Source organism: Pseudophryne corroboree, chromosome 2 (assembly GCF_028390025.1).
Source record: "Pseudophryne corroboree isolate aPseCor3 chromosome 2, aPseCor3.hap2, whole genome shotgun sequence".
In the NCBI taxonomy this organism is placed as follows: Eukaryota; Metazoa; Chordata; class Amphibia; order Anura; family Myobatrachidae; genus Pseudophryne; species Pseudophryne corroboree.
In genome coordinates, this window is record NC_086445.1 from 432,099,094 (window position 1) to 432,171,182 (window position 72,089).

Below are 72,089 nucleotides of genomic sequence, written 5' to 3' on the forward strand. Positions count from 1 at the left end.
TGGGGACCAAACGACTTCCTGGGATGAGATGACAACTCCCGAATACAGGACTTCTGAGGACAGGAATGACCGGATACAGCAGGACTGGAACAGACTCTCAGCAAACCAAAGCAGCATGCAGGAAGCTATTACCGGCGTCTGTGAGAAGTACTGGGAAGGTATTTAACAGGGAGTCCTCCAATCAGCTGCTTAGAGCCTGATTGGGAATAAATGCCGTGCAGCTGCCTTGCTGCACGGCCAGAGGACAAGTGTGTGTGCTTGTTAATTAGGCCCTGCAACGGGGAACGCGGTCCGCCCGTGGCGTCCCCATTGCTAGGGTCCGTGCGGCTCAGCGCGCCCGGTGTCTAGCGTTGCTAGGGAGCCGGCGGCTGAACGCGCACGGCGTCCCTAGTTGCTAGGCACCGGGCCGCGCGGACATGCGGACCCCGGCGCCTAACAGTACCCCCCCCCTTGAGGAGGGGTCAAGGAACCCCTAAAGCCAGGCTTCTGAGGAAATTCCAGAAAAAATGCCCTCTTGAGCCTAGGGGCATGAAGATCCTTATCTAGGACCCAAGACCTTTCCTCCGGACCATAGCCTTTCCAGTGAACTAAAAAATAAAGCCGACCCCGGGACAATTTGGAATCAAGAACTTTCTCTACCAAGAACTCCTGTTGTCCCTGTACATCCACTGGAGATCTACCCTGAGAGATCCTCCGAGGAAATCTACTGAAAGAAACGTATTGTTTCAACAGGGAACAATGAAACGTATTTCCAATCTTGAGAGATCTTGGTAAACGTAGCCGAAAGGCAACTGGGTTGACTCTTTTAATAATAGGAAATGGTCCAATAAATTTGGGTCCCAGTCTAGCCGAGGATTGTCGAAGCCTGATGTTGCGAGTTGACAACCACACCTTGTCTCCCACCTTAAAAGTGCAAGGACGTCGGAACCTGTCAGAAAATTTCTTTTCTCGAAAGGCCGCTTTTCTGAGAGCAAGGTGCACTTTTTTTCCAAATTGCTCTGAGATGGGAGGTCAATGCCAGCGAGGAGACTGGAGAATGATGAAAAAAAGAATTAGCTCTGGGGTGAAAACCAAAAACTGAAAAGAATGGAGACTCTTTAGTGGAGGAATGATAGGAATTATTGTAAGCAAATTCAGCCAAAGGAAGAAACTCGGACCAATCATTCTGGAGTTTGGCTGAATACAAGCGCAGATATTGTTTTAATGACTGGTTAACTCGTTCGGTTTGCCCGTTGGATTGTGGGTGATAACCGGATGTTAATGACAGTTTCATCTTTAATGAAGCACAAAAACATCTCCAGAATTGTGCGATGAATTGTGGACCCCGATCAGAAACAATATCAGTGGGTAACCCATGAAGCCTAAACACATGGCGGAGGAACAAAACTGCCAACCCTTGAGCAGAAGGCAATCGGGGAAGAGCAATAAAATGAGCCATTTTACTAAAACGGTCCACTACCACCCATATGACTCGGAATCCGGCTGAAAGGGGAAGGTCAACCACAAAATCCATGGAAATATGAGACCATGGCCTGAGAGGGACACTTAAGGGCATAAGTTGCCCGATAGGCAAGGAACAGGGAACCTTATGCTGTGCACAAACCTGACATGAAAAAACAAATTCCCTAACGTCTTTAGACATACTAGGCCACCATACTGAGCGAGAGACTAACTCCAATGTCTTAGTGATTCCCGGATGCCCTGAAACCTTGTTGTCATGGAATTCAGTTAAAACAGTAGCTCTCAAAAATTCAGGAACGTAAAGACGACCAGCAGGAGTAAATCTAGCAGCTTGGTGTTGAAGCTGGTTTAACTGGTTAAATAAATCCTGTGTGAGGCCTGCCCGGATGACCGAAGATGGAAGTATTGGGGTAACAGGATTGTTATTGTGAACCGGAAGAAAACTATGTGATAGGGCATCAGCTTTAGTATTCTTGGAACCAGGCCTGAAAGTGATTATAAATTTGAAATGAGTAAAAAATAATGCCCAACGTGCCTACCGGGCATTAAGCCGTTTAGCTGATTCAATGTATTGCAGGTTCTTATGGTCAGTCAATACCGAAATAGTATGCTTTGCTCCTTCCAGCCAATGCCTCCACTCCTCAAAAGCCCACTTTACCGCCAGTAACTCCCGATTACCAACGTCATAATTGGATTCAGCGGAGGAGAACTTCCTGGACATAAAGGCACAAGGATGTAAGTCCAAAGACACCGGATCCTTTTGAGAAAGGACAGCCCCCACTCCAACCTCTGAGGCATCAACCTCCACAACAAAGGGCAATTCCGGATTAGGATGTCTGAGGACTGGAGCTGAGACAAAGGCTTGTTTCAGGGCCCGGAAGGACAACTCAGCTTCATGCGACCAGTTGGTAGGATCCGCTCCTTTCTTTGTCAGAGCCACAATGGGAGCAACCAGGTCAGAAAAAGAATGAATGAACCTCCTATAATAATTCGCAAACCCTAAAAAGCGCTGAATTGCTTTTAAATTGGTGGGTTGTGCCCAATTAAGGATGGCCTGAAGCTTCTTAGGTTCCATGGAAAATCCCTGAGGGGAAATTATGTACCCTAAAAAAGATACTTTCGTGACGGGAAATTCACACTTCTCCAGCTTGGCATATAAATGATTCTCACGTAACTTTTGAAGAACCAGACGCACCTGGGTGATATGTTGTTCCATCGATTCAGAAAAAATCAAGATGTCATCTAAATAAACGACCACGAATTTCCCTAGGAAGTCACGGAGCACATCGTTAATGAGGTCTTGAAAAACTGCTGGAGCATTAGACAGGCCGAACGGCATCACCAGGTATTCGTAGTGACCCGACTGAGTACTGAAAGCCGTCTTCCACTCATCTCCAGATTTAATTCGGATGAGGTTGTAAGCTCCTCTCAGGTCAATTTTAGAAAAAATCAAAGCAGAACGTAACTGATCAAAGAGTACAGAAATCAACGGCAAAGGATAGGTGTTTTTGACTGAGATTTTATTCAAGGCTCTAAAATCTATGCATGGTCTAAGCGAGCCATCCTTTTTCTCCACAAAGAAAAAACCAGCACTTAAAGGGGATTTTGATGGTCTAATAAAACCTTTCTGTAAGCTCTCCTGAACATAGTCATTCATAGCCGAAGTTTCTGGCCCGGACAATGCATATAATCTCCCCTTTGGCAATGCGGCACCAGGGATTAGCTCATTAGCACAATCATAAGGCCGATGGGGAGGCAGAATGTCCGCATTGCCTTTGGAGAATACATCGGCAAACTCCTGGTATTCCACAGGAATGAGTTCTGGAATGATAGCTGCTAGTCTAACTGGAAACGAAATACATTCCTTAGCACAAAAAGTACCCCATTGTGAAATCTCCCCGGACCGCCAATCAATGGTGGGATTATGAAAGGCCAGCCAAGGGTGACCCAGAACAACTGGAACTGCTGGGCAATGTGTTAGATAGAACTCAATCTTTTCGGAATGTAAAGCTCCTACTGTAAGTACTACGGGAGGTGTATGGTGAGTAATAACCCCGTTGGAAAGCGGACTCCCATCTAAGCCATGCATGGTGACACACCTACCCAATGGTAACTGAGGAATGCCTAAGGCCTTAGCCCAAGTTAAATCCATAAAGTTTCCTGCAGCTCCACTGTCAACAAAAGCCAACACCAAAGAACTGAGGCTGCCAAAGGAAACCTTAACTAGGACTAAAAGAGAGTTATTCGAGGAGATAAGCTGCAGACCTAGGTGAACCCCCTCACAATTCACCTGGTCAAAGCGTTTCCCGACTTGTTCGGACAGTTACGAGCAAAATGTCCCTTACCACCACAGTACAAACAAAGACCGGAATTTTGCCTTCTGGCCCTTTCCTCAGGAGACAGCCGGGAGAGACCCATCTGCATGGGCTCCTCTACGTCTTCTGGAATGGAATAAACACAAGGACTTGACCTTACAGGTGTTCCTCTTTCAGCCCTCCGTTTTCTGAGACGACGATCAATCTTAATAGAAAGCTCCATGAGTTTATCGAGAGTCTCAGGAGCGGGGTACTGGAGGAGACTGTCTTTAATAGACTCTGATAAGCCGAGGCGAAACTGACTGCGCAGGGCTGGGTCATTCCAGCCACAGTCGTTCGACCAACGGCGAAACTCAGTACAATAAACCTCTGCAGGATTTCTTCCTTGTTTGAGAGCGCGCAGCTGACTTTCAGCGGACGCCTCTCTATCTGGGTCATCATATAAAAGCCCTAAAGACTTAAAGAAAGCGTCTACTGACAACAACGCAGGATCCTCTGCCCTTAAACCGAACGCCCAGGTCTGAGGATCCCCCTGGAGTAAAGAAATAATAATCCCAACCCGCTGAGATTCAGAACCAGAGGAAGTAGGTCTTAAACGGAAATAAAGTTTACAGGATTCTTTAAAACTAAAAAATTCTTTTCTATCGCCAGAAAAACGGTCAGGCAAATGCATCTTTGGTTCAGGGACTACCTTTGGGGAGGCTCACAAAAGATCTTCCTGCGACCTCACCCGAAGAGAAAGATCCTGAACCATCTGAGTAAGTTCTTGAATCTGATTGACTAAGAGCTGGCCAGGGTTTGGCCCTAAACCTGTCGGATTCATGAGGCCAAAACATTTTAACAAAAACTGAATGAGAGGAAAAAATTAAAGCCCTGTTTAATTTAAATTTTTTGGTATGGCCGGTAATAATGTTATGATTCCAGCACTCTGGTCTGAGTAGATCTTTTTGCGAGGACCGGAGCACTGGAACGAAATGCTGGGGAAGGGAGCGGGAATGGAAAATAGCCCCTTGCGCCCTAACTCCGTTGTCTCACCCGTGCTGTCGGAAATCCCCTGCGAGACTATGGTTGCTTGAGCCCATGGCAGCCGCGTTTGAAGGGCGGATTATGTCTGCCCAACTCCGATGCCCCCCCAGATCTTAATCAGAGACAAAGGGAAATCCGAGACAGGATGATAACAAGGGGCCCTCTGACTAAACAACCAGGCCAGGGGCTACAAGCTAACTTAAAACTAGAATATGTGCAGAAACACCGCCAGGGAAAAGGACAACCAAAATATCCACTTGTCCACTTCTCCTACCCAGCACCGCCGAGTTCCAGAGAGGACTTGTGGAAGCGGAACCCTCCGCAAATGCTCCAAAAACAGAATATATAAAGATAAAGCGGCTGAGCCGCAACACACGGCAGAGCCGCAACTCACGGAACACCACTCGATATACAAAGGTGATCAGTCAGGACAACTGGGGACCAAACGACTTCCTGGGATGAGATGACAACTCCCGAATACAGGACTTCTGAGGACAGGAATGACCGGATACAGCAGAACTGGAACAGACTCTCAGCAAACCAAAGCAGCATGCAGGAAGCTATGACCGGCGTCTGTGAGAAGTACTGGGAAGGTATTTAACAGGGAGTCCTCCAATCAGCTGCTTAGAGCCTAATTGGGAATAAATGCCGTGCAGCTGCCTTGCTGCATGGCCAGAGGACAAGTGTGTGTGCTTGTTAATTAGGCCCTGCAACGGGGAACGCGGTCTGCCCGTGGCGTCCCCGTTGCTAGGGTCCGTGCGGCTCAGCGCGCCCGGCGTCTAGCGTTGCTAGAGAGCATGTAAAATCCAAAAAACAAAAGTTCAGTAAAATGACACAAAAATCTAAATTAAAAGCGTCTGAGGAGAAGCGTAAACTTGCCAATATGCCATTTACGACACGGAGTGGCAAGGAACGGCTGAGGACCTGGCCTATGTTCATGGCTAGTGGTTCAGCTTCACATGAGGATGGAAGCACTCATCCTCCTGCTAGAAAAATGAAAAGACTTAAGCTGGCAAAAGCACAGCAAAGAACTGTGCGTTCTTCTAAATCACAAATCCCCAAGGAGAGTTCAATTGTGTCGGTTGTGATGCCTGACCTTCCCAACACTGGACGGGGAGAGGTGGCGCCTTCCACCATTTGCACGCCCCCTGCAAGTGCTGGAAGGAGCACCCACAGTCCAGTTCCTGATATTGAAATTGAAGATGTCACTGTTGAAGTACATCAGGATGAGGATATGGGTGTTGCTGGCGCTGAGGAGGAAATTGACAAGGAGGAATCTGATGGTGAGGTGGTTTGTTTAAGTCAGGCACCCGGGGAGACACCTGTTATCCGTGGGATGAATATGGCCATTGACATGCCTGGTCAAATTACAAAAAAAAAAATCACCTCTTCGGTGTGGAATTATTTTAACAGAAATACGGACAACAGGTGTCAAGCCGTGTGTTGCCTTTGTCACACTGTAATAAGTAGGGGTAAGGACGTTAACCACCTAGGAACATCCTCCCTTAAACGTCACCTGTAGCGCATTCATCAGAAGTCATTGACAGGTTCAAAAACTTTGGGTGACAGCGGAAGCAGTCCACTGACAACTAAATCCCTTCTTCCTCTTGCACCCAAGCTCCTGCAAACCACACCACCAACTCCCTCAATGTCAATTTCCCCTTTAGACAGGAACGCCAATAGTCCTGCAGGCCATGTCACTGGCAAGTCTGACGAGTCCTCTCCTGACTGGGATTCCTCTGATGGATCCTTGAGTGTAACGCCTATTGCTGCTGGCGCTGCTGTTGATGCTGCTGGGAGTCGATCGTCATCCCAGAGGGGAAGTCGGAAGTCCACTTGTAATACTTCCAGTAAGCAATTGACTATCCAACAGTCCTTTGCGAGGAAGGTGAAATATCATAGCACTCATACTGTTGCAAAGTGGATAACTCAGGCCTTGGCAGCTGTGTTGGTGTTAGACGTGCATCCGGTATCCACCGTTCACAGGCAATTAGAGAATTCCTTGAGGTAGTGTGTCCCCGGTACCAAATACCATATAGGTTCCACTTCTCTAGGCAGGCGATACAATGTACACAGATGTCAGAAAAAGACTTACCAGTGTCCTAAAAAATGCAGTTGTACCCAGTGTCCACTTAACCACGGACATGTGGACAAGTGGAGCAGGGCAGACTCATGACTATATGACTGTGACAGCCCACTGGGTAGATGTATTGCCTCCCGCAGCAAGAACAGCAGCGGCGGCACCAGTAGCAGCATCTCGCAAACACCAACTCGTTCTTAGGCAGGATACGCTTTATATCACCGCTTTCCATAAGAGACACACAGCTGACAACCTCTTACGGAAACTGAGGAACATCATCGCAGATTGGCTTACCCCAATTGGACTCTCCTGGGGATTTGTAACATCGGACAATGCCACTAATATTGTGCGTGCATGACAATTGGGCAAATTCCAGCACGTCCCATGTTTTGCACATACATTGAATTTGGTGGTGCAGAATTATTTAAAAAACGACAGGGGCATGCAAGAGATGCTATCGGTGGCCAGAAGAATTGCGGGCCACTTTCGGCATTCAGCCACCGCGTGCCGAAGACTGGAGCAGCAGCAAACACTCCTGAACCTGCCCCGCCATCATCTGAAGCAAGAGTTGGTAACGAGGTGGAATTCAACCCTCTATATGCTTCAGAGGATGGAGGAGCAGCAAAAGGCCATTCAAGCCTATACATCTGCCTACGATATAGGCAAAGGAGGGGGAATGCACCTGACTCAAGCGCAGTGGAGAATGATTTCAACGTTGTGCAAGGTTCTGCAACCCTTTCAACTTGCCACACGTGAAGTCAGTTCAGACACTGCCAGCCTGAGTCAGGTCATTCCCCTCATCAGGCTTTTGCAGAAGTAGCTGGAGAGATTGAAGGAGGAGCTAAAACGGAGCGATTCCGCTAGGCATGTGGGACTTGTGGAAGAAGCCCTGCAATCGCTTAACCAGGATTCACGGGTGGTCAGTCTGTTGAAATCAAAGCACTACATTTTGGCCACCGTGCTCGATCCTAGGTTTAAAGCCTACGTTGTATCTCTCTTTCCGGCAGACACAAGTCTGCAGATGTTCAAAGACCTGCTGGTGAGACACTTGTCAAGTCAAGCGGAACGTGACCCGCCAACAGCTCCTCCTTCATTTTCTCTGGCCACTGGAGCTGCCAGGAAAAGGATCAGATTTCCAAAACTACCCGCTGGTGGTGATGCAGGGCAGACAGGAGCAAGTGCTGACATCTGGTCCGGACTGAAGGACCTGCCAACGATTACTGACATGTCGTCTGCTGTCACTGCATATGATTCTGTCACCATTGAAAGAATGGTGGAGGATTATATGAGTGACAGCATCCAAGTAGGCATGTCAGACAGTTCGTACGTATACTGGCATGAAAAAGAGGCAATTTGGAGGCCCTTGCACAAACTGGCTTTATTTTACCTAAGTTGCCCCCCCCCCCTCCAGTGTGTACTCCGAGAGAGTGTTTAGTCCAGCCGGTAACCTTGTCAGCGATCGGCGTACGAGGTTACTTCCACAAAATGTGGAGAAGATGATGTTCATCAAAATGAATTATAATCAATTCCTCCGTGGAGACATTCACCAGCAATTGCCTCCAGAAAGTACACAGGAACCTGAGATGGTGGATTCCAGTGGGGACAAATTAATACTCTGTGAGGAGGAGGATGTACACAGTGAAAAGGGTGATGAATCGGAGGATGAGGAAAAGGTGGACATCTTGCCTTTGTAGAGCCAGTTTGTGCAAGGAGAGATTGATTGCTTCTCTTTTGGTGGGGGCCCAAACCAACCAGTCATTTCAGCCACAGTCGTGTGGCAGACCCTGTCACTGAAATGATGGGTTTGTTAAAGTGTGCATGTCCTGTTTATACAACATAATGGTGGGTGGGAGGGCCCAAGGACAATTCCATCTTGCACCTCTTTTTTTTTATTTATCTTTGCATCATGTGATGTTTGGGACTAATTTTTGTAAGTGCCATCCTGTCTGACACTGCAGTGCCACTCCTAGATGGGACAGGTGTTTGTGCCGGCCACTTGGGTCGCTTAGCTTAGTCATCCAGCGACCTTGGTGCAAATTTTATGACTAAAAATAATATTGTGAGGTGTGAGGTGTTCAGAATAGACTGGAAATGAGTGAAAATTGTGGTTATTGAGGTTAATAATACCATGGGATCAAAATTACTACCAAATTCTATGATTTAAGCTGTTTTTGAGGGGTTTTTGTAAAAAAAACCCGAATCCAAAACACACCCGAATCCGACAAAAAAATTTCAGGGAGGTTTTGCCAAAACGCGTCCGAATCCAAAACACGGCAGCGGAACCGAATCCAAAACCAAAACACAAAACCCGAAAAATTTCCGGTGCACATCTCTAGAGAATAGTCAGACAGAGCAGGGCCTTGAGTCCATAGCAGAGAGTAATATAGCTAATGGTCAAAAACAAAATTGCAATCAGTTAGTAAGAGGCCAATACCAACATTTAAATATAAACATAAACAGGACACAGACACAACTGCAGCAGGAAAAACATAAATATGGGGAAGGACCTATAACCCAGAATACTAGTACAGGAGTACCAAGTTATTAATCATAGAACATTTTTGGCCTTCAAAAGTCACCATAACCTGAACACAGAATGGAGAGTTAAAAGACACAATCAAACAAATCCTACTCTGTTAGGGGCAATGAGAGGTGCAGGGGTGTGTGAACATACAAATTACCTGGACCTCTGTATTGGCATGGTAGTGTAGGGGAGATGTAAACACACACCCTGCAATGCTCCATCATGCCCCTGATGTATGTGCTGCAATAACAATATATATGAGAGAGAGGGTAAGGTATACAACCCCCTTCCAGAAGCCAAGTCCCATCAGCATACAGACCTGTCCAAAGTCTATTTGGCTCTGCTGACAGTTAAAAGGTTATGGGTGAAGTTCAAAGCCATTGGACTCAAATCTCCCCCATAACCTTATCAAAGCAATGATCTAAGATCTCTATAATATCATGTATAATATTATCATGAAATAAGGTTACATGACTTACTCTACTTGTACATTAATAATTATTCACTGTTGACTGCTCTTATAAAAAATTATCAGCTGTATGAATTATAATATAATTCCAATTAGTTTGCTCCTTTCCATGAAAATATGGCTGTAAGCAGATTTTACATTTTTGTATTTAACTGTCACCATCTCTAATCATTAAAAACAAAGATTAACTTCAATTTTAGTGAGCTAGTTAAATGTCTAGTATATTGTCTTTTTAATTGTTAGGAAATATGTCAAAATCTGCATAAAGTCTCAGATTCTGAGTAATTTGCATTTAATTATGAAGTCCCTGTTGCATTAGGCAGTTCAGCAATTGAGTAGGAAAAGTGATGTGAATATTAGAAATAAAATTAGAGTGTATCTGTTAAAAAAATAAAAAAAGATAATTTCATCTAAAGTGAAATGAGACAGTGGAGCAAATTTGTACCAGCCATCTTTTGACACAAGAATTGTAGCATCTGTTGAAATGAAAATATAAAAATAAAAACTCACAACACTAAAATGATTAATATAAGTCTCAGGTATTGCTAGTCAGTGCTGTCCCATTGAATCCTTAAGGATGGGATAGCAAAATATGTGCAGCACTCAACAGTGGGGATCATTCCGAGTTGTTCGCTCTGTATTTTTTTTTCGCAATGGAGCGATTAGTCGCTAATGCGCAATGTCCGCAGTGCGACTGCGCCAAGTAAATTTGCTATGCAGTTAGGTATTTTACTCACGGCATTACGAGGTTTTTTCTTCGTTCTGGTGATCGTAATGTGATTGACAGGAAGTGGGTGTTTCTGGGCGGAAACAGGCCGTTTTATGGGTGTGTGCGAAAAAACGCTACCGTTTCTGGGAAAAACGCGGGAGTGGCTGAAGAAACGGAGGAGTGTCTGGCCGAACGCTGGGTGTGTTTGTGACGTCAAACCAGGAACGAAACTGACTGAACTGATCGCAGTTGCCGAGTAAGTGTGGAGCTACTCAGAAACTGCTAAGAAGTGTCTATTCGCAATTTTGCTAATCTTTCGTTCGCAATTTTGATAAGCTAAGATTCACTCCCAGTAGGCGGCGGCTTAGCGTGTGCAAAGCTGCTAAAAGCAGCTTGCGAGCGAACAACTCGAAATGACCCCCAGTGTCTGCTGTATGTATTTATGGGTTGGGGCTGTGAGAACAGCGGTCGGGATCCCGGAGGTTAGCATACTGACCGCAGAATGCCGGCGGTCAGTATGTTTTGGTCTTCATGTGGCAGGAAATTCATGTTGCAAAGTGGGCTATTTTCTACATTGTACATTGAATTTTTTCTGACACTTCTTGAATTGATTTTAACAAAAAACTTCTTTCTATATGATAACCAATTTTTCTTGCAGGTTAAAGGTTGCTCAATGGGCTCTAGCGCAGACCCTTCTTATGCAAATACAGTAATGTTTGCCGTTGAGCATGATTTATTCTTTATGGATCCTTTAATATCTAGTAGATTGGAGTTTTTTACACGCTTAATTGACGATCTACTGATTGTCTGGCATGGTGATATCGGTGATTTTATAGAGATCGTTGATACCCATAATGCTGGGTTATCTCCCATCAAATTTACTTATAATTACAGTAGAGAACAGATTTCTTTTCTGGATGTCATGATTTCTTTGAAAGATGGGCAAATTAATACATCATTATTCACGAAACCAACTGACCGCAATATGGTTTTACAAGCTAGTAGTTGCCATCCTAAAAGCCTTATACGTGGTTTGCCTTATTCACAAATGATTCGTCTGCACAGAATTAATTCTAACATCGTGGTAGCTGCTAAACAAATTGATACATTGATTACAAAATTTGTCCAAAGTGGTTACTCTTTAAGTGATCTGTTAGACACCAAGGCTAGAGTATTGAAAATTGACCGTAATACACTTTTGGTATCCAGTTCAAGAAGTTCTAACAACTCCAATAGACTCCCTTGGGTTAACAGATACAATGTATCTTCCCCTTTAATTAATAACATCACTAAAAAGCATTGGGCCATGATTGAGTCTGACCATAATTTACCATTAAGTCACACTAGTCTTAGGCCCTGTTATTCCCGTCGTCGCAATTTGCGTGATTTCCTTGTGAAATCTGATATTGCTAAAAAACTCCCTACTTCACAACAGACAGGGTGTATACGTTGTACATGTGTTACCTGACAATTTCTTTTAACAGGTAACAGGTTTGCACACACCCATACTGGAAAGATGATTTTTATTAATCACTTGTTAACATGTAATTCAACTTTTGTAGTCTACCAGCTCATTTTCCCATGTGGCCTTAGCTACGTGGGCAAGACTGAACGTAAATTTAAAGAACGGATGTCTGCGCACCGTTCTGTAATTAGGAATGCATTGAAAACATGCAGCTCAGATAAACCTGTTGCTCGTCATTTTGTCGAGCTTCGCCACCCCCTTAACAGTTTGCGTTACCGTATGATCGATCAGATCCCTCCCTCTATTAGAGGGGGTGATAGATCACGCAAACTATTACAGTGTGAGACCCGTTGGATTATGCACTTGGGTGTTTTAGCTCCTAAAGGTCTTAATTATGGTATTTCATATGCCTGTTTCTATTGAATGTTTTATTCGGTCTGGCTCTATATGCTGCTATGTTTATGTGTTAGTTTTGTTAAGCAGTTGGCATTATAATTCATTGATTGGTTTGTTGCTATTTCTGATGCCTGCTTACATTATTGTTTTTGTACTGTGCCATTTATGGTATTATATCCATCATTTACTATGCTGCTGTATTTCTTCTGCTTACTTCCTGTTTTTAATATCACCACGGTGATGAGGGTTTAATGATATTCGTTTACTGGTGCTCAGTAATATGATGTCATAATTTGCTGCCTCTGGGCGGGTGCTTCATCCCGGTCCCGGCGTCCAGCGTGGTTTCACTTTTCTTGTTCACTTGCTATAAAGGTACGTGTATTATGCTTTTATCCTTTAATAAAGGCTGACGACAGTGCTGGGGCACTGAAACGTTATTATAAGGACGTGACCGCTATGTGTCCGTTATTGAAAGCCGTGAGTGCCGCACCTCCATTCTATTATATGCATTCATTGTGAGGGCACCGGCTGTTTTGCCTGTTATTTCTTTGGGAGTGCCATTCCTTCTTCCACATATATATATATATATATATATATATATATATATATATTAGTGATGAGCGGGTTGGGATCCTCGGGATCCGAACCCGCCCGAACTTCACCTTTTTTTCACGGGTCCGAGCGACTCGGATCCTCCCGCCTTGCTCGGTTAACCCGAGCGCGCCCGAACGTCATCATCCCGCTGTCGGATTCTCGCGAGATTCGGATTCTATATAAGGAGCCGCGCGTCGCCGCCATTTTCACACGTGCATTGAGATTGATAGGAAGAGGACGTGGCTGGCGTCCTCTCCGTTATAGTAGAAAAAGACTGAGTATAAAGACTGAGTGACTTACTTATAATTGTGGGGAGGATTGGGGACGGGGAGCAGATGTTAGGGAGTACAGTGCAGGGTTTTGATTATACCACCAGTGAGTTTAATCCTTTATTTGTTTCTCTGCCTGAAAAAAACTCTCCACCATATCTGTGCTCACTCAGTGTGCTGCATTGCTGCATGATATATCTGTGCTGAGTGCACTGCTCACACTGCCTAATTGTGGGGACTGGGGAGCAGTTATAGCAGGAGTACAGTGCACAGTTTTGCTGACAGTGAACACCAGTCCAGTATACGTTTGTCTGCCTGAAAAACACTCCTGTCTGTGTTGGCTTTTTTTTTCTTCATACTAGTTTAGCAGTCTGCTGACAGTGTCCACCAGGTCCGTTATTATTTATTATACAGTATATTATATTTATTTTATATATATCTAGCAGTACGGTAGGCCACGGCTGTACCTACCTCTGTGTCGTCAGTGCACTCGTCGTCCATAAGTAATATAATACTATACTATCCATCCATCTACATTGTATACCTGTGGTGGCTTTTTTTTTCTTCATACTAGTTTAGCAGTCTGCTGACAGTGTCCACCAGGTCCGTTATTATATTATACAGTATATTATATATATATATAAGCAGTACGGTAGGCCACGGCTGTACCTACCTCTGTGTCGTCAGTGCACTCGTCGTCCATAAGTAATATAATACTATACTATCCATCCATCTACATTGTATACCTGTGGTGGCTTTTTTTTTCTTCATGCTAGTTTAGCAGTCTGCTGACAGTGTCCACCAGGTCCGTTATTATATTATACAGTATATTATATATATATAAGCAGTACGGTAGGCCACGGCTGTACCTACCTCTGTGTCGTCAGTGCACTCGTCGTCCATAAGTAATATAATACTATACTATCCATCCATCTACATTGTATACCTGTGGTGGCTTTTTTTTTCTTCATACTAGTTTAGCAGTCTGCTGACAGTGTCCACCAGGTCCGTTATACAGTATATTATATATATAAGCAGTACGGTAGGCCACGGCTGTACCTACTTCTGTGTCGTCAGTGCACTCGTCGTCCATAAGTAATATAATACTATACTATCCATCCATCTACATTGTATACCTGTGGTGGCTTTTAGTTGTGCGCATTAAAATATGGAGAACAAAAATGTGGAGGTTAAAAAAATAGGGAAAGATCAAGATCCACTTCCACCTCGTGCTGAAGCTGCTGCCACTAGTCATGGCCGAGACGATGAAATGCCATCAACGTCGTCTGCCAAGGCCGATGCCCAATGTCATAGTACAGAGCATGTAAAATCCAAAACACAAAAGATCAGTAAAATGACCCAAAAATCAAAATTAAAAGCGTCTGAGGAGAAGCGTAAACTTGCCAATATGCCGTTTACGACACGGAGTGGCAAGGAACGGCTGAGGCCCTGGCCTATGTTCATGGCTAGTGGTTCAGCTTCACATGAGGATGGAAGCACTCATCCTCTCGCAAGAAAAAAGAAAATACTTAAGCTGGCAAAAGCACAGCAAAGAACTGTGCGTTCTTCGAAATCACAAATCCCCAAGGAGAGTCCAATTGTGTCGGTTGCGATGCCTGACCTTCCCAACACTGGACGGGAAGAGCTTGCGCCTTCCACCATTTGCACGCCCCCTGCAAGTGCGCCTCTTTTTTTCTTTGCGTCATGTGCTGTTTGGGGAGTATTTTTTTGAAGGGCCATCCTGCGTGACACTGCAGTGCCACTCCTAGATGGGCCAGGTGTTTGTGTCGGCCACTAGGGTCGCTTAGCTTAGCCATCCAGCGACCTCGGTGCAAATTTTAGGACTAAAAATAATATTGTGAGGTGTGAGGTGTTCAGAATAGACTGGAAATGAGTGTAAATTGTGGTTATTGAGGTTAATAATACTATGGGATCAAAATGACCCCCAAATTCTATGATTTAAGCTGTTTTTAGGGTTTTTTGAAAAAAACACCTGAATCCAAAAAACAACCGAATCCGACAAAAAAATTCGGTGAGGTTTTGCCAAAACGCGTTTGAACCCAAAACACGGCCGCGGAACCGAACCCAAAACAAAAACACAAAACCCGAAAAATTTCCGGTGCACATCACTAATATATATAAAATAGTCCCCAAACAGCACATGATGCAAAGAAAAAAAGAGGCGCAATGAGGTAGCTGTGTGTCTAAGCTAAGCGACCCAAGTGGCCGACACAAACACCTGGCCCATCTAGTAGTGGCACTGCAGTGTCAGACAGGATGGCACTTCAAAAAAATAGTCCCTAAACAGCACATGATGCAAAGAAAAAAGAGCCGCAATGAGGTAGCTATGTGACTAAGCTAAGCGACCCAAGTGGCCGACACAAACACCTGGCCCATCTAGGAGTGGCACTGCAGTGTCAGGCAGGATGTCAGATTTAAAAAATAGTCCCCAAACAGCACATGATGCAAAGAAAAAAAGAGGTGCACCAAGGTCGCTGGATGGCTAAGCTAAGCGACACAAGTGGCCAACACAAACACCTGGCCCATCTAGGAGTGGCACTGCAGTGTCAGGCAGGATGGCACTTCAAAAAAATAGTCCCCAAACAGCACATGATGCAAAGAAAAATGAAAGAAAAAAGAGGTGCAAGATGGAATTGTCCTTGGGCCCTCCCACCCACCCTTATGTTGTATAAACAGGACATGCACACTTTAACGAACCCATCATTTCAGCGACAGGGTCTGCCACACGACTGTGACTGAAATGACTGGTTGGTTTGGGCCCCCACCAATAAAGAAGCAATCAATCTCTCCTTGCACAAACTGGCACTACAGAGGCAAGATGTCCACCTCCTCCTCATCGTCCGATTCCTCACCCCTTTCACTGTGTACATCCTCCTCCTCACAGATTATTAATTCGTCCCCACTGGAATGCACCATCTCAGGTCCCTGTGTACTTTCTGGAGGCAATTGCTGGTGAATGTCTCCACCGAGGAATTGATTATAATTCATTTTGATGAACATCATCTTCTCCACATTTTCTGGAAGTAACCTCGTACGCCGATCGCTGACAAGGTGAGCGGCTGCACTAAAGACTCTTTCGGAGTACACACTGGAGGGGGGGGGGGGGGGCAAATTAGGTAAAATAAAGCCAGTTTGTGCAAGGGCCTCCAAATTGCCTCTTTTTCCTGCCAGTATACGTACGGACTGTCTGACGTGCCTACTTGGATGCGGTCACTCATATAATCCTCCACCATTCTTTCAATGGTGACAGAATCATATGCAGTGACAGTCAATGACATGTCAGTAATCGTTGGCAGGTCCTTCAGTCCGGACCAGATGTCAGCACTCGCTCCAGACTGCCCTGCATCACCGCCAGTGGGTGGGCTTGGAATTCTCAGCCTTTTCCTCGCAGCCCCAGTTGCGGTAGAATGTGACGGAGGAGCTGTTGACGGGTCACGTTCCGCTTGACTTGACAATTTTCTCACCAGCAGGTCTTTGAACCTCTGCAGACTTGTGTCTGCCGGAAAGAGAGGTACAACGTAGGTTTTAAATCTAGGATCGAGCACGGTGGCCAAAATTTAGTGCTCTGATTTCAACAGATTGACCACCCGTGAATCCTGGTTAAGCGAATTTAGGGCTCCATCCACAAGTCCCACATGACTAGCGGAATCGCTCTATTTTAGCTCCTCCTTCAATGTCTCCAGCTTCTTCTGCAAAAGCCTGATGAGGGGAATTACCTGACTCAGGCTGGTAGTGTCTGAACTGACTTCACGTGTGGCAAGTTCAAAGGGTTGCAGAACCTTGCACAACGTTGAAATCATTCTCCACTGCACTTGAGTCAGGTGCATTCCCCCTCCTTTGCCTATATCGTAGGCAGATGTATAGGCTTGAATGGCCTTTTGCTGCTCCTCCATCCTCTGAAACATATAGAGGGTTGAATTCCACCTCGTTACCAACTCTTGCTTCAGATGATGGCAGGGCAGGTTCCAGGTTTAGGACTGTTTGCTGGTGCTCCAGTCTTTGGCAGGCAGTGGCTGAATGCCGAAAAGTGGCCCGCAATTCTTCGGGCCACCGACAGCATCTCTTGCATGCCTCTGTTGTTTTTTAAATAATTCTGCACCACCAAATTCAATGTATGTGCAAAACATGGGACGTCCTGGAATTTGCCCAGATGAAATGCACGCACAATATTGGTGGCGTTGTCCGATGTCACAAATCCCCAGGAGAGTCCAATTGGGGTAAGCCATTCTGCGATGATGTTCCTCAGTGTACGTAAGAGGTTGTCAGCTGTGTGCCTCTTATGGAAAGCGGTGATACAAAGCGTAGCCTGCCTAGGAACGAGTTGACATTTGCGAGATGCTGCTACTGGTGCCGCCGCTGCTGTTCTTGCTGCGGGAGGCAATACATCTACCCAGTGGGCTGTCACAGTCATATAGTCCTGAGTCTGCCCTGCTCCACTTGTCCACATGTCCGTGGTTAAGTGGACATTGGGTACAATTGCATTTTTTAGTACACTGGTGACTCTTTTTCTGATGTCTGTGTACATTTTCGGTTTCGCCTGCCTAGAGAAATGGAACCTAGATGGTATTTGGTACCGGGGACACAGTATCTCAATCAAGTCTCTAGTTGCCTCTGAATTAACGGTGGATACCGGAAACACGTTTCTCACCACCCAGGCTGCCAAGGCCTGAGTTATCCGCTTTGCAGCAGGATGACTGCTGTGATATTTCACCTTCCTCGCAAAGGACTGTTGGACAAGTGGTCTTCCGACTTCCCCTCTGGGATGACGATCGACTCCCAGCAGCAACAACAGCAGCGCCAGCAGCAGTAGGCGTTACACTCAAGGATGCATCGGAGGAATCCCAGGCAGGAGAGGACTCGTCAGACTTGACAGTGACATGGCCTGCAGGACTATTTGCTTTCCTGTGTGTGGAGGAAATTGACACTGAGGAAGTTGGTGGTGTGGTTTGCAGGAGCTTGGTTACAAGAGGAAGGGATTTAGTGGTCAGTGGACTGCTTCCGCTGTCATCCAAAGTTTTTGAATTTGTCACTGACTTCTGATGAATGCGGTCCAGGTGACGTATAAGGGAGGATGTTCCTAGGTGGTTAACGTCCTTACCCCTACTTACTACAGCTTGACAAAGGCAACACACGGCTTGACACCAGTTGTCCACATTTCTGTTGAAATAATTCCACACCGAAGAGGGGATTTTTTTTGTATTTTGACCAGGCATGTCAATGGCCATATTCGTCCCACGGACAACAGGTGTCTCCCCGGGTGCCTGACTTAAACAAACAACCTCACCATCAGAATCCTCCTTGTCAATTTCCTCCTCAGCGCCAGCAACACCCATATCCTCATCCTGGTGTACTTCAACAGTGACATCTTCAATTTGACTATCAGGAACTGGACTGCGGGTGCTCCTTCCAGCACTTGCAGGGGGCGTGCAAATGGTGGAAGGCGCAACCTCTTCCCGTCCAGTGTTGGGAAGGTCAGGCATCGCAACCGACACAATTGAATTCTCCTTGGGGATTTGTGATTTAGAAGAACGCACAGTTCTTTGCTGTGCTTTTGCCATCTTAAATCTTTTATGTTTCTTAGCAGGAGGATGAGTTCTTCCATCCTCATGTGAATCTGAACCACTAGCCTTGAACATAGGCCAGGACTTCAGCCGTTCCTTGCCACTCCGTGTCGTAAATGGCACATTGGCAAGTTTACGCTTCTCCTCAGACGATTTTGATTTAGATTTTTTGGTCATTTTACTGAGCTTTATTTTTTTTTATTTTACATGCTCTCTACTATGACATTGGGCATCGGCCTTGGCAGACGACGTTGATGGCATTTCATCGTCTCGGCCATGACTAGTGGGAGCAGCTTCAGCACGAGGTGGAAGTGGATCTTGATCTTTCCCTATTTTACCCTCCACATTTTTGTTCTCCATTTTTTAATGTGTGGAATTATATGCCAGTAATATATCAATAGCAATGGCCTACTACTATATATACTGCACCACAGGTATGGATGGATAGTATACTTGACGACACAGAGGTATGTAGAGCAGTGGCCTACTGTACCGTAATGCTATATATTATATATACTGGTGGTCAGCAAACTGTGCAAAACTGAAATGCACCACAAGTATGGATGTATAGTATGCTTGACGACACAGAGTTAGGTAGAGCAGTGGCCTACTGTACCGTACTGCTATATATTATATATACTGGTGGTCAGCAAACTGTGCAAAACTGAAATGCACCACAGGTATGGATGGATAGTATACTTGACGACACAGAGGTAGGTAGAGCAGTGGCCTTCTGTTCCGTACTGCTATATATTATATATACTGGTGGTCAGCAAACTGTGCAAAACTGAAATACACCACTGGTATGGATGGTATAGTATACTTGACGACACAGAGGTAGAGCAGTGGACTACTGTACCGTACTGCTATATATATAGTTATACTGGTGGTCAGCAAAATTCTGCACTGTACTCCTACTATATAATACAATGCAGCACAGACATGGAGCGTTTTTCAGGTAGAGAACGTATAATACTGGTGGTCACTGGTCAGCAAAACTCTGCACTGTCCTCCTACTATATAATACTGCTGGTCCCCAGTCCCCACAATAAAGCAATTAGCACACTGAGCAGAGATATTTGCAGCACACTGAGCACAGATGTGGAGCATTTTTCAGGCAGAGAACGTAGATATTTGCACTTGCAGCACACTGAGCACAGATATTTGCAGCACACTGAGCACAGATATTTGCAGCCCACTGAACATAGAAACTGAGAGGACGCCAGCCACATCCTCTCACGATCATCTCCAATGCACGAGTGAAAAATGGAGGCAACGCGCGGCTCCTGATATAGAATACGAATCTCGCGAGAATCCGACCGCGGGATGATGACGTTCGGGCGCGCTCGGGTTAACCGAGCAAGGATCCGAGTTGCTCGGACCCGTGGGAAAAAAGGTGAGGTTCGAGCAGATCCGAACCCGCTCATCACTAATATATACACATATATACTATATGTGTGTATATATATATATATATATATATATATATATATAAAATTAAGTGCAGAAGAGCGCCTAATGGTGTTTAAAAATTATAAGATTATGGATTTCTATGTAACCAATTCACCATGTGAAAAAGTGCAAAGTGCAAATTTAAAAGGATCGACTTAGCTTCCTTGGGAAACTGCTTCAGTCTGATGACACTTTTGGAACATGTTAATCAGAAATAAAAGCCAACATAGTGTGTACTGTTTAAATGATAGACAATGCTCCACACTTTAGGGACCTTGCTAGTCCCAATACAGATATATGAACTGGATGAGCAATGCTAGTTCCAATATGTAAGGGCTAGACAAAATTGTAAAACATAGACAATATTTAATATAATAAATCCTGAAGCCAATGTAGGTAACACACATACAAGATAAAAACGTATAAACAGCTTATCTGTCCACAAATTAGAATCACAAGGTGAGCAGCAGCCCAATCCTGTTGACACGTAAAAAAATGTCCTGAAGCAAATGCAGGTAGCATACGTACAAGATAAATAGATTAAAATGGCTTATCTGTCCATTCAAAGAAGTCATGGGTGAGTTATAAGTCCCGGTCCCGACGCTTTTCGTCCTGTATCATAGGACTTCATCAAGGGGAGGATCCGAGTTGCTCGGACCCGTGGAAAAAAAGGTGAAGTTCGAGCGGGTTTGGATCCCGAGGATCCGAACCCGCTCATCACTAATATATACACATATATACTATATGTGTATATATATATATATATATATATATATATATGTGTATGTATGCATATATATATATATATATATATATATATTAGCATATTCAGGGAGGGGGTAATTTTTGGTAATTTTTTTATTTTGTAAAATTGCTGCATCCTAACATTCTTGGACTGTGGTAATAGGAGAGAACTGCACAAGGAATGAGGATGTCTGCGCTGCACTAGAGCTGACAGCTTCGTGGCCCCAAGAACTCCCCCAGTGATCTGGAGCTGTGGGACCACCTCTCTCATCCTCTCTGGGCGAACATGCCCTGGCTATATATTAGCCTGTGTTTAACCCACAGTTTACTGGACTGGGGAAATGTTGACTGATTGAATAGCTCTGGGTGTGAAACCTGGAGCTATTCCCATCACAGCACACCATGAGCCCAATTGATTTCCCCCCTTAATAATCATATATTTTGTATTAATATTAGTAAATTAGTTGCTTATTTAAAAAAATACTTTTTAAATCTAGAAACCAAATCGTTGAAATCTTGCTGATGCCCATACCTTGCAATATATTACATTTTCTACAGAAAGTTCATAAATTACTTCTCTTGCAGAAAGAAATGTTCTTTATGTTCTGGAAGCTTACAGTTGTCTATTAAATTATTTGTCTATTCCAGATATAATTTCTATACATTTATATTCTTCTACAAACACTATCCTGCATCTGGTCTTATACTGTATATATGCGTTGTTTACGGGATCCCAGCAGTCAAAATCCCGACGCCGGAATCCCGACTGACAGAATGCCAACAGGGAGGCCAGCGTAACAAAGCACCTTGCGGGCCCGGTGTTCCCCCTCCATAGGCATCGTAGACACCTAGGAGAGGGAATAGCTGTGGTGTCGCTGCCAGCATTCTGGCGGTCGGGATTCCGGCATCGGGATTTTGACTGCTGGGATTTTAACCACTGGGATCCCGATTAAATCCCATTTATATAACTAATGTGGACATAACTAATCTCTACACTGATGTTACAGCAAATTAAATTTTTCATTTAAAGTGAAAGCACATACTGTAGGTTAATTCTGTGACCAATTTGGAAGAAATCAGGTTCCTCAGCCTTCAGAGCAAGGGGGTTATCCAAATACCTGTTATAGTGCAATTGCCACGGAAAAAAAGTTTTTTTTACTGTATCCTATTTTCCTGCACAAGAAAAAACAGCAAAAAGTCAAGGACCTATGTATTTTTGTAGCATTTATCATGAATAAAACTGCCACTTATCACAGATTATGCTTCACTTGCCTGAGGCACACAAATTATAATGCCCGATAAGTGCCAGCATTGAGAGATAACCATCAGCATTGGGGTAATTGCAAAGCCCCCAGCTAATCTATTATTCATGGTGAATTACCACAGATGATTAGATACACCTTCAAGCATTTGTATAACATTATGGTACACAACATAACCATACATACAGGCAAATAACATTTGCTTTCTATATAATTTCCCAATATAACTGTTAATGATTCTTTAGATCAAATTTGAACATTATCCAGCACTAATCTTCTTTTGAGGCCCCACACGGCAGAACAAAGAAAAATGTCTGAGATTACTTGTAACTATGGATGAGCGAGTTTGGTTCCCTGAGAATCCAGATCTGAACCCGTCTCAGGTTTTCCCGCTAGACTCGGAAACGAGAACGAGTCAAAACGTCATCATCCTGCTGTCGGATTCTCGCGGGTTTTGGTTTCCATATAAGGAGCAGTACGTCACCACCATTTTCACTCCAGTCCTTGAGAGTGTAGTGAGAGGACATGTCTCCTCAGTGTCTGTGCGGGAAAGTGGTGTGGCATGTGGGGTGGTGACTTGCTCTTTTGTATCATTCCAGTGCTTTCTTGTGCTGTGTCAGTGCAGTGGTGGTGTCTTGTGCTGCATCAGTCCAGTCACAGTGGTGGTGTCCTGTGCTGCCATATGTCCAGTGCTGCTGTATAATTCCAGTCCAGTGGTGCTGTCTTGTGCTGCATCAGTCCAGTGGTGATGTCCTGTGCTGCCATAAGTCCACTGGTGGTGTCCTGTGCTGCCATAAGTCCAGTGCTGCTGTATAAGTCCAGTCCAGTGGTGCTGTCTTGTGCTGCATCAGTCCAGTGGTGGTGTCCTGTGCTGCCATAAGTCCACTGGTGGTGTCCTGTGCTGCCATAAGTCCAGTGCTGCTTTATAAGTCCAGTCCAGTGGTGCTGTCTTGTGCTGCATCAGTCCAGTGGTGGTGTCCTGTGCTGCCATAAGTCCACTGGTGGTGTCCTGTGCTGCCATAAGTCCACTGGTGGTGTCCTATGCTGCCATAAGTCCAGTGGTGGTGTCTTGTGCTGCCATAAGTCCACTGATGGTGTCCTGTGCTGCCATAAATCCAGTGCTGCTGTATAAGTCCAGTCCAGTGGTGCTGTCTTGTGCTGCATCAGTCCAGTGGTGGTGTCCTGTGCTGCCATAAGTCCACTGGTGGTGTTCTGTGCTGCCATAAGTCCAGTGCTGCTGTATAAGTCCAGTCCAGTGGTGCTGTCTTGTGCTGCATCAGTCCAGGGGTGGTGTCCTGTGCTGCCATAAGTCCAGTAGTGGTGTCTTGTGCTGCTATAAGTCTGGTGGTGGAGTCCTGTGCTGCCATAAGTCCAGTGCTGCTGCATAAACCCAGTGGTGCAGTCTTGTGTTGCATCAGTCCAGTGGTGGTGTCCTGTGCTGCCATAAGTCCAGTAGTCATGCCCTGTGCTGCCATAAAACCAGTGGTGCTGATGTATCAGTCTAGTCCTGTGGTGCTGCCATGTCAGTCCAGTCCAGTGGTGCTGCCATATAAGTCCAGTCCAGTGGTAATGTCTTGTGGTGCCATAAGTCCAGTGGTGGTGTCCTGTGCTGCCATAAGTCCAGTGGTGCTGCTGTATAAATCCAGTCCAGTGGTGCTGCCATATAAGTCTAGTCCAGTGGTGCTGCTGTATAAGTACAGTCCAGTGGTGCTGCCATATAAGTCCAGGGGTACTGCCGTATAAATCCAGGGGTACTGCCATATAAGTCCAGTCCAGTGGTGCTGCCATATAAATCAAGGGGTACTGGCGTATAACTCCAGGAATACAGCCTTATAAGTCAAGTCCAGTGATGCTGCCAGATAAGTCCAGTCCAGTGGTGCTAACATATAAGTCCAGTGGTACTGCTGTATAAGTCCAGGAGAATTGCTGTATAAGTTCAGGGGTACTGCCATATTAGTCCTGTCCAGTAGTTCTGCCATATAAGTCCAGTCCAGTGGTGCTGCCATATAAGTCAAATCCAGTGGTGGTGCTGTATGAGTCCAGGGGTACTACTGTATAAGTTCGGGGGTACTGCTGTATAAGTCCAGTCCAGTAGTGCTGCCATATAAGTCCATTCCAGTGGTGCTGCCGTATAAATCCAATCCAGTGGTGCTGCCATATAAGTCCAGGGGTACTGCTGTATAAGTCCAGGTGTACTGCTGTATAAGTCCAGTCCAGTGGTGCTGCCATATAAGTCCAGTCCAGTGGTGATGTCTTGTGGTGCCATAAGTCCAGTGGTGGTGTCCTGTGCTGCCATAAGTCCAGTGGTGGTGTCCTGTGCTGCCATAAGTCCAGTGGTGCTGCTGTATAAATCCAGTCCAGTGGTGCTGCCATATAAGTCTAGTCCAGTGGTGCTGCTGTATAAGTACAGTCCAGTGGTGCTGCCATATAAGTCCAGGGGTACTGCCGTATAAATCCAGGGGTACTGCCATATAAGTCCAGTCCAGTGGTGCTGCCATATAAATCAAGGGGTACTGGCGTATAACTCCAGGAATACTGCCTTAAAAGTCAAGTCCAGTGATGCTGCCAGATAAGTCCAGTACAGTGGTGCTAACATATAAGTCCAGTGGTACTGCTGTATAAGTCCAGGAGAATTGCTGTATAAATTCAGGGGTACTGCCATATTAGTCCTGTCCAGTAGTTCTGCCATATAAGTCCAGTCCAGTGGTGCTGCCATATAAGTCAAATCCAGTGGTGCTGCTGTATGAGTCCAGGGGTACTACTGTATAAGTTCGGGGGTACTGCTGTATAAGTCCAGTCCAGTAGTGCTGCCATATAAGTCCATTCCAGTGGTGCTGCCGTATAAGTCCAATCCAGTGGTGCTGCCATATAAGTCCAGGGGTACTGCTGTATAAGTCCAGGTGTACTGCTGTATAAGTCCAGTCCAGTGGTGCTGCCATATAAGTATGGTCCAGTGGTGCTACCGTATTAGTCCAATCCAGTGGTGCTGCCATATAAGTCCAGGGGTACTGCCATATAAGTCCAGGGGTACTGCCATGTAAGTCCAGTCCAGTGGTGCTGCCATATAGGTCCAGTCCAGGAGTACTGCCATATAAGTCCGGTCCAGTGGTGCTGCTGTATATGTCCAATCCAGGGGTACTGCCATATAAGTCCACGGGTACTGCTGTATAAGTCCAGTCCAGTGGTGCTGCCATATATTTCCAGTCCAGTGGTGATGCTGTATAAATCCAATCCAGGGGTACTGCCATATAAGTCCACGGGTACTGCCGTATAAGTCCAGGGGTACTGCCATATAAGTCCAGTCCAGCGGTCTTGCCATGTAAATCCAATCCAGTGGTGCTGCCATATAAGTCCAGTCCAGTGGTGCTGCCATATTAGTCCAGTCCAGGGGTACTGCCATATAAGTCCGGTACAGTGGTGCTGCCGTATATATGCCCAATCCAGGGGTACTGCAGTATAAGTCCACGGGTACTGCCGTATAAGTCCAGGGGTACTGCCATATAAGTCCAGTCCAGTGGTGCTGCCATATAAGTCCAGTCCAGTGGTGCTGCCATATAAGTCCAGTCCAGGGGTACTGCCATATAAGTCCAGGGGTACTGCTGTATAAGTCCAGTCCAGTGGTGCTGCCATATAAGCAATTGTATATGTACAAGGAGAAAAGTATGACTCTTGTTTGGGCGCACTCTTGTTGAATTATCTAAGTGATAGTGGATAAGTGATGTGCCTAAAAATTGATAACGTAGTCTTTTAATTCTGCTCTTTAAAATACATGAGAACTCAACAAGACAAATTAAACATAAGTAGCCATTGATATGTCATATGGGAAGTATTTCTCCCAAAAATTGTAAAATGTTCAGATCTTAATTATGCCTGGATAATTGCATATCGGATGATAGCTACATCTTAAGCTGCTTCCGTCTGCCAAAGATCTGTACAAACTGTGTTTGTATTAATGCGGCCCTAAATAGGGTTAGGTTCGTGAGTGGAAGAGCCCACACACTAATTAACAATTCTAATAGTTTGCCACTATTGTAGATAAATAGATTGTGATGAATAAAGGTTCAAGAGGTAGTAGGATTGAGTATAAGTGGTGATACTGCTGTTGGTGTTATTTCTATAGGGAAGGGAGTCTTCCTACTTCACCGGGTATTCCCTAGCAGTCGCCTGTCTAGGTACTGACCCAGCCCACCTCCGTTTAGCTTCCAAGATCGGACGAGATTGGGCGTGAACGTAGGGGTATGGTCGTAGAAATAACTGACCCTATACCACCAATGAGAGTGCACCGAAACAGAAGGATTGGTTCCTCCTCAAGAAAAGAATAATAGGACTGTGTTGAGAAGAAATAACCGCAGTCGGGTAGGTGTGAATCTGCTGTCCACGTTAGACTGGCGAGACGCGTCCCCTAGGGGGACACGCTCACCAGAATCGTGGATGAGAGTTCACAGAAGGAAGAAAAGCAAGAAAATAGTTATAGGGTAGAGGAGATATTGGAATAAAAAATTGAATTGATTGTTGCAAGTTCCTTTCGGTCACCTATGTTGTTTAAATACTGATGGATCCTAGTAACTGTGACGGATGACCAGGCAGGTACCAAAAGGAAAAAGAAATGGTAAATGTAATAAAGATGACCATAAACATACGGATAAATTCTTGTAATTGGTGCCAATTCCCTGAGTGTGGTATAGCGTTACTTGTACATAACGGACCCTAGTAGTATTTTACAACCAAAGAACTTGTGTAATACACTAAAATAACCTTCAAGGTCACTAGTGACAGTGGCAAAGTATATTACTGTCAACAACAGTTGTTGCTATTTTTGACATGAGATAATGTGTGAGACAGATGGATTGTCACCCATGAAACAATCCCCTAGGTGACATGCCCTCAGAGGAACAAAACATAATACACACAGTTTGAAACTGCCTAGGGCAGAATAAGTGCGGGATCGCACAACACCTATCCCTGTTGCATTGAATATATAAAGAAATATTTTTTTTTAATATGCATAAACAAAGAATTAAGCAAATATGCTGTACTCATTCACTGGGAAAATCAGCCATGTAAATAACAGAAATATTTTCTGAAACACCCAATATTTAGCTGAAGCGTGAAGGCTTAACCAGATAAGGCAGATAAATGTTTGAGTTTCACCCCTTCAACCAGTAGACAGGCGGTGTGCCCGCAGGAAAGGCAGGGCCACAAATTACCCACCCCTATCACAGGGTTGTATCACAATGTACCCACATAAGGGAGTGCACACACGTGCAATACAGCCTAGCTGGAAAATATTTCAGCCAAAGCATGAATGCTTGATCAAAAGGGCAAATATATCACCCAACAGAAATATTTCCTGGAACACACAATATTTTAGCTGAAGCGTGAAGGCTTAGCCAGATAAAGCAAATACGTGTTAGTGTGTCACCCCTTCAACCAGTAGACAGGCGGTGTGCCCGCAGGAAAAGCGGGGAACAAATTACCCACCCCTATCACAAGGTTGTATAACCACGTACCTACATGAGGGAGTATACACACGTGCAATACAGCGTAGCTGGAAAATATTCAGCTAAAGCATAAATGCTTAATCAGAGAGGCAAAAAATATATATATATCACCCATTCAAAAATATCAAACAGGCATCAGAAAGTATAAATGCTTAATCAAAGAGGCAAAAAATATATATATCACCCATTCAAAAATATCAAACATGCATCAGAGGGGCATTAAATATCACCCATTCAAATGTCAGACAGGCAAGGTGCCCACAATGAAATAAGTAAGGCATTAAATATCCCCCATTCATCTGTCAGACAGGCAAGGTGCCCACTAGGAAAGGTGGGTATCCTAGGATTGGTGACAGAGAGATATTTATGTTCCTGTTTTGTGATTGTCCCAATTGATGCTGCTTCGTCAATTAGCTGGGAGTATTCTCTCAAGAATTGTGGAATCGGATTGTGGGAGAGTTTGTTGTAACAAGTCGTCTGATTCAGTTGACGGAGTGCCTCAATTGTATACATCTCTGTTGGCCAAAGGACGATATTCCCGCCCTTATCGGACGGTTTTATGATCACATCTTTCCAGGTATGTAATTCCTTGAGCGCTTGTCTTTCTTCCCTCTTCAGATTGTCCGGGAATATATGTTGTTTGTTGAGATTTCTCATATGAATATGATCAAATTCCTTGGCAACCAAGTTTAAGAATACTCGCACTTCAGGGCTGTTGTCGTCTGAAGGAAAAAAGTTGGATTTGTTTTTGCACATTGGTCGTCGATCGGTTGTAGAGTCCATGTTGGATTCAGAGTATAATTCTTCCAGGATACTAAGAGTGTTTCTGTCCTCCTCCGTTAACGAGACTTCTAGAATATCATCCTTTTGTTGACTCCTCTTAGCAAAGAAATTTTTTTTAGCAAGAGTTTACGACCAAATAATCTTAGATCTTTTTCCCACAAGAATCTGTTGAAAGACTTGGAGGGGGAGAAGGAGAGGCCTTTGCTGAGAACATTAGATTGTGCTGGGGTGAGGATTCTGCGAGATAAATTAATTATTGTTAGGCGTTGAGATATAGATGGTTCTACCATACTTTCCGCCTCTGGCGTTCCGGGTACCTTGATGTTCGTGGCGTGTCCCATCGAGAGTCTCATCCCGTGTCTCTTCTTCCTCCCTCGTCTCATCTTTCTTGAGGTCTGTACCTTCCTCTCGGTTTCTGTCCTCTTTCTAAAAAATGAGGAGAACCTTCCCTGCTAGAGTTAGGGGTGGGTCGTACCGTATCAAGTGCCTCACTGGGAGAATCCTCACTAGTGGATGACTCAAATTCAGAGAACGTATAACCTTCTTGTTGCCTTCTACCCCTATTCCTGGGGGGCTGTGGGTTCCACTTAAAGATGTCCCCTTGGGAAAAGTCCCGTTTGTCTCTTTGCAGCTTATTTCGTTTTCTATCAACTATGGTTTTTTCATAAGTATCAAGATCCTTCTTGTATTTTTCAAAAGTTGTCTGGAATGATACGTCTTTTTCGCAATTTTCTAGATCTTTCCCCAGCTCCTCTATTTCCTTTTTAACCTGATCTAACATCAAGGTGTCGTGTTTTACCAAGATGTGCAATAGATCACTGGAGCATTTTAGGAGAGCAGATTCCCATTCGCTCTTAAGGCTCTCTGTAGCGAGGGGAAAGGAGGGGAAAATCTTGGGTCTAAGACCCCTTGGTACAATTTTATGCTTGATGTAGTTATCTAAAGTTGTAATGTCCCAGGTCAGGCAGATGCGTCTCTGAAGAGTTTTTTGTAATTTGGAGAAGGATGTTCTCCAATCAGTTGACGTAGTCTCGATATTCAGGGTCTCGGAGAAGAGATCTTCAAATTGTCCTAAATTCCTCCGTTTGGACAACTCATTTTTAAGAGAAAAAGAGAACACGTTATTATTTTTTCGTGCATTACACGACCACGTTATTATTTTTTCGGGCAGATAACCTTTATCGCCCTAGACTTTTTCTTGTCTTTATTTTCTCTCTTTTTCTTCCTAACCAACATGTTCTAATCTGACAAACGGCTCTTCATTTATAAACTGTAGTTCACGCTCTCAACCGAGAGCAGGAAACAGCGACAATCCACTCTAAACAGGCTGCCTGTACTTTGATAAAATATTATACCAGCATTACATTATGTCCTCTTTTTCTCTTAAAAATGAGTTGTCCAAACGGAGGAATTTAGGACAATTTGAAGATCTCTTCTCCGAGACCCTGAATATCGAGACTACGTCAACTGATTGGAGAACATCCTTCTCCAAATTACAAAAAAACTCTTCAGAGACGCATCCGCCTGACCTGGGACATTACAACTTTAGATAACTACATCAAGCATAAAATTGTACCAAGGGGTCTTAGATCCAAGATTTTCCCCTCCTTTCCCCTCGCTACAGAGAGCCTTAAGAGCGAATGGGAATCTGCTCTCCTGAAATGCTCCAGTGATCTATTGCACATCTTGGTAAAACACGACACCTTGATGTTAGATCAGGTTGAAAAGGAAATAGAGGAGCTGGGGAAAGATCTAGAAAATTGCGAAAAAGACGTATCATCCCAGACAACTTTTGAAAAATACAAGAAGGATCTTGATACTTATGAAAAAACCATCGTTGATAGAAAACGAAATAAGCTGCAAAGAGACAAACGGGACTTTTCCCAAGGGGACATCTTTAAGTGGAACCCACAGCCCCCCAGGAATAGGGGTAGAAGGCAACAAGAAGGTTATACATTCTCTGAATTTGAGTCATCCACTAGTGAGGATTCTCCCAGTGAGGCACTTGATACGGTACGACCCACCCCTAACTCTAGCAGGTAAGGTTCTCCTCATTTTTTAGAAAGAGGACAGAAACCGAGAGGAAGGTACAGACCTCAAGAAAGACGAGACGAGGGAGGAAGAAGAGACACGGGACGAGACTCTTGATGGGACACGCCACGAACATCAAGGTACCCGGAACGCCAGAGGCGGAAAGTACGATAGACCCATCTATATCTCAACGCCTAACAATAATTAATTTATCTCGCAGAATCCTCACCCCCGCACAATCTAATGTTCTCAGCAAAGGCCTCTCCTTCTCCCCCTCCAAGTCTTTCGACAGATTCTTGTGGGAAAAAGATCTAAGATTATTTGGCCGTAAACTCTTGCAAAAAAATTTCTTTGCTAAGAGGAGTCAACAAAAGGATGATATTCTAGAAGTCCAGTTAACGGAGGAGGACAGAAACACACTTATTATCCTGGAAGAATTATACTCTGAATCCAACATGGACTCTACATCGATCGACGACCAATGTGCAAAAACAAATCCAACTTTTTTCCTTCAGACGACAACAGCCCTGAAGTGCGAGTATTCTTAAACTTGGTAGCCAAGGAATTTGATCATATTCATATGAGAAATCTCAACAAACAACATATATTCCCGGACAATCTGGAGAGGGAAGAAAGACAAGCGCTCAAGGAATTACATACCTGGAAAGATGTGATCATAAAACCGTCCGATAAGGGCGGGAATATCGTCCTTTGGCCAACAGAGATGTATACAATTGAGGCACTCCGTCAACTGAATCAGACGACTTGTTACAACAAACTCTCCCACAATCCGATTCCACAATTCTTGAGAGAATACTCCCAGCTAATTGACGAAGCAGCATCAACTGGGACAATCACAAAACAGGAACATAAATATCTCTCTGTCACTAATCCTAGGATACCCACCTTTCCTAGTGGGCACTTTGCCTGTCTGACAGATGAATGGGTGATATTTAATGCCTTACTTATTTCATTGTGGGCACCTTGCCTGTCTGACATTTGAATGGGTGATATTTAATGCCCCTCTGATGCCTGTTTGATATTTTTGAATGGGTGATATATATATTTTTTGCCTCTTTGATTAAGCATTTATACTTTCTGATGCCTGTTTGATATTTTTGAATGGGTGATATATATATTTTTTGCCTCTCTGATTAAGCATTTATGCTTTAGCTGAATATTTTCCAGCTACGCTGTATTGCACGTGTGTATACTCCCTCATGTAGGTACGTGGTTATACAACCTTGTGATAGGGGTGGGTAATTTGTTCCCCGCTTTTCCTGCGGGCACACCGCCTGTCTACTGGTTGAATGGGTGACACACTAACACGTATTTGCTTTATCTGGCTAAGCCTTCACGCTTCAGCTAAAATATTGTGTGTTCCAGGAAATATTTCTGTTGGGTGATATATTTGCCCTTTTGATCAAGCATTCATGCTTTGGCTGAAATATTTTCCAGCTAGGCTGTATTGCACGTGTGTGCACTCCCTTATGTGGGTACATTGTGATACAACCCTGTGATAGGGGTGGGTAATTTGTGGCCCTGCCTTTCCTGCGGGCACACCGCCTGTCTACTGGTTGAAAGGGTGACACACTAACACGTATTTGCTTTATCTGGCTAAGCCTTCACGCTTCAGCTAAAATATTGTGTGTTCCAGGAAATATTTCTGTTGGGTGATATATTTGCCCTTTTGATCAAGCATTCATGCTTTGGCTGAAATATTTTCCAGCTAGGCTGTATTGCACGTGTGTGCACTCCCTTATGTGGGTACATTGTGATACAATCCTGTGATAGGGGTGGATAATTTGTGGCCCTGCCTTTCCTGCGGGCACACCGCCTGTCTACTGGTTGAAGGGGTGAAACTCAAACATTTATCTGCCTTATCTGGTTAAGCCTTCACGCTTCAGCTAAATATTGGGTGTTTCAGAAAATATTTCTGTTATTTACATGGCTGATGTTCCCAGTGAATGAGTACAGCATATTTGCTTAATTCTTTGTTTATGCATATTAAAAAATATTATTTCTTTATATATTCAATGCAACAGGGATAGGTGTTGTGCGATCCCGCACTTAGTCTGCCCTAGGCAGTTTCAAACTGTGTGTATTATGTTTTGTTCCTCTGAGGGCATGTCACCTAGGGGATTGTTTCATGGGTGACAATCCATCTGTCTCACACATTATCTCATGTCAAAAATAGCAACAACTGTTGTTGACAGTAATATACTTTGCCACTGTCACTAGTGACCTTGAAGGTTATTTTAGTGTATTACACAAGTTCTTTGGTTGTAAAATACTACTAGGGTCCGTTATGTACAAGTTACGCTATACCGCACTCAGGGAATTGGCACCAATTACAAGAATTTATCTGTATGTTTATGGTCATCTTTATTACATTTACCATTTCTTTTTCCTTTTGGTACCTGCCTGGTCATCCGTCACAGTTACTAGGATCCATCAGTATTTAAACAACATAGGTGACCGAAAGGAACTTGCAACAATCAATTAAATTTTTTATTCCAATATCTCCTCTACCCTATAACTATTTTCTTGCTTTTCTTCCTTCTGTGAACTCTCATCCACGATTCTGGTGAGCGTGTCCCCCTAGGGGACGCGTCTCGACAGTCTAACGTGGACAGCAGATTCACACCTACCCGACTGCGGTTATTTCTTCTCAACACAGTCCTATTATTCTTTTCTTGAGGAGGAACCAATCCTTCTGTTTCGTTGCACTCTCATTGGTGGTATAGGGTCAGTTATTTCTACGACCATACCCCTACGTTCACGTGCAATCTCGTCCGATCTTGGAAGCTAAACGGAGGTGGGCTGGGTTAGTACCTAGACAGGCGACTGCTAGGGAATACCCGGTGAAGTAGGAAGACTCCCTTCCCTATAGAAATAACACCAACAGCAGTATCACCACTTATACTCAATCCTACTACCTCTTGAACCTTTATTCATCACAATCTATTTATTTACAATAGTGGCAAACTATTAGAATTGTTAATTAGTGTGTGGGCTCTTCCACTCACGAACCTAACCCTATTTAGGGCCGCATTAATACAAACACAGTTTGTACAGATCTTTGGCAGACGGAAGCAGCTTAAGATGTAGCTATCTTCTGATATGCAATTATCCAGGCATAATTAAGATCTGAACATTTTACAATTTTTGGGAGAAATACTTCCCTTATGACATATCAATGGCTACTTATGTTTAATTTGTCTTGTTGAGTTCTCATGTATTTTAAAGAGCAGAATTAAAAGACTACGTTATCTATTTTTAGGCACATCACTTATCGACTATCACTTAGATAATTTAACAAAAGTGCGCCCAAACAAGAGTCATACTTTTCTCCTTGTACATATACAATTGCTTTCCTTTTTGTGACTCTGGGCGCACCGCCATACGGGCAGATAGGAATTTCCAATAATTATTGTCCATCTCTGGCCCCTATATGATTACGTGTGTACTTTGAATCTAGGTCGGTGCAGAATCCAAAACCCTCCTGTGCTGCCATATAAGTCAGGTCAAGTGGTGCTGCCATAAAAATCCAATCCAGGGGTACTGCCGTATAAGTCCACGGGTACTGCCGTATAAGTCCAGGGGTACTGCCATATAAGTCCAGTCCAGTGGTGCTGCCATATAAGTCCAGTCCAGGGTACTGCCATATAAGTCCAGTGGTACAAACATATAAGTCCAGGGGTACTGCTGTATAAGTCCAGGGGTACTGCTATATAAGTTCAGGGGTACTGCCATGTACGTCCAGCAGTACTGCCATATAGGTCCAGTGGTACAGCCAATTAGGAACAGAGGTACTGCTATATAAGCCTAGAGGTACTGCTGTATATGTAGAGTCAAGTGGTGCTGCCGTATAAGTCCAGGGGTACTGCCATTTAAGTCCAGGGGTACTGCCGTATAAGTCCAGGGGTACTGCCATTTAAGTCCAGGGGTACTGCCGTATAAGTCCAGGGGTACTGCCATTTAAGTCCAGGGGTACTGCCGTATAAGTCCAGGGGTACTGCCATTTAAGTCCAGGGGTACTGCCGTATAAGTCCTGTCTGGTGGTGCTGCCATATAAGTCCAGCAGTTCTGCCGTATAAGTCCAGTGGTACTGCCATATAAGTCCTGTCAGTGGTGCTGCCATATAAGTTCAGCAGTTCTGCCATATAAGTCCAGGGGTACTGCCATATAAGTCCAGTCCAGTGGTGCTAGCGTATAAGTCCAGTCCAGTGGTGCTGCCATATAAATCCAGGGGTACTGCCGTTTAAGTCCAGGAGTACTGCTGTATAAGTTCAGTCCAGTGGTTCTGCCGTATAAGTCCAGCGGTGCTTTAGTATAATCCAGTACAGTTGTGCTGCCATATAAGTCCAGGGGTACTGCCATATAAGTCTAGAGGTACTGCCGTATAAGTAAAGTCAAGTGGTGCTGTTGTACAAGTCCAGGGGTACTGGCGTATAAGTCCAGGTTTACTGTTGTATAAGTTAAGCCCAGTGGTGCTGCCATACAAGTCCAGTAGTACTGCCGTATAAGTCCTGGAGTATTGCTGTATAAGTTTAGTCCAGTGGCTCTGCCGTATAAGTACAGTCCAGAGGTGCTTCCGTTTAAGTCCAGGGGTACTGCCATATAAGTCCAGTGGCACTGCTGTATAAGTCCAGGGGTACTTCCATATAAGTTCAGTCCAGTGGTGCTGCCATATAAGTTTAGTCCAGTGGTGTTGCCGTATAAGTCCAGTCCAGTGGTGCTGCCATATAAGTCCAGGGGTACTGCTGTATATGTCCAGCAGTACTGCTGTATAAGTCCAGTACAGTGGTGCTGCCATATAATTCCAGTCCAGTTGTGCTGCCATTTAAGTACAGTCCAGTGGTGCTGCCGTATAGTCCAGTGGTACTGCCAAATAAGTCCAGGGTTACTGCCATATAAGTCCAGTGGTACTACTGTATAAGTCAAGGGTACTGCCATATATGTCATGGGGTACTGCCGTATAAGTCTAGGGGTACTGCTGTATAAGTACAGTCCAGTGGTGCTGCCGTATAAGCGCAGGGATACTGCCGTATACATCATGGGGTACTGCCATATAAGTCCAGTCCAATGGTGCTGCCATATAAGTCCAGTCCAGTGGTACTGCTGTATAAGTCCAGCGGTTCTACCATATAAGTCCAGGTGTACTGCCATATAAGTCAAGGACAGTGGTGCAGATAAATAAGTCCTGTTCAGTGGTGCTGCCATATAAGTCCAGTCCAGTGGTGCTGCCATATAAGTCGAGGGGTACTGCCATATAAGTCATGGGGTACTGCCGAATAAGTCTAGTCAAGTGGAGCTGCCGTATAAGTCCGGTACAGCAGTGCTGCCATATAAGTCCAGTCCAGTGGTGCTGCCATAAAAGTCCAGGGGTACTGCCATATAAGTTCAGGGGTACTGCCATATAAGTCCAGAGGTACTGGCATATAAGTCCATGGCGACTGCCGTATAAGTCCAGTCAAGCGGTTCTGCAGTATAAGTCCGGTCCAGTGGTGCTGCCAAATAAGTCCAGTCCTGTGGTGTGGTCATAAAAGTCCGGGGGTACTGCCATATATGTCCAGAGGTACTAACGTCTAAGTTCAGTAGTGCTAATCTCTGCTGTATATTATTTACTCCAAATAAAGGTGTTATTAATAGTTAACCCAGGGTTTGCCATGTGTGGTGTTGGGGTACGCTCTCCTGTGCCGCATATTGTTATATAACGCCAGAAAAATAATGGAGAACAGAAATTTGGTTAATAAAATAGGGAAAGATCAAGAACCACTTCCTCATAGTGCTGAAGCTGCTGCCACTAGTCATGACATAGATGATGAAATGCCATCAACGTCGTCTGCCAAGGCCGATGCCCAAAGTCATAGTAGAGAGCATGTAAAATCCAAAAAGCCAAAGTTTAGTAAAATGACCGAATGACCGTCTGAGGAGAAACGTAAACTTGCTAATATGCCATTTACGACACATAGTTGCAAGGAAAGGCTAAGACCCTGGCCTATGTTCATGACTAGTGGTTCAGCTTCACATGACGATGGAAGCCCTAATCCTCCCGCTAGAAAAATGAAAAGAGTTAAGCTGGCAAAAACACAGCAAAGAACTGTGCGTTCTAAGATGGTATCACAAATCCCCAAGGAGAGTCCAAGTGTGTCGGCGGTTGTGATGGCTGACCTTCTTAACACTGGATGGGAAGAGGTGGCTCCTTCCACCATTTGCACGCCCTCTGCAAGTGCTGGGAGGAGCACCCACAGACCAGATTGTGATATTCAAATTGAAGATATCACTGTTGATGTACACCAGGGTGAGGATATGGGTGTTGCTGGCGCTGAGGAGGAAATTGGCGAGGAGGATTCTGATGGTGATGTGGTTTGTTTATTTCAGGCACTGGGAAGAGACAGTTGTTGTCCGTGGGATGAATAAGCCCATAGTCATGCCTAAGCAAACTACCAAAAAAGCCACCTCTTTGGTGTGGAATTATTTCTCCACAAATCTGGACAACAGGTGTCAAGCCGTGTGTTGCCTTTGTCAACTTATAATAAGTAGGGGTTAGGACGTTAACCACCTTGGAACATCCTCCCTTATACGTCACCTGCAGCGCATTCATCAGAAGTCATTGTCAAGTTCAGAAACTTTGGGTAAGAGTGTAAGCAGTCCACTAACACCTAAATCCCTTCTTCCTCTTGTACCCAAGCTCATGCAAGCCACAACACCAACTCCCTCAACGTCAATTTCCACCTCAGTCAGGAACATCAGTAGTCCTGCAGGCCATGTCACTGGTATTATTGACGAGTCCTCTCCTAACTGGGATTCCTCTGGAGGATCCTTGAGTGGTACGCCTACTGCTGCTGCTGCTGCCGCTGCTGTTGTTGCTGCTGGGAGTTGATCGTCATCTCAGAGGGGAAGTCAGAAGACCACTTGTACTACTTCAACTAAGTAATTGACTATCCAACAGTCCTTTGCAAGGAAGATGAAATAAGACAGGAGTCATCCTGTTGCAAAGCGGATAACTGAAGCCTTGACAGCTATATTGGTGTTAGATGTGCATCCGGTACCACCATTAGTGCAATGGGATTTTGACAATTGATGGAGGTATTGTGTCCCCGGTACCAAATCTCAGCTAGTTTCCACTTCACTAGGAAAGTGATTCCTGAACTGTACACGGGCATTAAGAAAAGTGTTCTCAGTGACCTTAAAAATGCGGTTGTACCCAATGTCCATTTAACAACTGACATGTGGACAAGTGGACAAGTGGAGCAGGGCAAACTAAGGATTACATGACTGTAACAGCCCACTGGGTAGATGTATTGCCTCCCGCAGCAACAGCAACAGTGGCACCAGTAACAGCATCTCACAAACGCCAGCTCGTTCCTAGGCAGGCTACGCTGTGTAACACCTGTTTCCGTAAGAGGCACACCACTGACAACCTTTTTCTGAAACTGTGGGATGTCATCACACAATGGATTACCCCACTTAGACTCTCCTGGGAATTTGTGATATCGGACAACACCACTAATATTGTACGTGCATTACATCTGGGCAAATTCCAGCACGTCCCATGTTTTGCACATACAATTAATTCGGTGGTGCAGAATTTTTGAAAATTACAAGAGCGTGCAGGAGATGCTGTCGGTGGCCAAAAAATTGCGGGCCACTTTCGTCATTCAGCCATTGCATGCCAAAGACTGGAGCACCAACAAACACTCTTGAACCTGCCCCGCCATCACCTGAAGCAAGAGTTGGTAACAAAGTGGAATTCAACACTCTATATCAGGCATGTCCAAACTGAGGCCCTCCAGCTGTTGAGAAGCTACACATCCCAGCATGCCCTGACACAGCTTTAGCATTCTCTGACAGCAAAACTGTGTCAGGGCATGCTGGGATATATAGTTTCACAACAGCTGGAGCGCCGCAGTTTGGACATGCCTGCTCTATATGCTTCAGAGGATAGAGGAGCAGCAAAAGGCCATTCAAGCCTATACATCAACTTATGATATAGACAAAGGAGGAGGAATGCACCTGACTCAAGCACAGTGGAGAATGATTTCTGTGTTGTTCAAGGTTCTCCAGCTCTTCGAACTTGCCACACTTGAAGTCAGTTCAGACACTGCCAGCTTGATTCAGGTCATTCCCCTCATTAAGCTTTTGTAGAAGCAGCTGGAGAAATTGAAGGAGGAGCTAAGAAGGAGCGATTCCACGAAGTATGTGGGACTTGTGGATGGAGCCCTTCATTCGCTTTGTCAGGATTCAAGGGTGGTCAATCTGTTGAAATCAGAGCACTACATTTTGGCCACCGTGCTCGATCCTAGGTTTAAAGCCTACATTGTATCTCTCTTTCCGGCAGACACAAGTCTGCAGAGGTTCAAAGACCTGCTGGTGAGAAAATTGTCAACTCAAGCGGACCGCAACCCATCCAGCGCCTCCTTCATTTTCTCCCGCAACTGGAGCTGCTCGGAAAAGGATAAAATTTCCTAGTTCACCCTCTAGCAATGATGCAGGGCATTCAGGAGCAAGTGTTGACATCTGGTCCGGACTGAAGGATCTGCCAATGATTACTGACATGTCTACTGTCACTGCGTATGATGCTGTCACCATTGAAAGAATGGTGGAGGATTATATCGGTGACAGCATCCAAGTAGGCATGTCAGACAGTCCGTATGTATACTGGCAGGATAAAGAGGCAATTTGGAGGCCCATGCACAAACTGGATTTATTTTACCTAAGTTGCCCCCATTCCAGTGTGTACTCTGAAAGACTGTTTAGTGCAGCCGGTAACCTTGTCAGCAATCGGTGTAGAAGGTTACTTCCACAAAATGTGGAGAAGATGATGTTCATCAAAATGAATTATACATTCCTCTAGGAAGACCTTTACCAGCAATTGCCTCCAGAAAGTACACAGGGACCTGTGATGGTGGATTCCAGTGGGGACAAATTAATACTCTGTGAGGAGGAGGAGGATGTACACTCTGAAAGAGGTGAGGAATTGAGGTTGAGGAAGAGGACGACATCTTGCCTCTGTAGAGCCAGTTTGTGCAAGGAGAGATGAATTGCTTCTTAGGTGGGGGGGATTAATTGCGTCTTTTTTTGTGGGGCCCAAACAAACCAATCATTTCAGCCTCAGTCATGTCGCAGACCATGTCGCTGAAATTATTGGTTTGTTAAAGTGTGCATACCCAGTTTATACAACATAAGGGTGGGTGGGAGGGCCCAAGGACAATGCCATCTTGCACCTCTTTATTTTCTTTGCATTATGTGCTCTTTGGTGCCTAATTTTTAAAACTGCCATCCTGTCTGCCACTGCGTGCCACTCCTAGATGGGCAAGGTGTTTGTGCCGCACACTTGTGTCGCTTAGCCTAGTCATGCAACTACTTTGGTGCAGTCTTGTGGCCTAAAAACAATATTGTGAGGTGTTCAGAATAGACTGGAGTGGAAATGAATGATATTGAGGTTAATAATACCGTAGGATCAAAATTACCCCAAAATTCTGTGATTTTTAGCTGTATTTTTGTTTTTTTCCAAAATCATCTAGATCCAAAACCAAAGCTAGAACCCAAAAGCGTGGTTTTGGCAAAACCAATCCAGATCCAAAACACGAGCGGGGATCCAGATCCAAAACCAAAACACAAAACATGAAAAGTGCCTGCCGCACATTTCTAATTGTAATATCGAAGCCTGTGTGGACAGCAACATATTTAGATCAAACAATGCCTTTCAATATATTTTGTATGAAGGAAGTTTAACCCTGCAGTGCTTATACCTGCACAGAGAAGAAAACTTTAGAAAGCCTGATTCCTGATGCAGCTAATGTAGCTGGAGGTGTGTATAACCTTCTGAGGTAATCTTCAGAAAAATGCTTCACCTGGCGCTTCAGGAAGGCACAATCCACATGACAATAAAATATATGTTTTGTTAAAAATTAAATCAAAAAATACAAGTACTGTAGTACTCCCGGATGCTTGTTAGTCACAATTGGTGTACACAGTAATAGCATAGAGCATTTCTTGTAACATTAATTGCAATGTATATCTAATGTTACTGTAGAATCACGCAGTCTCAAAAATTATGTGTCCAATACAGGACAATGGCAGATTATATAGTCCTTCTAATAATTCTTTTTTTTTCCGAAATATTTTTATTGAGGTCAAAAAGGCATATTGAATCATAACAGGTATTGACATATAGTGACATATAATTCAACTGCACCTGGGGCCACATTAGCCACCCGGAACAGTCGTGTATAAGAAGAAAGAGAAAGTCCCAAAACAGAGAACCTCACATTTTCACTTTTTACATCAAGACGTCTAGATATATGTTATATCCTGGTGTTGTGTAACCAAATAGCAAAATTAATAAACATAAAATATGATGGAACAGCTAATGTGTTCCTGCTAATTAGCAGATTCTTTGCCTAACAGTAAAGCATATTAATGCGTCTCCCCCTTTGGGGATCGCTAAATCCTAAAATAATAAAAACACTAACAATATCAACAACATTATTAACATTATTAATAATAATCGTACCTGCCTGGACCCAGGAGCCGCCGACCCATCCACGGAGATATCAACAGTGTGATAAGCAGAGATAGACGATAGATATCCAGTGTTAGGGAGTAGGAGGAGGTAGATGTAAGAGCTTAAGGGTCAAGTGTTGGCGATCAGAGTTGAGATGATGAGAGGGAATAGAAAGCAAGAGAACAAGAGAAGAGTAAAAGGTAAGGAAGAGGAGAGGGGGCTAGGGTGTAGTCATGGAAGAGCAATGGGGGGGGGTCGTCTGCTAGGACCTGGTGTCCGTACCAGGTGGTGCAGTGAAAGCTTTGTTTGATGGCTGTTTTTGTCGGGGTAGGTAGTGTGTTGATAAATCGTCGCCAGCAGTGAAACAGAGTGGGGGTTAATATTTCTTTGTTAAGAGAAGTCTCTAGCCAGTCCATCGTGAATAAGAATAGTAGTCTAGAGGTAGCTAGAGGTAGTGTGGGGGGGGTATTAGATATCCATTGTTGTAATATGGCCTTTCTGCCCACCGCTGAGAGGATCATAATTAGTTTCGTGTCTCGAGAGGGAATATCACTTTGATCACGGACATACCCGAATAGCGCCCAAGAGGCAGTACACTGGAAGCGCAAGCCCAACTCGGCAGTTCCGTAGGTGTGTAGTTCTGTCCAAAATTTTTGAATATGGCAGCAGTGCCAGAAGCAGTGCATAAGATCTGCTATTAGTGAAGAACATTTTAAGCATTTAGCCGAGTCGGACAAGCCCATCAGATGGCTCCTCCTCCTTGGTGATATGTAGGCTCTGTGTAGTATTTTGTATGTCATTTCTTGATAGAGGCTGGCAGGGATAAGTTTAAGGGAGCTCGCAAAGCTATCCACTATGTTCTCCGGGGACATGGATGGGATTTGGGTGGACCATGTTTGTATTTGTGTGAGGTCTGTGGTGGGTGTTCCGTGCGTATGCGGGTAAATATTGCTGAGATGGAGCAGGTCCCTGTGCGCAAAAGTGCATCCAGAGAGTTAACCAGGTCTGGGGCAGTAAGATGTGAGAGAATCGACTGTATATAGTGTGATATTTGGTAGAAATAAAAGCGATGGCGGAGGCTAATTCCATATTTGGTTTATACCTCCGTGAAAGTGAGTATTCTTTTGTTGGAGTCGAGGAGGTTTCCTATACATGTGATACCTAAAGCGTGCCAATTGGTAAAGGGGATGTGAGCCTGACCATTTTGGAATTGTGTGTTCCCGACCAAGGGGAGAAAAAGTGAGTAGGTGTGGTGTAGCTTGAGAGATCTGCGGGAGAGTCTCCACGCTATAATAGTAGAAGTTAATAGAGGGTTATCCAAACGAAGGTTAGATATTTCAGATTTGTTTGCATGGAGGATATAGCTGAGGGATAGGGGGGTACAGAATTGGGAGTCGACTAGTGAGTCGGTAAAGGTGGATGTTCCGTGGATCCAGTCCACGGCAAATCGGAGAAGACAAGCATGTTTGTACTGCTCCACGCTCGGCAGATTCACCCCCCCGTTCTGTATTGTTTGGGTTAATTTAAAAAGACTTATCCTGGGTCGTTTATTGGCCCAGATTAATTTCGATATCGAGGAATTAAGATGAGATACATCAGCTTTTGAGAGTATGATGGGCAACATCTGCAGGACGTAGAGCAGTCTGGGGAAACTAACCATCTTGACCAAATTACAGCGTCCCAATAGATTTAAGGGTAGTGTTTGCCATAGCGTAAGTTCTGTCTGGATCTTATTGAGAATTGGGTGGATGTTGTCAGTGTATATATGGGTGGGGTCAGTGGAAAGTATGATGCCTAGATATGTAATGTGAGTGCTAGCCCATCGGAATGGGAAGGGGGTATCCCAGCCTTTGGTAATCTGGGGAAATATGGCCAATGCCTCCGACTTGTCGAAATTGACGGTGAAGCCTGCAAAAGAGGAAAAGCGGGCAATAGCTTCTTGAAGTGCCATTACCGACTGTCGTGGATTGGAGGTAAGTATAAGGATGTCGTCTGCAAATGCCATAAGTTTAATTTCCCTGTTGCCAATTTTTATACCATGAAAGGTGGGTAAGTTGATGATATATCGTATAAGGGGTTCTAGGGCGATATTGAAGAGGAGGGGGGAGAGGGGGCAGCCCTGTCTAGTTCCTCTCTCTAGGAGGAAGGGTGGGGAGGGGATATTGTTAACTATCACCTGCGCAGATGGGTTAATGTATAGAGATTCAACCAGTCCCCGAAACATCTCGCCAAATTGCTGGTAGAGTAGAACTCTTGTTAAGTGAGGCCAGGCAATTTTGTCAAAGGCTTTTTCAGCGTCCAGGTTGATTAGAATGTTGTCTGTGATATTATTGGTGTGGGAGTGAGTAATGGCTGCCAGCGCCACTCTGATGCCATGCACTGATTGTCTGTGTTTAAGAAATCCCATCTGCGCTGGCGATATAATACGGGAAAGGCATAGCTGTAGTCGGTTGGCCATCAATTTGGTGAGGATTTTAAAGTCTTGATTAAGGAGTGAAATCGGTCTGTAAGACCCAGGCAGGGAGGGGTCTTTGCCTGGTTTTGGTATAACAATAATTGTGGCTTAGTTAAATCTAATGGGGATTTGTTGGAGGTGAGAATATGGTTATAGAGTGATGTGAGGGTAGGAGCGAGTTCGTCTCTTAATATTTTATAAAATTCCGCTCCATATCCATCTGGGCTGGGGCTTTTATTGTTCGGTAGGGTCTTAATAACCTCCACCACCTCCTCCACTGTTATCGGTTTATCTAGGGATTCCCTCTCCTCTTGGGTCAAAATGGGGAGGTCTGCCTCTCTCAAAAATGAGTGGTTGGCAGCAGAATCATCAGGGCCTTTTGGTAGAAATTTCTAAATTCTGAACAAATGAGGTCAGGGGAGGTGGTCAATTTGTCCGCATGCATGATCGCATTGACCCAGTTACGAGATTTGGGTCCTTTGATTAGATTTGCTAATAATTTGCCTGATTTGTTATCCCATCTGTGGAGTCTATTCCGCTGATAGTCGTAGGAAAGCTGAGCCCGTTCCGTGAGGAATGTATCATATACAAGCTTGGCTGAGAGGTATGCCTCTTTATGGGCAGGGGTGTCATGTTGTGTGTAGCTGCGGTATGTAGAGGTGAGAGTGGAGCTCAGGGCGTGTAGTTGGGAGGAACATTTTTTCCGTTTGGCGTGTGTATAGGACATGATGTGTCCCCTCAGGACGGCCTTTGCCGCCCCCCAAAAGACTGGTGAGTCTAATTGTTGGTCGCTATTGTCTGAGGTGTAGTTATGCCAGGACTGTTTGAGGTGAAGCGTAAAATCAGTGGACTGGCGGAGATAAGCTGGAAATCGCCATCTCAAGCCGGTGCGTTGTGGTAATCCTAGCTGGAGGCGGAGAGATATAGGGGCGTGGTCCGAGATGATAATGTTCTCGATAGATGTGTACGTGATTTTGGGTAGAAGATTGGTGCCGGTAAAGATGTAGTCGATTCTGGAGTGGGATGAATGGGGGTGGGAATAAAAGGAATAGTCTTTTTGGGTGGGGTGGAGTATTCTCCACGGGTCTAGGAGGTTTAGTTGGGTACAGAAGGAGGAGAGCAAGTGGTTGTGGGGAGTTGAGGTAGAAGCACTTACCCTGGATCTGTCCATGGATGGGTCGACGACTGTGTTAAAATCTCCGCCAACTATCAAGTTTTGGCCTCCCCAGGTAATAAGGGTCGATAGCAGATCTGCAAAAAAAGAATCAGGTGAAATATTTGGTGCATATACGTTGAGGAGAATGTATGTTGTGTTTTGGATGTTTATATCTAATAATAAAAATCTACCCTCTGGGTCAAGCTGTTTTCTGAGGATTGAATGCTGTAGGTTGGCATGGATTAGAATCGCTACACCCCTAGATTTCGTGTGATAGGGAGACGATATGCAACTTCCTATCCACGGGGCACGGAGGGTGTGTCTAGGATCATCTAACCAGTGTGTCTCTTGTAAAAATACAATCTGAGGAGACATACGTTTCAAATGAGCCAGCACTTTTTTCCGTTTGACCGGGTGATTAAGGCCCTCTACGTTCCAAGATACCATGTGGAGTAGTGTGGCCACTGGGTCTATGTCTATGGAAGTTTGTGAGTGGGAGTCGGAGGGCATATTATCCCACTCCCATCGGGAAAAATATCATTAGAAAGGTTGAAAGGATAAGATGGGGTCCCACCCCGACCCAGCGAACGGGGGGGGAGTTTCCCAGTGGGGGGAGGGGGCCCCTACCCAGGCAGGCACAACCAACAAAACATATAAACAGTAACATAAGTAGTTTCCAACTATGGAAACCTAAACAACAAAAAATATACATGGGTGCGGGATATTCGCACTCCGTATATTCTGCATCTGAGACCCGAAATTAAGGTTCGGATAGTGTTTAGCCATTATCAAAAAGAGTCACGTAATGATCAAGTGGAAGGAAGAGCGAAATGTAGCCTAGCTTCGTCTGGATCTTCAAAGAACTTCGGGCGTCCGTCTTCAAAGACTCTGAGGCGCGCTGGGTACAGTAGTGCGAATTTAATCTTTGCCTCAAAGAGGTGTTTGCATATGGGGGCAAAGTCTTTGCGTTTCGCCGCCACTACAGCTGAGAAGTCCTGAAAGATGAGAAGACGTTCTCCGTTGATCGACAAGTTGGCTGTTTTTCGGTATTGGTCTAGGAGTCTCGTTTTATCTGCGTAGTTTAAGATCCTCATGATGACCGGACGTGGGCGGCCTGATGGGTTTTTCCGTTCCGGGCCTAATCTGTGTGCTCTTTCGATGATCAGGGGAGATCCCTTGAGGTTCATGGACAGTTGTTCTGGGATGGCTAGCGAGAGGAGATCTAAGAGTTCGTGGCCTTTTACGGATTCGGGGATACCGATGACTCGTAGGTTGTTTCGTATGCTACGATTTTCCAAGTCATCGAGCTTATCCGAGAGATCCGCGACTTCGAGTTGTTTCGCCTGCAGGGATCTTTGAGCTTCAGTCAGGTCATCCTCTAGGGCCGAGATCCTTTGCTCTGCCTCATCAAGGCGAGTGGAGTGTTGGGTTAATAGAGTTGATGATGATTCGATAGCCTCCTTTATGCCCGCTAGTTTCTCGTCGAGAAGAGGGCCTAGTACCGCCAGTAGGTCTTTATGCTTCATTTTGGGTTGTTTAGCAGGCGGTTTAGATTTGCGGAAGCTTCTGGAATGCGAGCGTGTAGTAGAGTGATCAGAGTCCGATGTGTCTATTTCCGGGGTGTCCTCTCGGGCTTGTTGATCAGTCCCTGCGGGCATTACGGGTAGAGGTATCAAGAATTTTTCCATGCAGGATCGCCCAGAGGGGGGGGTTAAGGCTAAAAACACTAGGTGCTTAGGTAGCAGATGATGTAATGGGTCTCATGTGCTAGGTGGTCATTTATTGCAGGTCTTCATTTAGTGCGTTGCAGGTGTTCATCGAATATGGCATCTAGCGCACTACAGCTGAGATCAGGGTGAGGGGGGCACGAATATCTCTTGACAGATGTTGAGGAGGTTGTCAGAGGTATGGATAAGAGTTGTAGTGGGCTTCATTTTTTATATCAACAGCCGCCGTGAAATTAGGTGTCACTATTCAGGCGTGTTGTAGGGTCTGTGTACGCCGTCGGTCCTCCCTCGGTGTAGCGGGTTGGTGCCTGCGGCTTCGGTCTCTCAGAGGTACCGGTGGTGGTGCTGGGTGTCTTGCCGCGGCCTCTAAAAGTTTTCTAGGGCGGCGGGGCTTCCGGGTGTCCGATGTGACAATGGGCAAAGCAAGGCCCCAGTTCTCGTCCGGTGACCGGGCCGCTTTGGGGTCGGGCGCCACCAGCCAGGCGGTCAGCAGGGTCTTTGGATGTTGTTAGGGAGACGCGGTGGTCATCGTCACAGTCCTCCCTCCGATCCAGCGGGCCGGCGCCCGCGGCCCCGGTCCCACGCTGATAAGGGTGTGAGAGATAATGCCGGGGGTCTCTTTGTGATCTCCAAGAGTCCGGCAGGGAGGCGGGCGTCGGCGGGGTCGCCGGGCGTCCGGCGCGGCAGTGACCGAAATGGAGGCCCCGGCTTTTACTGGGCCGCAATCAGCAGGAGCGTCCTCGCTGTTCTCTGACCTCTGCGGCCCGCGGCGCTGCGGGGTGTCGTTCGTGGCCCTGGCCCTTTCGTGCTGGGGCGTCAGTGATGGTACCGAGGATCCTACCGCAGTTCCCGGAGGTCTGGCAGGGAGGCGGGTGTTGGCTGAGTCCCCGGACTTCCGGCGTGGCAGCCGCCGAGATCGAGGCCCCAGCTTTCACCTTGTGACTGGGCCGCAATCCGCGGGAGCATCCACGTTGCTCCCCGACTCCGCGGTCCAGGTCTGGCGAGAGCGGGGTGTTGAGGGAGATCTGGCAAGGGTGCAGGTGTCGGTCGAGTCCCCGGACTTCCGGTGCGGCAGCCGCCAAAATCGAGGCCCCGGCCTCGACTCTGTGACTGGGCCGCAGTCTGCGGGAGCGTCCACGCTGCTCCCCGACTCCGCGGCCCGGGTCTGGTGAGAGCGGGGTGTTGAGGGGAGGGTTGGTGAGTGGGGGTGATGGTAAGGAGCGGGTCTAGGCAGTCCTGGAGGGGTTTTTAGATGTTGTAAAGCAGGAGCTCTCTCAGGCTGCGACTGCTCTCCTCCCGTGCCAGACCACACTTCTAATAATTCTTAATAGACTCACATGTACAGATCATTAGGATACTCAGTTCCTTACTTATGGCAAATCCACAGTGATGTCCTGTGTGTAAATAGAGACTCCGTACCTGTACCACTGTACGGTGGGGGTCTAGTAACTTGAGACTTAGCAAGGTCCCAGCAGAAATGCCCCCAGATCACAATGTCCCTTGAGGGTGTGTAAGGATGGTCGCTGATGCTAGATGTAGTGTACTGGGGAATTCAGAGGTACCTTGCTGTGAAGTCTGTGAGCGTTGTCCCAGTTGTCACAATACCGGCCAGCCACCGGGAAGCAGATAATATGTAGCCGTGGATCTGGTCGCTGCAGCGCATCCATGTGCAGTGGGCACCCCTCGACTACAGCTGGTCACCAGAGGAAACAGCTGACTGATGAAAGATCCTGTGTGCCAGATAATGCTGCCATGTCAGGTGCAGGCAGCACCCCTATATCACTGCTTAATTAGCAGCGGAGACAGTGTGCTGGATCTTAACTGTCAGATGCTCAGTGACAAATGGTGATGTTAGCTGGTGTGCTCATAGTAAGCCAAAATGTGCAGTGTGGCTTCCAATTCCTCCCAGGAGAACTGGCAATCAGTTCAACATGTTTCACCACTCTATGGGTGGCTTATTCAAGAAAGAATAAAGAAACATGTTGAACTGATTTGGTACCTTTTGGCACGGAGCATCTGACAGTTAAGATCCAGCACACTGTCTCCACTGTTAATTAAGCAGTGGTAGAGTAGTGCTGGCAGCACCTGTGATGGCAACATTATCTGGCACACAGGACCTCTCATCAGTCAGCTGTTTCCTCCGGTGACCAGCCATAGTCGAGGGGTGCACCTGGATGCGCTTCAGCAACCAGAGCCACGGCTACACATTATCTGCTTCCCGGTGACTGGCCGGTATTGTGACAACTGGGACAACGCTCACAGACTTCCCAGCAAGGTACCTCTGAATTCCCCAGTATGCTACATCTAGCATCAGCGACCATCCTCACACACCCGCAAGGGACATTGTGATCTGGGGTCATCCCTGCAGGGACCTTGCTAAGTCTCAAGTTACTAGACCCCCGCCGTATAGTGGTACAGGTACGGAGTCTCTATTTACACACAGGACATCACTGAGGATTTACCATAAGTAAGGAACTGAGTATCCTAATGATCTGTACATGTGAGTCTATTAAGAATTATTAGAAGGACTATATCAGTGATTGCTAACCTTGACACTCCAGCTGTTGTTGAACTACACATCCCAGCATGCCCTGCATCAGTTTTAGCATGACCAAATAACAAAACTGATGCAGGGCATGCTGGAATGTGTAGTTCAACAACAGCTGGAGTGTCAAGGTTAGCCATCACTGGACTATATAATCTGCCATTGTCCTGTATTGGAGACTTTTAATTATTGAGACTGCGTGATTCTATAGTAACATTAGATATACATTGCAATTAATGTTACAAGAAATGCTCTATGCTATTACTGTGTACACCAATTGTGACTAATTAGCTCCCGGAAGTACTACTTGTATTTTTAGATTTGATTTTTAATAAAACATATATTTTATATTTTATTGTCATGTGGATTGTGCCTTCCTGAAGCGCCAGGTGTAGCATTTTTCTAAAGATTATTTCAGTGGCTTTCAGTTTTATAGCTCTAGTTTTCTTGTATTTATTTGAATAGCTGTATAAGTTGAGTAGATATTATATGCAAAGCATGTGATCCCAATGATGTACATTACATCCAGTCTTTATTAATGATCAGTTCTATATTATCTTAAACAAAGGTAACATTTAGTAAGACATTAGAATTAATTGGTTTTCAGCAGCCCCGGAATAATTATCTAATATAGAGAACATTATCATTGCATAAAATCATCTCTTCTTAGACATCTCCGTAGTATATGAAGTGCAATAGTGTGCAGGTGCCCTGATTTAATTAATGCAAACAGGAAATATACAGCTTACAGTACATTATCTGAGATATAAACGTGCATGTTCTACAGTTTTAATGAACTACTGTAAGTGATTCATTTATTATTTCAAGCAATGAACATATCTATCCCTTATCTTTTTTAATTTATACTAAAACTTATAGCGTTAGTTTTGTTATTAGATTGATTAACCAATGACCACTGATGGAAGTGCTAACATTCTTTGTGTTGCTTTCAGATTTTTTCCTAGTTCAATAAGAGTATCAAAGTTGTCATTGTTAAATGTACTATTGAAAATATATATATTTTTTATTAAATTCTAGAGTGCAGAATTCAATAATACAACACATTTTAAGTGTTGACATATTTCCTCAGTTATTATTATGTTCTTTTTTTTAACTACACAGCACAAAGGTGTCTGATATTTTGCTTGTTAAGAGCACTCGGTAATGTGCCGTTTCAAACTGTCTTACATTAGTGTTTAGCAGTGGCATTCTGAATACCTATAAGAGTGAGGAACTTGTAAAGTTCATGTGAAGTTTTATTTTTTCAAGAAATATTGCACTTGGCACATCTTACTCCACATTATGTTTGTCAAGTTCTAAGGATATCCAAAAAGAAAATATATGAAGATAATTTCGTTCTGAAGTCCATGTTTTTACTACCTCCTGGAATTGAAAAGAAAGGTAAAAAATGTTTATTATTTGGAAAGCTGGCTGGGTTCATCAAAGAAGTACTTAGAGTTGGAGTTAAAAAGGCAGCTAACTATTAGCAAAAATATGCCTTGTTTTTTTTAACATATACAGATTTAGCTTCAATATTGATTTTAGAACCAGTGAAACAAGCCTGTCAAAATTAACAGTACATTAATAACTTCTGTAATATGAAAAAAAAAAATGTTTTTGTTTCATAGAGATGAAGGAGACAACTTATTGAAATGCAACATTTGTATGAATATTGCTGACATGAATGATTAATAATTTATTATGAATTATTAGCAATTAATGAGTTTGCTGTGAAATAAATGATTTGTGGACCAACAGCTTTGGCATTTGATGTAATGAGACACAATGGGTGGGAATCTACTAATGATGAATTTGTTCACTAGTTTCATCAATCAAAATTGTAATAATTTGCTCCAAAACGCAAATACATTCCGCAAACATCAGTTTGTTTTATAATCAAGAGGTCATATTCATCTCTCCATTACAGGGAACGTTGTGGGGAAGGGATGTAAGGCAGAGACTCCCTTAAGAGAGTTCAGTTTAATGAAGTAGCTATTGTAGCTGTATGGGAGTGTCGCACAGTAATAATCATGTCTTGTACTATTGTGTGCTCTGAAAGCAGGTCTTAATTTGGGACTTAGTAGCCTCAGGTAAAGAATCCAAATAACTTTCTAAAATGGGGAAAACAATTTAACCTGTACATCTTTCTGGAGAGAGGCCTCAATCCAATTCATTATAAATACAAAAACAACTCTTAAAATATGGCATGGGAGGGCAGGAGAGGAGAAAGTCATTGTTAAAAGATGCACTTACGAGCTACTGCAGAAATAATAGTTAAACATCTACCACAAGTCATTTGAACCTCGGAGCAAAGGATATCCAAAACAGCACACTCTGTAGTCAATAGAAGAAAGTTTACCAAATTCCACATAGCATAATTATTTATTTGCGCCCAGAAACGGCTTAGCAGGAGAAGTAACACTTGAAACAGGAAAATAGTTTAACCCAATCACACAAGCACTAGACAAAGACAAAAAGCAACTATAAAATATTTTATACAGCATCTCTTTATGGGTCATTGCTAGCTTTGTGCAAAACAAGTAAGAGGAGGTAATAAAAATCTGATAGAGATGATGGTGCAAAGCTGCTCTTGCCAAGCCGTATCACCCATCCAGTATTCACGAGAGAAGAGGAAAGTATGTATGGAGGAGTAATAAAAGGAGATGGCCTTTGAGGGTTCATGAAATACATTTTCCAGTGTATTAAACTATTCATATGGAAAATGATTAGGAAGAACTGTATAGACATAATGTTGGACCTGAAGTGAAAGGGCGGGTGCACAAACAAATCAAATTTGTCAGCGGCTTCAGCAAAGATCAGAGGTCTGTGATTCTCACTATCTGCAAATAGTCTAATAGAAGATAAACCCGCAGCAAACCAGGACATGGAAAGGTACAGTAGCATGACATCTCCATGAAAGTTAGGATTACCCAGTAGAGGGATAAAAAAAGAAAAGAAGGCATTCAACTGTCATGCATTTCTAAGTTGAAACTACACAGTCCTAGTGGTCATCAGCAATGTTTTTTCCACAACTGAGGACGGGATGTCTTTTCTAGCCATGTGCAGAACCGAACTCTCTGCTATTATGATTTAATAACAGCCAAGGGTCAAGCAGGTTGTAGTAACCTAAAATCAACCTCATTCTGTCAGAATCCATCCTGTCTGGATCTTTCGGTATCTGCATTTGTCTGTGGGCACAGGAAATGGGACGTCTCGGCTATAGATGAAGCTAAAGTGAGAATAGCTAGGTGCTTTAATTCTGCTTTTTGCTGGAGTAGACTCTGGGGTAATGCTGGAATACTGAACACCAGGTTGATACCAGATGGGCCTGGTGACACTTGGTCTGAACACCAAGCCAGAACCAGTGCAGGAGAGTGGGATAAATAGGCTTGATCCAGTAAAACTGGACACTGGGCTGGGACCAGTGGAGGAGAGCAGGATACCAGGCTGGAACTTGTGGAACTTGACACTGGGGCAGAACCAGTGGATAAGGGCTAGACACTGGGTCAGAACTGGTGGTACTTGACACTGGGCTGAAAACAGTGGATGAGAGCTGGACACCGGGGTGGAACTGGTGGAACTGAACATTAGGCTGGGACCAGTGGATTACAGCTAGACATTGAGCTGGAACCAATTAAACTGGACACTGGGCCAGAACTAGTGTATGGGAGCAGAACACCAGGCTGTCACCAGTGGTGCTGGATGCTGGGTTGGGACCTGAAGTTCTAAGAGTGGACACTGGGCTGGTACCAGTGGTTCTGGATACCATGCTGGGACCACCAGTTCTGTGACTGGACATTGGGCTTGTATCAGTGACTCTGGTTACTGGGTATTGCTGGGTTCAGTAGAGCTACAGAGCAAGTCAAAGCTGAGCTTGGAATGTAGTAGCCTCTGGACACTTGAAGACTGAGTCTGTTATTCAGGTGCATGTACTGTAACAGGAAGCTAAGGAAATACATGCACAATAATATATGCATGCTGCAGGAGTATGCTGGAGAAATAAAGGAAGCAATGTGCTAGCAGCACAGGACTGAGATGATTACGATAAGCATTCAGTAGAGCACATGAACTTGCACATGAAGCAGATGAATAGCTTGCTTGCATGAATATATGAAGCTCTCAGATAGAAGCACAATCTGGAAAGAGTGTAAAAGCAGTATTAAGATGCAGGCATGTAAACAAGGATGTTGAATTCAGGAGCAAATACCAGCAGAGCTGTTAGTGGAGAACACTGAAGAGGCTTGTCATTAAGGCAGTGCAGCTGAAAGCAATACTGGCTGGGAGAGACAAACATAACAGATAATATCAGTAGCTTGGAATACTGAGGTTTAGCTAATTAGATGAGCTGGAAAACACAAGAGAAAACTGTGGCTTGGAAAGCTGTAACAGCACTGAGGCTTGCATTGGAAAACCCAGCAATATGGAGACACTAAGATCACTAGGAGATACTGAGATCACTAGGAATTGCAGACTTGCTGCTAAACAGGAGCCAGGATTTTTAGCAATGTGACTTATTGCTCTGGCCATGAGTTAATGAACAGGAAAGGTTTACATAAGAGCTGCTGGTCACAGATTGGCTGCCAGAGTCAGCTGATTCAATGAGCACTCTGACTGGAGGATGTGGTCAAATGACAAGTTCCAATATGGTGAAGCCCTGGCATTAGCTCAACAAAAAAGTGTACAAGAAAAACCTGACCTGCGGAACAGGTACGTGAAATCAATGTTTAAAGTCAAATTTTGGACACATTTTATCTCGTAGTGGGGGAGTGCGGGACAAAAGAGAGGAGACCTATCAAGGGAAGTGTCAACAATTGAAGTTTAATGAAAGTTTATTTTAAAATTGTGTCTGTGTTTACTTTTTATTACTTTAAATGAATAGAAGTCTTTTATACTGTACCTATAATGGAGTGTAAAAATTGCAACTGGGTGCAAATCATTTATTATACCCTGGTCACTCCAGCCCCATATGTCTTGTCAGCCTAGTGAGAGCAGATTTGCTAAAGCTTCTAAAACAGAAAAGTGGTGGTGTTGCCCAGAGCAACCACTCATATTCAGCATATTCAGCATATCAGTTTATAGGATGCAATAGAGAAATAATAGCTAAAACTGATGGGTTGCTATGAGCAACACCATCAATTTTCATTTTTAGAAGCTACTAGCAGCTTCCACGCAGGGAAAGATTCTGAGTCAGAAGCAGCTGTATCCATGTCTGCATCTTTTGGAGTGTGCCTGTTTGTGACTTTATTCAAATGCTGCTATCATGTTCATACACTCTGAAATACCAGTTGTGTCTATGGCAGATACTGTTTCTCTGTCTAGTATGGCCTCCTGTGTAAATGGTTCAACAGCTTTCAGAACAGCCTAACAAAATGCCCATAAGACATACAAGCCACCTCCCTGACACTAGCTCTGTAGTATGAGGTGCATATTTGCACAAGGTGGCTGACCCTCTTGTCTCTTCTGCTGATGACATCAGCCACCAGTATTCTATTTAGGGAACTGCTGTCCTAGACTCATTGCTTGGTTGTTGTTACAAGCCCCAGGCCCTGGGGGTTGCTTTACACTGGGCGGGATTCCGGCATCGGTATTGTGACTGGCAGAACTGCATCCCGGCCCGTGTGTATCCTGTGCTGTTTCAGAGTTTTAGCTCTCAATTCCAAGTCTCTGTGTTTTGCAATACCTGTTTCCATACTGACACCTACTTGCTTCTGGATACTCCTTGAAACTGTACCATACCCATGAAAACCTGACCCTTTGTATACTGACTCCTGTTTGTGCCTTGACCTGTTCCTGGATAACCCTTAACCTGTAAAGTGCCTGTATTTATATTCCATGTGCTAACTCCTGCTTGTACTTTGATCTACTGCTGGGAATTCCTAAAGCCATACAATACTTTGCATAATCTGGACCTGTGTACCTGCTACTGCTTAAATTGTTACCTGCTGCTGAGTTATCCTAACATCAGCCCCTTACTTATTCAAGCCTGCTAATTAACCACAGCTCATCCCTATACCTGCTATCAAACTATGGAAAAATGCAACTAATTAAGGTAACTTGTGACAGGTGCCTCACAGTAAAGAAGAAGAAAAATGGGTTCCATTGTGTGCTCTTAAAAATAGGATATGCAGCTAACAATTACAAAGAACAGGGAGTCCATCCAACACCATCAAAACAGAAATCCAAACAAAATGCTGTGTAATAAGTCTGCGCCTCCTATTTAAACATATAGTATGCACCCAAGAGAAGAGATAAACACACTTTTTGTGCCACCACTGGATAGAAATAAGATACTGAACTATTGAATGTTGCAGCAAATGATGGATAGTTCATATAATAATCCTGTGTATATGATCTTCAGAATCCCCTTTGGGAGGCGTGATCCACAGCAATGAATTGTTCTAAAGTGCAATATATTACAATAAGAACCCTGCAGTTATCTAGAAGTTACTGCACTATTATTTGCCTATTGTCTTTATTCCCTCCACATTCATATGCATGTGGAAGGTACAGCTATAGTTTTAGGACAAGGGGGGTAATTCAGATCTGATCACTGGGCTGCGTTTTTTGCTGCCCTGCGATTAGCTAGTCGCCGCCTACAGGGGAAGGGTTAAATTGTTGTGCAAGTGTGCATTCGCTTGTGTTGCTGAGCTGCACAAAAATTAGTTTGTGCAGTCTCTGCACAGCCCAGGACTTTCTCCTCCAGTGTGATGGAATCCTGCTGATTGGGGCCGGAGCTGATGTCAGACACTCTCCCTGAAAACGCTTGAGCCCGCCTGCATTTTTACGGACACTCCCTGAAAACGGTCAGTTGACACCCACAAACGGCCTCTTCCTGTCAATCTCCTTGCGATCGCACATGCGAATAGATCCTTCGCGCCATCCCATCGCAGGACGCCGATGCCCATTGCAGCCATGCGCAGTTCAGATCTGATCGCCCGCTGTGCAAAATCGTACAGCAGCGATCAGATCTGAATTACCCTCAAGGACATTAGAACAATTCATTGCTGTGGATCACGCCTTCCAAAGGGGATTCTGAAGATCATATACACGAGATTAACTATCCATCATTTGCTGCTACATTCAAAAGTTCAGTATCTTATTTCTATCCACTAGTAGCACAAAAAGTGTGTTTATCTCTTCACTTGGGTGCATACCCCATGTTTAAATAGGAGGTGCAGGTGCCTCACTGTGCCTGGTGGTGGTAAGTAAGGCTTGCAACAGCAGCTACAATGTATGCTTCCAGCTCTTCTCTGTGGTGGACTCTTATCGGAGCCCATGTCCCAGCAAAAGTTTTTTCGCTAAATTTGCATGAAAAGTTTCATTTTTAGAATTTAGGCGAAAATATTTTATCACATTTGCATTAACAATACAGATTGTGAATAAATAGGGTGCTAAATGTTAATTATTTGCAACATCTAAGATCTGGAAATTATTGTGATACAAGTACAGTGTTGTATTATCTTTTAAGTACTGTTATAGGTATATTACAAAGTTGGATTTTTAAATTTAATTAAACACCAAATATAATTTCAATACCATTTGGATGCTATTGTCAGTCCTTTAAAAACAAATACTGATTTTATAAAGATTTATGTTTAATTCCCTAGGACAGAGGTTCCCAAACGCGGTCCTCAAGGCACCCCAACGGTCCTGGTTTTAAATGTATCCATGCTTGGCCACAGGTGACTTAGGGGGACATGTACTAAGCAGTGATAAAAGTGGAGAAGGGAGCCAGTGGAGAAGTATTACACCAGGCGCAGAACCACTTAGAGAAGAAGGGGACATATGTAAGAATTTTATTTCTGGATTTAGTTCTGCTTTTAATACAGGTTGAGTATCCCATATCCAAATATTCCGAAATACGGAATATTCCGAAATACAGACTTTTTTGAGTGAGAGTGAGATAGTGAAACCTTTGTTTTCTGATGGCTCAATGTACACAAACTTTGTTTAATACACAAAGTTATTAAAAATATTGTATTAAATGACCTCCCCCGGCTGTGTGTATTAGGTGTATATGAAACATAAATGAATTGTGTGAATGTAGACACACTTTGTTTAAAGCACAAAGTTATAAAATATATTGGATAAAATGACCTTCAGGCTATGTGTATAAGGTGTATATGTAATATAAATGCATTCTGTGCTTATATTTAGGTCCCATCGCCATGATATCTCATTATGAAATGCAATTATTCCAAAATACGGAAAAATCCCATATCCAAAATACCTCTGGTCCCAAGCATTTTGGATAAGGGAGACTCAACCTGTACTATAATATCAGTATCTCTGGTCTCTAAGCTTTTTTCTCTAGGCTTAAATGGGTTTACGTGCAATTGGATTTTACATTTTTTGACTGATCGCCCCCAAGTAGTTAAGCTAGGTAGTTTTGTTTCTAGCGAGGTGCAGTTAAAAACTGGTGTGCCTCAGGGGTGTGTCCTGAGACCATTATTATATTCCATATTTACATACGATTATTTTTCAGCTGTCAAATCTGTTAAGGTAGTGAAATTTGGTGATGATACAGTGGTAGTCGGTTTGATTAGTGAAAATGATGAGGATGCATATAGACATGAGGTTTTTAGATTGTTAAAATGGAGTAAGGAAAATTGTTTGCTTTTAAATACATCTAAAACAAAGGAGTTGGTAGTTGATTTTAGGCGAGGTAGTCATAGACAGCTACTCCCTGTTTTTGTGGATGGCATGCAAATTGAGGAGGTAGATTCTTTCAAGTTTTTGGGCATCTATATTTCCAGAGACCTAACCTGGTCTTTAAACTGTACCTTCTTAGTTAAGAAGGCGCAGCAGCGCCTTTTTTTTCTTAAGACAACTTAAATCTGCTTGTTTGAGTACAGATATGCTGATTAAGTTTTATCGCAGTATAGTAGAGAGTGCTCTGACTTACGAGGTAACACATACCTCCCAACTTTCTTGTTCGGGGAAGCGGGACCCTAAAGGGGGTGTGGTCTACGAAAAGGGGGCGTGGTTTCGTGGGAGGACCCGCGATCGCGAGTCACGCCCCCGTTTTCGTCACTGAGGGGGCATGCCCAGCGCTCTGTGAGCCGCTGGCATGCCTCCTCTCCCTCTGTCTGCACTGAATAGACGCTGTGCGCATGCGCACAGCGTCTATTCACCGCTGCTCTGCTAAGCAGGGCAGCGGGTGACAGAGACTCCCAACTGCCCCCCCCCCCACCGCGGGACACTGCGGCCCGCGGGTGGGACAGCGGGACAGTCCCCAAAAAACGGGACTGTCCCGCGAAAATCGGGACAGTTGGGAGGTATGGGTAACAGTATGGTATGGAAACTGTACTGTGGCTGAGAAGATTTCCTTGGAACGTGTGGTCAGAACTGCAGGCAGGGTCATTGGTGTGTCCCATGTATACATGATCTTTATGAAAAGAGAGTGTTAAAAAGAGCTAGAAACATATTGGCAGATTCTAGTCATCCAAATTACTCAGTTTTTGAGAGATTACCATCACAAAAACGCTTTAGAAGTGTATGTACGCATACAAAACGTATGCTTAATAGTTTTTTTCCAACAGCTATACGTGCACTAAATAGCTTAACGAAATGAGATAATTTATAAGTAAGACTAGTTTTATTGTTTGTTTTATTGTGCAGGATGTTTATTGGAAAATTTCATTGACATTTCATTTGTTCTGTCTTGTTAATGACAATAAAGTATTCTTACTCTTATTATTCTTATTCTTAATTTTGTGCTTAGAGATGCTTGTCATCACAATTCACTTTCATGGGATCATTACAATACTAGTGTGTGCTGTGCTTTACATGTTAGAATACTCTATATATTGGCCTATTCCAGAGCTTGCGCAACCCGCTCAGCAAGGGTATGCAGTGCAGGGAGGTGCCAGGCTGAGGAGGTGCTCTCCCAACTCTGCTCCCCTACTGTTGATGCCGGTTGCTACTGCTTCTGTACTGTATGATAGGCAGTGGCGCCAGCAGCGGGAGGCGTGGCTTTTAGTGTCGGCATGGCTTTCCGGCTCCCTCCTCCTCTCTCCTTCCCTCTGCACCTGTCAAGCTCTATGACAAGCAGCAGTGCCAGCAGCTTCAAGCTGATTTCCTTATAAGTTCTGCACCATCCCCCATCTCTCCTCTCCTGTGTACATTTGTGTAAGGGGCACTACTTCTGTGGTCATTATGAGTACCACTACTACTGTGGGTGTTAAGTGTAAGGCCCACTACTACTGTGTGCATTATTGTGGCACTGCTACTGTGGGTGTTAAATGTAAGGGACCCTTCTACTACTGTGGGCATTATGTGTGGCAGCACTACTGTGGGCATTATGTGTGGCACTTCTACTGGGGATGTTAAGTGTAAGGGGCACTACTACAACTGTGGGTATTATATGTGGCACTACAACTGTGGGTATTATGTGTTGCACTACTACTGTAGGCATTATGTGTGGTACTACTACTGTGGGCTTTATGTGTAAAGGACACTACTGCTGTGGGCATTATGTGTGGCACTACTATTGTGGGTGTTATATGTAAGGTGCTTTACTTCTGTGAGCATTATGTGTGGTACTAATGCTGTGGGAATTATGTGTAAGGGGCACTACTAATATGGACATTATGTGTATAAGGGACACTACTGTGGGCATTGTGTATAAGAGGCACTACCTTGTAGCATAACATGTATAAAAGGCACTACTTCTTAGATTAATGGGACTAACGGGCACTACTGTGTGACATAACATGAATAAGGGTCACTAATGTATGTAGTAACTTGAATTAGGGGCACTACTGTGTGAAGTAACTTGAATTAGGGACACTACTGTGTGCCATATCATGAATAAAGTACACTACTATGTAGTGCAATATGAATCAGGAGCATTACGTGTGGTGTAATGTGAATAAGATTGTGCTACTGTGTGGAAAATTTGAATTGGGGTACTATGTGATCCTGCCGTATAATTCCAGTGATCCTGCCGTATAATTCCAGTGATCCTGCCATAAAATTCCAGTGATCCTGCCGTATAAGTACAGTGGTACTGGTGTATAAGTACAGTCCTGTGATACTGCCGTATAATTCCAGGGATCCTGCCATATAATTCCAGTGATCCTGTCGTATAATTACAGTGGTACTGGCATATAAGTCCAGTCCAGTGATACTGCCGTATTTGTCCAGTGATACTGCCATATATGTCCATTGATACTGCCATATATGTTCAGCGGTACTGCCGTATAATATCAGTGATCCTGACGTATAATTACAACGGTCCTGCTGCAAAATTCCAGTGATCCTGCCGTATAATTCTAGTGATCCTGCCGTATAATTACAGTGATCCTGCCATATAATTCCAGTGATCCTGCCATATAATTACAGTGGTACTGGTGTATAAGTACAGTCCTGTGATACTGCCGTATAATTACAGTGTTCCTGCCGTATAATTCTAGTGATCTTGCCGTATAAGTCCAGTGATCCTGCCATATAATTACAGTGGTACTGGCATATAAGTACAGTCCAGTGATACTGCCGTATTTGTCCAGTGATACTGCCGTATATATCCATTGATACTGACGTATATGTTCAGCGGTACTGCCGTATAATTCCAGTGATCCTGCCGTATAATTACAGTGATCCTGCCATATAATTACAGTGGTACTGGTGTATAAGTACAGTCTAGTGATACTGCCATATATATGTCCTGTGATACTGCTGTATATGTCCATTGATACTACTGTATATGTCCAGCGTTACTGCCGTATAATTCCAGTGATCCTGAAGTATAATTACAGTGATCCTGCAGTATAATTACAGTGATCCTACCGTATAATTCCAGTTATACTGCCGTATAATTACAGTGATCCTGCCATATAATTACAGTGGTACTGGCGTATAAGTACAGTCTAGTGATACTGCCATATATATGTCCAGTGATACTGCTGTATATGTCCATTGATACTACTGTATATGTCCAGCGTTACTGCCGTATAATTCCAGTGATCCTGAAGTATAATTACAGTGATCCTGCAGTATAATTCCAGTGATCCTACCGTATAATTCCAGTGATCCTGCCGTATAATTACAGTGGTACTGGCGTGTAAGTACAGTCCACTGATACTGCCATATGTGTCCAGTGATACTGCCGTATATATGTCCATTGATACTGCCATATATGTCCAGCGGTACTGCCGTATAATTCCAGTGATCCTGCTATATAATTCCAGTGATCCTGCCGTATAATTCCAGTAATCCTGCCGTATAATTCCAGTGATCCTGCCGTATAATTCCAGTGATCCTGCCGTATAATTCCAGTGGTACTAGCGTATAAGTCCAGTCCAGTGATACTGCCATATATGTCCAGTGATACTGCCGTATATGTCCATTGACACTGCCGTATATGTCCATTGATACTGCCGTATATGTCAAGCGGTACTGCCGTATAATTCCAGTGATCCTGCTATATAATTCCAGTGATCCTGCCGTATAATTCCAGTAATCCTGCCGTATAATTCCAGTGATCCTGCCATATAATTACAGTGATCCTGCCATATAATCCAGTGATCCTGCCGTATAATTAGAGTGGTGCTGGCATATAAATCCAGTCCAGTGACACTGCCATATATATATATATATATATATATATATACCCTGTTGCAAAGCAGATTATTGAGGCCATAACAACTATGCTGGTGTTAGACATGCGACTGGTATCTGCCATTAGTGCAGTGGGACTGCAGTGCCGACCCTAGATGGGCCAGGTGTTTGTGCCGCACACTTGTGTCGCTTTGCTTAGTCATACAGCTACCTCATTGCACCTCTTTTACTTCTTGGCATGATGTGCATTTAGGTACTATTTTTTTATGTGCTCTCCTGTCTGACACTGCAATGCCACTCCTAGATGGGCCAATTGTTTGTGTCGCTTAGCTTAGTCATACAGCTACCTCATTGCACCTCTTTTACATCTTTGCATGATGTGCTGTTTGGGGCCTTTTTTTATATCTGCCCTCCTGTCTGACACTGCAGTGCCACTCCTAGATGGGTCAATTGTTTGTGTCGCCTTGCTTAGTCATACAGCTACCTCATTGCACCACTTTTTCATCTTTGTATGATGTGCTGTTTGGGGCCTTTTTTTATATTTGCCCTCCCGTCTGACACTGCAGTGCCACTCCTAGATGGGCCAGGTGTTTGTGCCGCACACTTGTGTCGCTTAGCTTAGTCATACAGCAAACTAGGTGCACCTCTTTTTCATCTTTGCATCATGTGCTATTTGGGGCAGGGTTTTTTAAAGTGCCATCCTGTCTGACACTGCCGAATAAGTCCAAGGGTACTGCTGTATTAGTCCAGGGTACTGCCATATAAGTCCACCAATTGCAGATTTTTTTTAAATGACAGGGGCGTGCAGGAAATGCTGTCAGTGGACGAAAAATTGCGGGCCACTTTTGACATTCAGCCACTGCATGCCACTACTAGATGGGCCAGGTGGTTGTGTTGCTTAGCTTAGTCACACAGCAAGCTCGGTGCACTTCTTTTTCTTCTTTGCATCATGTGCTGTTTGGGGCCTATTTTTTAAATCTGCCATCCTGTCTGACACTGCAGTGCCACTCCTAGATGGGCCAGGTGTTTGTGCCGCACACTTGTGTCGCTTAGCTTAGTCATACAGCAAACTAGGTGCACCTCTTTTTCATCTTTGCATCATGTGCTATTTGGGGCAGGGTTTTTTAAAGTGCCATCCTGTCTGACACTGCCGAATAAGTCCAAGGGTACTGCTGTATTAGTCCAGGGTACTGCCATATAAGTCCACCAATTGCAGATTTTTTTAAAATGACAGGGGCGTGCAGGAAATGCTGTCAGTGGACGAAAAATTGCGGGCCACTTTTGACATTCAGCCACTGCATGCCACTACTAGATGGGCCAGGTGGTTGTGTTGCTTAGCTTAGTCACACAGCAAGCTCGGTGCACTTCTTTTTCTTCTTTGCATCATGTGCTGTTTGGGGCCTATTTTTTAAATCTGCCATCCTGTCTGACACTGCAGTGCCACTCCTAGATGGGCCAGGTGTTTGTGCCGCACACTTGTGTCGCTTAGCGTAGTCATACAGCAACCTCAGTGCACCTCTTTTTCTTCTTTGCATCATGTGCTGTTTGCGGTCTATTTTTTAAATCTGCCATCCTGTCTGACACTGCAGTGCCACTCCTAGATGGGCCAGGTGTTTGTGCCGCACACTTGTGTCGCTTAGCTTAGTCATACAGCCACCTCGGTGCAACCTTTTGGCCTAAAAACAATATTGTGAGGTGTGAGGTGTTCAGAATAGACTGGAAATGAGTAGAAATGAATGTTATTGAGGTTAATAATACCATAGGATCGAAATTACCCCCAAATTCTGTGATTTTAGCTGTTTTCATGTCTTTTTCAAAAATCATCCAGATCCTAAACCAAAATACGAAAACGCCAAAACCAAAACACGAGCAGGGAATTAGAACAAAAACCAAAACACAAAACATGAAAAGTGCCCACCGCACATCTCTTGTATGTAACTATAGAATAAATACAATAGGTGCTACAAACAAGTAAAATACACTTAAAAATATGTAAAATTTTGTAAATCACAGCTGGGGTTAACAGATGCAAATACCAAGCACACCAAACAATCTAAGAATCATTTTTATAACCAAAACTAAAACAAATTTATAACTTGTTACTATATGCAAAATTATTTTTTTTGTTTTCATCTTCTTTTAAATTTATCTACCATCAGCGGTGCAAGTGGGCCGGTACGGGTGGGTAGGGCATACCCTTAAGAATTTAGCCATGGGTACACCGTACCCACCGCCACCGGCCCGTCACTCCCTCCCTCCGCTGCTCATCGTGCCGCTGCTGCATGAGAGGAGGAGAGTGCAGCATGCGCCTCTCCTCCCCCTCAGTGTCTACCTTCAATTCGCCACCGGCCAGTGAGCCAATCAGAGGTTGCGGACCGGCAGCCAAGGCTCCTGATTGGCTGCCATACCGCAAGCTTTGATTGGCTCACGGATCGGCGCCTAATTGAAGGTAAAGTGTTACCGGCACTGCCACCGGAGACTGAGGGGCAGTAGAGGCGCATGCAGTGGTCTACTCCTCTCACACACAGGAACAGGATGACTGCAGTAGCACGGTAAGCTTCAGGGCAAGGGGGGCATGTGTACCTGGTGCTGGGGACATATCTGGCACTGCGGGGGCATCTCTGGCACTGGGGGCATATCTGGCACAAGGGGCATCTCTATCTGGCACTGGGGGGCATATCTGGCACTGTGTGGGCATTTCTGTATCTGACACTGGGGGAACATGTGTATCTGGCACTGGGGGCATAACTGGAACTGGGGGCATCTCTGTATCTGGCACTGGGGGCATATCCGGCACTGTGGGGGCATTTCTGTATCTGGAACTGGGGGCATATATGTATTTGGCACTGGGGGCATATCTGGCACTGTGGGGGCATTTCTGTATCTGGCACTGGGGGCAATGTATATCTGACACAGTGGGGGCATTTGTGTATCTGGCACTGTGGGGCAATGTATATCTGGCACTGTGGGGCAATGTATATCTGGCACTGTGGGGCAACGTGTTTCTGGCACTATTGGGGTCATATGTGTATCTGGCCCCCATATGTGTATCACGCCCCCATTTTCATTGGCCACGCCCCATGTGGCAATTGGCCACACCCATTTTTGGCGGCGCGCACATACAGTACCTGTAAAACATTTTTTCTATGTGCACCACTGTCTACCATTAACTTCTGGAAAGTTTAGTATAGCTTGTGACAAAATGGATATATACAGTACACAGTTGTAATTATAAGCATTAATAATAAAAAGAGCACCCACAAGAGAAATGGACGATTATGGGTACTCTACTATCCCAACAGGAAACAAATTAAAGATTGTAAAATATCTATAAATATTAGAGATGAGCGGTTGAGTTTTATGGAAAACCAAACACACCTGAAATTTGGAGTTCCAGTTATACCGAGTCCTGGCTTGGGTCATTTTGCCAAGTACAGATCTTAGATCTAAAAGCCGAATCTGATACTGTATGTTTTATATTGCATGTACGGCCACCCTTCATAATTTCAGGTGCCATTACACACTGGAAATGTTGGAACAAAAACAGGTCTAAAATACATGATTTCACCTGATTTTATTATTTTTGAAAGAAATATTGAATCAATAGAGATGTGCACCGCACACTTTTTGTGTTTTGTGTTTTGGTTTTGGATCTTGATCTCCTTTCCTGATTTGGATCTGGATTGGTTTTGCCAAAACCACCCTTTCGGTTTTGGTTTTGGATCTGGATTATTTCGAAAAATCATCAAAACAGCTAAAATAACTTTCATTTCCACTCATTTCCAGTCAGTTTTGACCACCTCACAATATTGTTCACCAACATAAGTTAAAGCCTGGCTGGCTAAACTAAGGAACAGGACAAAAGTTTAAGAGGGTACCCCTGGCGCTCAGTTTCTTATAGATGATCTTAATTGACCTACTACAAATAAAGTGTCTGTCTGCCCCATGTGACACAAAAACCTTAAGTTCGGGGAGAACAATATTTATTGGAACAGACAACACATAAAAAACACATTAAAAATGTGGGTACAGTGATCTGTAAAGTGACTTGTGCATCAATGGTGAACAGGCTTTTTCACCTCTGGATGGTTAACAGTTGATAATGTTACAAAAATACCGGAGGGCTGTAGCTGATTAAACCGTGATGGATGATTTCCACACCTGGTCGCCACAAACATACAGCATGCACAGTATTTAAGTAAAGTCTCTGTGTAAATGAACAACAATAATAAAGTGACTGATGCTTGTAGATAATTTCCACAGATGGTCACCACAAACTTACAACTTGCACAGTGATGGAGTGGAGTCTCTGTGCAAATGAACAACAATGGTAAAGTGACTGATGCATGTAGTGGAAAGTGAATCTCTCACCATAATCCTCCCGTGCGGTGGGCTAGCTGGAAATTTAGCAAATGTGGTCCGAGGCTGATAGGCCTGGCACCACCGCAACGGGTATTATCAGCAGTAGTCCCAAAAATATACAGCTCTTTTTCTCCAAGCTTGGAGAAAAAGAGCTGTATATTTTTGGGACTACTGCTGATAATTGTTGTTCATTTGCACAGAGACTCCACTCCATCACTGTGCAAGTTGTAAGTTTGTGGTGACCATCTGTGGAAATTATCTACAAGCATCAGTCACTTTATTATTGTTGTTCATTTAGATCAAATACACTGTGGGTTGATACAGCACAGATTGGACACAATGTGGTTTGGATACAGTGCAGGTCGGATAGAGTGCAGGTTGGATACAGTGTGGGTTGGATACAGATACAGATACAGTGCAGGTCAGATACAGTACGGGTCACATACACTGTGAGTCGTATATATTGTGGGTTAGATACAGCGTGGGCCAGATAAAGTGCCGGTTACAGTGCAGATCAAATACACTGTGGGTTGATACAGCACAGATTGGACACAATGTGGTTTGGATACAGTGCAGGTCGGATAGAGTGCAGGTTGGATACAATGTGGGTAGGATACAGTGTGGGTTGGATACAGTGCAGGTCAAATACAATGTGGGTAGGATACAGTGCAGGTCAAATACAATGCGGGTCGGATGCAGTGCATGTCGGATACAGCGTGGGGTTTCAGTGCAGGTCAAATACAGAGTTGGTCGGATACAGTGTGGGTCAGATACAGTATGGGCCACAGTGCAGGTCAGATACAGTGCAGGTTAGATACACCAATAGTAAACAAAGGGTACGAAACCATTATTTCGGCTGGTGCATTATAATTAGTGATGTGCACCAGAAATTTTTCGGGTTTTGTGTTTTGGTTTTGGATTCGGTTCCGCGGCAGTGTTTTGGATTCGGACGCGTTTTGGCAAAACCTCCCTGAAAATGTTTTGTCGGATTCGGTGTGTTTTGGATTCGGGTGTTTTTTAAAAAAAACCCTAAAGAACAGCTTAAATCATAGAATTTGGGGGTCATTTTGATCCCATAGTATTATTAACCTCAATAACCATAATTTCCACTCATTTTCAGTCTATTCTGAACACCTCACACCTCACAATATTATTTTTAGTCCTAAAATTTGCCCCGAAGTCGCTGGATGGCTAAGCTAAGCGACACAAGTGTCCGACACAAACACCTGGCCCATCTAGGAGTGGCACTGCAGTGTCAGACAGGATGGCACTTCAAAAAAATAGTCCCCAAACAGCACATGATGCAAAGAAAAAAAGAGGTGCACCAAGGTCGCTGGATGGCTAAGCTAAGCGACACAAGTGGCCGACACAAACACCTGGCCCATCTAGGAGTGGCACTGCAGTGTCAGGCAGGTTGGCACTTCAAAAAAATTGTCCCCAAACAGCACATGATGCAAAGAAAAATGAAAGAAAAAAGAGGTGCAAGATGGAATTGTCCTTGGGCCCTCCCACCCACCCTTATGTTGTATAAACAGGACATGCACACTTTAACGAACCCATCATTTCAGCGACAGGGTCTGCCACACGACTGTGACTGAAATGACTGGTTGGTTTGGGCCCCCACCAAAAAATAAGCAATCAATCTGTCCTTGCACAAACTGGCTCTACAGAGGCAAGATGTTCATCTCATCATCATCCTCCGATTCCTCACCCCTTTCACTGTGTACATCTACCTCCTCACAGATTATTATTTCGTCCCCACTGGAATCCACCATCTCAGGTCCCTGTGTACTTTCTGGAGGCAATTGCTGCTGGTGAATGTCTCCACGGAGGAATTGATTATAATTCATTTTGATGAACTTCATCTTCTCCACATTTTCTGGAAGTAACCTCGTACGCCGATTGCTGACAAGGTGAGCGACTGCACTAAACACTTTTTCGGAGTACACACTGGAGGGTGGGCAACTTAGGTAAAATACAGCCAGTTTGTGCAAAGGCCTCCAAATTGCCTCTTTTTCCTGCCAGTATATGTACGGACTGTCTGACGTGCCTACTTGGATGTGGTCACTCATATAATCCTCCACCATTCTTTCAATGGTGACAGAATCATATGCAGTGACAGTAGACGACATGTCAGTAATCGTTGCCAGGTCCTTCAGTCCGGACCAGATGTCAGCACTCGCTTCAGACTGCCCTGCATCACCGCCAGCGGGTGGGCTCTGAATTCTTAGCCTTTTCCTTGCACCCCCAGTTGCGGGAGAATGTGAAGGAGGAGCTGTTGACGGGTCATGTTCCGCTTGACTTGACAATTTTCTCACCAGCAGGTCTTTGAACCTCTGCAGACTTGTGTCTGCCGGAAAGAGAGGTACAACGTAGGTTTTAAATCTAGGATCGAGCACGGTGGCCAAAATGTAGTGCACTGATTTCAACAGATTGACCACCCGTGAATCCTGGTTAAGCGAATTAAGGGCTCCATCCACAAGTCCCACATGCCTAGCGGAATCGCTCTGTTTTAGCTCCTCCTTCAATGTCTCCAGCTTCTTCTGCAAAAGCCTGATGAGGGGAATGACCTGACTCAGGCTGGCAGTGTCTGAACTGACTTCACGTGTGGCAAGTTCAAAGGGTTGCAGAACCTTGCACAACATTGAAATCATTCTCCACTGCACTTGAGTCAGGTGCATTCCCCCTCCTTTGCCTATATCGTGGGCAGATGTATAGTCTTGAATGGCCTTTTGCTGCTCCTCCATCCTCTGAAGCATATAGAGGGTTGAATTCCACCTTGTTACAACCTCTTGCTTCAGATGATGGCAGGGCAGGTTCAGTAGTGTTTGCTGGTGCTCCAGTCTTCGGCACGCGGTGGCTGAATGCCGAAAGTGGCCCGCAATTCTTCGGGCCACCGACAGCATCTCTTGCACGCCCTTGTCATTTTTTAAATAATTCTGCACCACCAAATTCAATGTATATGCAAAACATGGGACGTGCTAGAATTTGCCCAGATGTAATGCATGCACAATATTGGTGGCGTTGTCCGATGTCACAAATCCCCAGGAGAGTCCAATTGGGGTAAGCCATTCTGCGATGATGTTCCTCAGTTTCCGTAAGAGGTTGTCAGCTGTGTGTCTCTTATGGAAAGCAGTGATACAAAGCGTAGCCTGCCTAGGAACGAGTTGACATTTGCGAGATGCTGCTACTGGTGCCGCCGCTGCTGTTCTTGCGGCGGGAGTCCATACATCTACCCAGTGGGCTGTCACAGTCATATAGTCCTGAGTCTGCCCTGCTCCACTTGTCCACATGTCCGTGATTAAGTAGACATTGGGTACAACTGCATTTTTTAGGACACTGGTGACTCTTTTTCTGAGGTCTGTGTACATTTTCGGTATCGCCTGCCTAGAGAAATGGACCCTAGATGGTATTTGGTACCGGGGACACAGTATCTCAATCAAGTCTCTTTTTGCCTCTGAATTAACGGTGGATACCGGAACCACGTAGGTTCTCACCACCCAGGCTGACAAGACCTGAGTTATCCGCTTTGCAGCAGGATGACTGCTGTGATATTTCATCTTCCTCGCAAAGGACTGTTGGACAGTCAATTGCTTACTGGAAGTAGTACAAGTGGTCTTCCTACTTCCCCTCTGGGATGACGATCGACTCCCAGCAGCAACAACAGCAGCGCCAGCAGCAGTAGGCGTTACACTCAAGGATGCATCGGAGGAATCCCAGGCAGGAGAGGACTCGTCAGACTTGCCAGTGACATGGCCTGCAGGACTATTGGCTTTCCTGTGTAAGGTGGAAATTGACACTGAGGGAGTTGGTGGTGTGGTTTGCAGGAGCTTGGTTACAAGAGGAAGGGATTTAGTGGTCAGTGGACTGCTTCCGCTGTCATCCAAAGTTTTTGAACTTGTCACTGACTTCTGATGAATGCGGACCAGGTGACGTATAAGGGAGGATGTTCCTAGGTGGTTAACGTCCTTACCCCTACTTATTACAGCTTGACAAAGGCAACACACGGCTTGACACCTGTTGTCAGCATTTGTGTTTAAATAATTCCACACCGAAGAGGTGATTTTTTTTGTATTTTGACCAGGCATGTCAATGGCAATGTTACAAAGATTGGAGTAGTACACAAGCGCTTCTAATCCTGAAAGCAAAGAGTTTCTTTACAAGATACACTTTAAATATCCGATGTTCTCTGCTTTCCGTGTGGTTCGCACCTCCAAACTGACCTCCTTTCAAGTGATGGTACACATATAAAGGTATCTTTTCACAAAAAAAATTTTCCCCACAGATCTTCCTTTTTCTATAACACCTCTTAGACAGACGCTCACCTCATATATGGGCCCTATGTGCTCTGAAAGGTTTCTTTAAAATCTTCATATCTCACACCTTATCCACCATAATCTGCAGGCACCCTCTCCCTTATTATGATGCTCACCTTAGGGTAGGTCCCTATGTTCCTTGAAAGGTTTCTTTTACGGTCAGCATTCGCTGGATGGGAGAAAACCACCTCTTTCCAGTCTCAGGTACTCGATTTTTATAATACCATAAGTCCACAGTGGTAAAAGGATAAGGTTTTTAATAAAAAAAAATTTTTTTCTTTTTTTTTTCCGTACAATAAAAAAATTCTCATACAATAAAAAACATACATGTACCCATACAAGGCCGTCTGGGTTTGTCCCTCTCTACTCCCTTTGGAACCGATGGTGATAATTACACCGCAAAAAAAGTATAATCAACACTTACTGCCTTGGTTCCTAGTAGAAGAATTCGAATAGTAGAAGGTAAACCTTAAGACCTGGGTAAAAACAGATAAAAGCCAACGCGTTTCGGAAAAAATCCTTCCTCAGGGCATGTTTAGAACCTACCCAGTCGGCCTTTTAAACCTAACTGAGATTCCCTCCCAATATTACAACCAATCAGATACCTCCAGTGTGGGCATCTATCATATACATGTTTCTAGTATACAAAATTACTCCTACTGTATTCCTAAGTCACTGTGCAAAGTATCTTTCATATTGGACATCAAGTATACATAAGCATAACAAAGAAAAATAAATTTTCATATTAATTGGTATTCCGCAAAATCCATTCTGGAACACACTTTATGTGGATCCCTATTGATTATGTAAGGGATAGATCTTTATAATCCGGGTTTGATGTCCACATATTATTATTGTGCTGTGCCGAATCGTCATTTCCGGTTTCGCGGGAGGCGCGCAAATCCCAATGTAGTTGTCCGCCTTATAATGTGTTCCTCCGCCGACGATGACGTGCTTCCTACTTGTTGTCATAGGAGCCGCGTCACCCGGCGGTCCTTCCCCGCAGTGGTAACCATAGTGACCGTTGTCTCTCGTCAGTTCCTTTCTGTGCTGACGTATTTCCGGCCATATGGAACGCACAACCCGGAAGTCTCCTGGAACGCATAACCCGTTTTCCACCGCACAGGAATGGATGTTCATTTGTTCTCATCGCACAGGACAAAGACAACATAGAAAAAGATTTGTTAGTGATTGGGCGAACATCCACATTCCATATATTTATACAGCATAACTGGAATTATGATCTCCCTTATATATCATAGATAAAGATTTGTTAGTAATTGGACAAACATACACATTCCATATATTTATACAGCATAACTGGAATTATGATCTCCCTTATGTATCATAGCATACACATATTATTACTTATCCTTTTAGTACAAAAAGGTTTAAGTCAGAGAAACCATTTCATTTCGAAATCTACGTTCAGTCCATTAGGGACCAATGTTTTTAGATCATAGATGGTCCTCATCTCGCTTTTTGCTAATCGTTTTTCCCCATCATTGGTTCTCCAATTGGGGGTAATCAATTTAATTCCACTGAAATTCTTTAGGTGATTGATATTGCAGGCATGGGCATTTTTAAAGTGTAATGATACATTATGGGTCTCTAACCCTTTTTTAATGTTACGGGCATGCTCAGCCATCCTTATTTTGAGCACACGGGTAGTTCTGCCCACGTACTGCAACCCACAAACACATTCTAGGAGATATACGACATTCTTAGAGTTACATGTTATAAAGTCTTTAATATCATAGGACTTTTGGGTTTGTGTAGACTTGTATT

The 72,089-nt window shown here is 44.3% G+C and overlaps 1 pseudogene; it reads right to left on the minus strand.

The window, feature by feature from the left end:
- Positions 1-26,479: 26,479 nt before the first annotated feature.
- LOC135052287 (5S ribosomal RNA) lies at positions 26,480-26,598 on the minus strand (annotated as a pseudogene).
- Between the last annotated feature and the right edge of the window lie 45,491 nt (positions 26,599-72,089).